Source organism: Helianthus annuus, chromosome 16 (genome assembly GCF_002127325.2).
Source record: "Helianthus annuus cultivar XRQ/B chromosome 16, HanXRQr2.0-SUNRISE, whole genome shotgun sequence".
Classification (NCBI taxonomy): Eukaryota; Viridiplantae; Streptophyta; class Magnoliopsida; order Asterales; family Asteraceae; genus Helianthus; species Helianthus annuus.
Window position 1 is genome coordinate 153,195,166 of NC_035448.2, and position 72,089 is coordinate 153,267,254.

A 72,089-nucleotide genomic window follows, 5' to 3' on the forward strand; every position below is an offset into this window, starting at 1 on the left:
AGGGGAGTGGCAAAGTGTTTTGCCGCGCGGCAACACCACCGCCGACACCCTTTGCTGTTCGGTTTCATTGTCAAATCGGTGTAGGCTTGCTGAAGGCTTGCCGAAGTGGTGAAGGGAGGGTATAAGAGAGAGAGGGTAGTGTGGGGTGGGGTCCATTCCAATCTCAACCAATCACATCTTTTTCCTTTTTTTTCAAATAGTTTACCACTTCACCAAGTGTCTAACCATTGCCAACACTTTTGAGCATAATTTACCACTTTGACATGACACACTCTCATTAGTTAATTTTTTAGTTTGTCACTCTCAAGTGTCTAACCACTCCTTATGCTCCAATACGTTTTACATATATTGCTTGATTTCCAAGGAAATAAAATAATATTTATAATATCGTACTTAATGGTTTAGAATATTATGATTAGCAGTAGGTATAGAATTTAATGAAAAATAATAAAAACCTTGCCATATACATTTTTCAAATTTCAAATCGGTGGATATTATGCACCATTTTCATTTTTTTTGAATGTGAGTGTGTTGTTGTAAAGTTATGTATTTAATAACTTAAATTAAATAATAATTATTTACAATTAAATAATAGTAGATGGTTTAGAATAATGACAAATGTCCTTTTATTGGTTTCTTTTATTAAATAGTACTAGCGGTAAAACACGTGTGCAAACACGGGACGTTTCTTAGAAAACCATGCATAATATATATTGACAGAACATATAGATATGTGTATAGATATTTTACCAAAACGTGTTATTTATTATAGCTAAAAGACAACTATATAAGTAAATATAAAAGATTTTAACAAACTTAATAAAAGATGTCTAGCAAACTTAAAGTTTAGATTATGCAAACACGAGTGGTTTTTTAGAAAACCATGCATAACAAATATACACTACAAGAAATCAGAGATTTAGTCGCCCCTATTGATATAGAAAATCGCCTCTAGAGGTATTAGGGGCGACATGTCGCTGCTAAAATGTCGACCCTAATGCCTCGTCTGACCTTTGGGGACGACATTGTTGTCGATAATGGTGTTGAATCTTTAGGGGCGACAATTGTCGACCCTAAAAGTTCATTGATGACATCAGCATATGACCTCACGCTTATACATTTAGGGACGACTTTTGTTGCCTCTAAAAGTCCATTCCTGGAAAAACTAGATTTTTTTTGTTTTCTATTTTTTTGCCGTTTTTTCAAATACCAAAACCTGCTGATCTTTTCGAGACATACCCAGCAACTCTAACCCAAACATAAAACCAATATCAAATAAAAAATAAGCCATAATAACATCACGTTTCACGTTTCTTTGTCTAGTTAAGTTATAAGTCTAAAATAAAACATAATAAACATCAAGTTTCTTTTTTTCATCAATCAATCTTGATCCTCATCCATGTTGTCTTCATTGCCATTCTTTGAAGCCTTCTTAGAGTTCATGAATTTTGAGAGGCGTTCTAAAAAACTTTCGTTTTCAAACAAACCATCAAGGAAATCCTACAAAATAAGATATAGATTATAAGTTCAAACAAACTACATATTTCCAAGCACAACATTAACCAAATGGGTCATTAAACCCGAGCCCACTATAACATACTTAAGACATCCAACTTTTAACCAAATCGGTACTAAATAGATGATATTAAACATTAAACTTGTGTTTGTATTTGCTGGATCTTTGTTAGATAACCTCAAATAGGTATCCACCTCTTTCGACTTCAAAAAACTTGTAAAAAATCTTTTCTTTGCAATGCATACAAAATTCCTAATAATATTAAAACCAAAGCAACAATTCATCCTACATCTAAATTAACCTGAAACATAATCAAACAAGAATTCAAACTAAGCAGATAAAACCCTAATTAACATTATCAAAAGCATGAAACAAAGATCCAGCAAATACAAACACAAAAACCCAAATTTTACCAAATCAGATCCACTAGTTAATCACTAGCAGTATAAACAACCAAATGTACAAAGAATAAAAGCATAAAACAGAGATCTAACAGGCATATTAAGAAGATATGACACCTAGGGTTATGAAAGGGACGACTGTAACACACTTAAGACATCCAACATTTAACATATTAAGGTTGATCCAACTTTACCTCTGTAAGTGCAGTGCTGGAGGTGTTTGCTCCTTCTCATGAGGACCAACGCAACTCGGTGGTGCGAATCTAGATAGTGAAGGTTTACGCCCCATACCTATATAATGCCCGCGCCGAGCACCAAACACCTTTTCAAATACTTGAACTTCATTCACTTGTGATGAACTACCTTCTCCAAATTCGTCTTCTATGTTGGGTTCACTTTGGGACTCAAACTCTGCTTGTAATTCTTCCTGTGTTTTACAACGGCGATAGATTAATATAAATATATATAAAAATTATATTTTAAATAAGATACTTACGTATTTTTGCTCCTCTAGCTCGCTAGCAAACCTTCCATCTTTAAGAGTATGACAATTTTTAAACGCTTCGAGTCTGGTCTTATCCTATTTAACATTAAAAATTAGACTACTTTAAACAAACACTTATACGTAAAAATAGTGAATATATATATATATACATATATATATATATATATATATATATATATATATATATATATATATATATATAAAGCATTACTTTTTTGAAACAAAAACTACTATATGTCGACGATCCCCCACGGTTTGTGTAAAGTTGCTTTTGACGATTTGATTTGTTGGCACATGACCGGTCCTTATGTTCTTTGGTCAAGAAATAGTCTACGGTTTTATTCCAATTCTCTTCACTCATACCCTTGGGGATGTTGGCCCTTGCTCTTGCTACATCAGTTTCCCCTCCGTTTGCTAAAAATTCTTCTTTTGCTTTGGCTTTTCGGCTTCTATAACGCTTCATGTATACCGCATTAAGGCCATCCATCAATTGTCTACATTTAGGATGCTTCTCAATTTCAGTAAAATTGAAACGCCGCTAGGAATTAAACAAAATAAGTTAGTTAAGTTGAAAACGAGTCATGAACAAAGAACATAGAAATATACTTAAATAATATATTTACCCTTAAATGCAGTCAGTAAATAAAATAAATAAATAAGTCAGTCAGTAAATACTTAAAGTTTAGAGTATAAAAACTTAAACTTTAGATTCTGCTGAGTCTTGTTTTTCTTCCGTAAATGTCTAAAAAACCATTTTGATGATGTAATCTTCTTGGGCCTTGTCTTCTTTTGTTAATTCATCCATCTGTTTTTCTTTACTTCTTTGATAAAGGATGCTAGTATGTGGAGCAGTGGGTCTCCTGATTGGCAATTTTTGTTGTTTGACTGGAACCACTGCTTCCGGATAATCAGGCTTTTTAGGAGCAGTGGGATCTCTCTTCCTTAACTCTTCCAACCTTTTGTAGATAGCAAACACCTTTTCTTCTCTCCACCTTGTAACCTAGTTTCTTGACCCATAATCAGCAGTTATCAGCTCTTCTTTCATTCTTTTCAGTTTCAAGGTCCTTTCTGGTACATTTTTCTTGTAATTGGCCCAAGCCGGAGGAGTTTGCTTTACGTTGTCTTGAATCATCTTTTGAATTCTCATTGTCTCCTCTTGCAGTTCACTGATGGTCCATTCTTTGTATTGATACTTTTCTGCCCTATACTTCTTGTATGCTATTATGTATTCAAGATAGTAATTTCTCATGCTTTCATCATATTTTTCTGATAATTTCTAACAAAAGACTTTTTAGAACTGCTCTAAGGTTCTAACTTTACTGAGCAGGTATTGATAATTTCTATGAATCTCTTTGTCAGACTTTCCCTCTGTATCTCTTTTAGATATATCCTCTGCATGTTGGGCCTTTATTTTGAGATATTCTTCTATATTTCTTGGCAAAGGATAACCTTGAACAGATGGGAGTTTCCTCTTTTCAGGATCATCTTCATAGTAGAAGGATTTAATTTCCTCCCTAACTGCTGGAAGATCTGGAGGATATTGTACTCCTGCAGAGTCAATGGTAGTGTTTTGATTGAAGAGTTGAACTGAAGATAATGGAACAAGGTTTCGAATGGTGACAAGGGAAGTGGTTGTGTAGATGTTAGAGTTGGGGAAGTGTCATCTTCCACTACATTGTTTGTTATCTTTCTCCTTTTGTGCTTTGGAGAAGTTGATGGTGTATTTATGAGTTCAGTGGCAGAGATTGAAGTAGTTGGTATCTAATTAACACCTGTTGAAACAACTGGTTTTCCAACCACTGTGGTCACTACAACAGTTGATGTTTCAATTGTTGTTTTCTGCTTTTTGGCAGCTGGATTTTGTGATGGTGATATTATTTTTGGTATGACAGTGGATTGACTGTGGGTTGATGTAGTAGTGATGGCATTTGTTGAGATTACATCTGTTGAAACAACTGAAGTACCAACAACTGTTGATACAACATGAGTTTTAACATCCGTTGGTTTGGAGGTTTGATGACAGGAACTTTGGGAATTTGAGGAGTTTGTTTGGTGGTTTTGGAAGGTGTGGTTTTGCGTTGACTTACTTTTCTGGTAGGCCGTCTTCTTTTAGGTTTAGAAGTAACCTGCTCTTCTTTTTCCATCAAAACTTTCTTCTCCTCCTCAAACCTTTTAGATCCTTTCATGTTTGCCTTTAATGCAGCAAATGCATTTTGAGTCTCATCAACCTTTTTGGAACCATCTGGTCTTGGGATTTCTACCACAAATTTGGACATTCGATCTAGTGGCATGTATAAACCATCTTCTTTTACCTTCTTCCCTTTAGTTTTCTCCCACTTTTTGACATCATCAGGATTTTCAACAAAGATGATTGAAGGAGGAGCAGTGCCAGCAGTTTGAAGCAGATGAGCTTTAATGGCTTTGATATCTATCTTTGTACCTAGCTTCCATGACATTTCTGACCATCTGAAGTTGAACTTCATGCTGTTGATCTGCATATTGTCTTTGTTTATGAAACAGAGGTTGAAACAGATGCCATAGCTCAGCAGCAGATGGATCAGATGTTGCGGATGGTGCAGCAGTGGGTGTAGCCTTTTGAGCTTGTAACAACTGTAGCAGCATAGTTTTGATTTCTCCAACAGATGTGTCAAGTTTATCAACCTTCTCCATCAATTCTTTGTACTTTAAACCATCACCCAAGTTAATGGAATCATCTGATTTCCCACCAGTGGTGGTTGTATCACTGGTTGACTTAGGAAAAGTTTCCCAAAAATCATCCACTGATGCCCCTTGTTCTCGGTACTGTGGACTTATTTCTTCAGCAGAGCTTACCATTTTAAGATAACCAGCGTATAATGGAAACACCAGTGGACACTACGGTTCCCAAAGAAGAAATTGCCTTCAAGGGAATCTCACTAATGAAACTACTGTCCAGGTGTAAACCAGTGGGTTCAACAACAGTAGTAGCTGCTCCACTTGAACTACTGACAGGAATTACTTGTAATTCCTTCAGTGTAGCTTTCTCAACTGTTGGTGGGTTAACAGAGATAGAGACACCAGACTCGGTCACTTGTTGTGGTATATTCTCATTGACAGGTGATTGAGAAGAACCGATTTTTATCTGAGCTATATTAAATGCATCCAACAGAGGTATCATTGATTGTGGTGTCCCTGTTGATAGAACCTGATCCTTTTGAGAGGATGCAGGAGGAGTTCTGGGCTCAGGTTGAGATCTTTCTTCAATCTGTTGTGAAGAAGTAGCAGCAGTGGTTTCAGGTGACTTTTGTGTTGTCACAGGTGTTACCTCTGGGATCTCGTCTTCCAGAGTCACCTTTTTGGTGGGTTTGGAGGGCTTTTGGATAGTTTTCTTTTTGGTCTTTTTGGTGATTTTTTGTGTGGGTTTCACAGATGTGGTTGTGCTTCTGTGATCACCAGAAGCAGTGGGCTCAACAACAGGGGCCTGAGGAGCAGTTGTTACTGCTAAATTCTACTCAGGTACCTCCGTTTGGGTTTTTAAAGGTTTTGACAGCCTTGTGAATGTTTCAGAAGTTAGACTGTTTATTTGAATAGGATTTCCTTGGATAAGCACATGTGCATTATCCTTTGAAAATTTCTTTTGAAGATAAAAACTTAAAAACCTTGGAAACAATAAAAATGATTTTTATTAACATTCTTAACCATATAATTGAAAATTCCTAAGAGTAGTTAAAATTTTGTTCAGCCATGATAGCATAGCCTTGGTATTGAATTTTCAATGGTATTTCATTAAAAGATGTTGTTTTATTTGACACACACATCAGGAGGGTATGGAATAAAAACCTCGAAGCAGGAGGAAAACTGCCCTTTTCTAAAGTATCCCTTTTCATTTCTTCTTCATACCCTCTCTCAGAGAAATCAGTTTGGTACTCTGTTTTTTGGGAAAGAGCTTTTACCTGTAAGATCATTTATTTCAAAAACCACTGAAATGGTTTGAGGTGTGATGACCACTGAAATTCCCCTTATTGATGAAGTAATAGCTAAGGTCTTTTTGTCCTTAGTTTCAAGCTTTGCATTTTTCCAGAACTCTCGTTGGGTATCCACGTAGATGGTTTCATTGCAAGTCAACAAAATTTTATACTCTGAAGATGAAAGTGCATCAATCACGTAATGAAACCTGTGTTTTTTCTTGTTTTTGCAAGTGTACTCACGTAGTTATGACGGATTTTGAATGGCAGATCCATGATAAATCAAAGGTAGTTAAGAACGAAGGAAGAAGATAAGTGATTTGAGAGAATTTCATGAAAACTTATTTTGAAAGGAATTTTGAATTCGACTCGACAGTCAAAACCCTGTTTGGGGTTTTGATCAGGGTTTTATAGGTGGAAAAACTGAATGCTGACGTGGCATCGGATACAAAAGATCTGACGGCTAAGTACTGCCCACGTGAGAACTTCTGATAAATAATGGATGACAGTTGTTAGGAAACCACTGATGAATCAATATCAGCAGTTTACAGTGCTGAAAATGAAAACAATAACTGATTATAACTATCAGTGGATAGACTATCAGTAAATTAAAACACTGACCTTTAACAACAGTCATTTTATAAACAGTGGTTAAGCATGTTCCTTCTCCCAAAAAACAATATTTTAACCCATCAGTCTTTTCAATCCCCTTCAACCTCCACAAAACACTATTTTAACCCAACACTGGTTTTAAACCACCATTTTAACCAAACAGCGGTTTCAACCACAGTTTTCTCAACAGTAGTTCCAAACATCTATTTCATCCATCTGTTGAACAAAGTTAACAGATGTACCAACCACTGGTTTATTTTCAAACATCTGTTCCCAACAACAGAGCTTTGATTATTTAAACATACCTTAGCCAATATTACAGTGCTGAAAATGAAAACAGTAGCTGACTATAACTATCAGTGGATAGTCTATCAGTGGATTAAAACACTGAGCTTTAACTACGGTCATTATATAAACAGTAATTCAAGAATCTTCCTTCTCCAAAAAAAAAAACAATATTTTAAACATCTGTTTTAACACAACAATGGTTTTAAACCACCATTTTAACAAAACAGAGGTTTCAACCGCAGTTTTCTCAACAGTAGTTAAAAACATCTGTTTTCATACATCTGTTGACCGAAGTCAACAGATGTATCAACCACTGTTTTATTTTCAAACATCTGTTCCCAATAACAAAGCTTTGATCATTTAAACATACCTTTGCCAATATTACAAGCTTTTACACTCTCAAACCTAAATATTTATTTACTTAATTTAAATAACAAACATGGTTAATAATTTTAACAGAACTAATTATATAAAAACTACAACTGTCAAACAACATACAAAGTTCATCCATCTGTTCACCCAAGTCAACAGATGTATCAACCACTATTTTATTTTGAAACATTTGTTTGCAATAAAAGAGATTTGATCATTTAACACAGCAAATAATAGACCTTTGATTAATAATTTTAACATAACTAATTATATATAAAATACATTTGTCAAAACAGCAAATAGAATTCAATAAATACAGGATCCTAATTCCTAATCGATTAGTGAAACAGTAGTCTCGATAAGTAAAGCTCCTTTCGGACCATTGAAGTTGTCGACATGTTGGAGGTATTTCAGAAGTTCGTTGCTGAGATCAACTTCAATCATATCCCCCCAGATGCTTGTTATTAGCCATTTGTTGTCTTCAATTATATTAGTCCTTCGGCGCCTATCTACGTAATCAACTACACGAGGATTATTGAAAACAAACACCTTCATCCAGCCTTCTTCTTCATATCTGAGCAAATCAGTCGTTAGCTCAGCAGACTTTCCAATAACAATCATATGCAGCCTCTTTGCGATGGTCAAAAAATGCCCTTGGCAAGGATTGACTACAATACTCTCGGGAAAATGAAGCATTCTGAAAGTCTCACTAAGAACATCAAAAGCAACGATGTTCCTCTCACCTAGTGGATACCAATAATTTGAAACCATAAAATATATGGTTTTATCAGCATAAACTCCTGTAGCCCATGAATAACCACTTGAAACATAATTGTTTATGCTACCGAAATTTATTGTTCTCCATGACTCATGACGTCGTGAGTAAACACGAGCAGCAGTTACTTTACGGTAACATCTGATGTTCAGCACTTTCAGATCATTGAACTGATCAAAATAAATTCCACCAGTATCAGAGTTTCGATGATGATTGTAATTGAAATAGTCATCACACAAAACCTTATAGCGCCTGGTAGTTGGATTCCAAAGACTGTCTTGATTGCAAACTAACAACAAACCATTAAAAGACGATAGAATCCGTAAGTTGCTAGGGTGGACATTGTTAGGAAAACTTAAGGTTTTGCTTCTAACAAAATCCAAAGTACCAGCAACTACGTCGTCAATGACAATTGACGTGTCTTTAAAGGATAGTAGTTTCTTTTGTACTGAATCTCCTCTTCGGAGAGCATGCATCATCTGAAATGCATGACTTGACAATTCGCTATAAAAATTCCTTGAAAGACATTTGAAACGGCCAATATCTTCTGCAGAGAGCCTTGTGAAAATCTCGTCAACAATCACTTGAAACCTAACTTTTTCCATTCTGAAGAGAGCCTTGTGAAAATCTCGTCAACAAACTTTTGAAGATGATTGAGTAGATAGATGAAAACGGTAATGATCAAAACCACTACCCAATGTATTTTATATACCCAATGAAGGCGGTTATGACTAAAGAATATGATGCGACAATCGTTAGGCTTTTAATTCATTTACATGGGAAAAATATAAATCTAAACACATTATTATAATTAAAAATAACCTATTCATTTACCTATAAGACGCCTTTAACATAAGAAAGAAGTGATTGAGTGACGTGCATTAATTGCAAAGTACATATCCCGAGGCATTTTGAATTTGAAAATACCGGCAATTTCAAAACCACTGCTATGGTATATGTTTACCAAAGGAAACATCTGCTAAGTTATACTTTCTTAGCTATGGGCAGTAGTTTACACTCTTGAATGTGGGCCAGACCTTTGACATTTAAATATAGAGCAGTAGTTTGAAATTAAATGTATTTTAACTCAGATAAAAAATCTCAGAAGCATAAAAATAGACACATCAGCAATCATCATTTAGTCATAACTCAGATAAAAAATCTATTCATTTGTTTAAGCCTCTCCTGTTTCCAACAGTAGAAAGTCAATCAGATGTTGGCAACAACAGATGATCGCAATTGACAACAGTAGCAAGTTAAACAGCCGTTAGATCAGCAGATGATGATTTAGAACAGATGTTCTCGATACACTAACAGAAATTGATACAATATCAACATAATCTAATTAAACTCAGAAACAATTTCACTAATACATCAAAAGTACCAATCTGCAATAATCAGATGATAATAAAAATTAGATAATAATACTAATTCATCTTAAAATTACAACCAAACTTTAAAATCTAACAACACCACCAAGAAATTTACGAACCTAATAGCAAAAATTTAGTGCTTTTAGCTACAAATTTAGTGCTTTTAGCTTTAAACTCCATCAATGTATATCTGCGACAATCGCCATGAACTCCACGGAAGTACTCAATGCATCAACATCAGGTTTCTAGAAACCTGATCTCTCGTTAACAGATCAAGATGCAGCAGTAGCAGATCCTTTCTTGCGTTTAGTAAGAACTACTACGGGTTCTACATCATCATCATCTGCCCAAAATCATATACATAATTATCATTTAAATGAACATTATTAATAATCTTTCTTTGTGTTTAATTTAACTTTACGCTTCTTTTAATACAAACCTATACTAACCCGCAACAGATTGTATGAGTTTAAAACAACTGGGATTAGACTGAAATATAAACCGAGAATTAGAGTATATCACTTGAAAATTAAGAATTCAAAATTTTAAAACCGGAGTAGCAAAAAACACATACTTTACACGAAGTTGAAACAATGACACTACAAACAACTGTAGAACAATCATCGCCATCATCATCTACAGGAAAGACCATTACTCTAGTAAGACAAAATGTTATCTTACAGCAGTAGCAGATCCTTTCTTGCGTTTAGTAGGAACTACTGCGGGTTCTACATCATCATCATCTGCCCAAAATCATATACATAATCATCATTTAAACGAACATTATTAATAATCTTTCTTTGTGTTTAATTTAACTTTATGCTTCTTTTAATACAAACCTATAATAACCCGCAGCCGATTATATGAATTTCAAACAACTGAGATTAGACTGAAACATAAACCGAGAATTAGAGTATATCACTTGAAAATTAAGAAATCAAAATTTTAAAACTGGAGTAGCAAAAAACACATACTTTACACGATGTTGAAACAATGACACTGGAAACAACTGTAGAACAATCATCATCATCATCAACTACAGCAGATCATTCACAATCATCATTTAGTTATAATTCAGATAACAAAACTTTAGTAAAAATCAAAAAGAAAAACAAACCTAATCATATATATCACATTACCATGATCAAGGAAAACCACATATCCCCAAAAATTTTTCTGAAAGTGGGACGTCAAGAGCTTCAGTTTTCTGTTATCCTTTATGAACAAATGCCGAGTATTGAGAAGAAGGGGTTTGAGGGAGAGATACATTAGAAATGTGGTTTGAAAATACAAAAGCAGAGAAGACGTTTATATAAGAAGATAATTGACAGAAGTGAGTGAGTGACATGTAATAATTGAAAATTACATATCCCCATGCATTTTGAATTTCAAATTACCCGCATTTTCAAAACAGCTGCTGCTAGGTATACATTTACTAAAGGAAGCATCTGCTACCTTCTTATAGAAGAGCAGTGGTTTACCCTTTGGAATGTGGGCCAGGCCATTTGAATACACAAGTATTAGAATTTATAATGTAATAATGAGATAAGAAAAGTATTGTTGGACACTCTCTCCTGCTGATACATCAGCTTTTCTTATGTCACTTGAATTTCTCCTTTTATATAGAAAGTATAGATAGATAGATGTACGTATGTAAAAATCCCTCAAAGTTCTCCTACCAAAAAAAATTCGCTCCAGCCCTTGATATCAAACTTTGTGGGCCATCATTCCTCATAATTCTTTCCCCAAACAAATCTGTGCCTTTGTTAACTCGTAAGTTGCTTACAATCTTGGGCTTAACGTAAATTAATATCTAGCTCAAATAATATTTACACTCAATCCACTAGATTTAATTTGAAGTACCCACTCAAATTAATCCATGTAGTTTTAATAGTTGGCCATGGTACGTCACCAACATGCATCACCAAATCAATTTATCTAATAAAATTAAACTTCATGCACTATAATTTTTTTTTCATGTATCATCATCACAAAATCTTTTGACGTAAATTAACTTTGCCTTTGATCACAGATCAATGGCATACAGATTTTCTTCCATTATAATTTCAAAGTTTTAACTCGTTCTCTTATTCGACGTACAAAATATAAAAATGGGATTAAATTAATATATTTCGTACCAAGATCAATGCATTTAGATTGTAATTAATCGAGAATAATGTGTACCAAAAATACACCAATCAACCATCCTAATTATGGTTTTCACACTTCTCTCTCATATTGAATTATAGGTTCTTATTCTTTAATTATAATAGTTGATGTATATCATTAACAAAATAAATCTAATTTTAAATTATCTATGAATTTCCAAATAAACTTGTTTTTTTATACTTAAAACTTCTTTTTAAATCTCAAAATATCACTAAGTTCAAAATTATATACGTTCGTATTTTAACAGAATATAGAACTATCACATCAATGCAATTTACGTTAATCATGTTACATCAATGCAATTTACGTCAATCATAAAATGTTCCAAAATAACATATATCGTTAATCGTTTGGTTTAGTTCAATTGTTGTGCTTTTTGTTAGTTAACACGTCGTGGGTGGGCTCGATTCTAGTACTTAAACAATACGTTTATTTTGATGATATTTTCTAGCTAAACAATAACATGTTTAGTTCAATGCCATATGGCATGACTAATCGAAAAATGCAAAAGCATGGTCTCAGTGAAACATATATGAATCTAATTATCTTCACTTGTCCATCTCCGTTGAAAAATGAATCCCCACCTCCCCATCTCCGTTGAAAAGTGAATTCCACTAGCCCCCTAGCCTTTTATCTTTCTATAAATAGTATATATGCATTCTGCATTCCAAATCAGTCGTTTCAGACCAACAAACATGACTTGTGAACTTAACCTATTGTTTCGTATCCTTAGAATTGTAGGGCTCATACAGGTTACAACATTTGTAGTATGTGGTGAACCACAAGTTCCATGTTACTTCATATTTGGAGACTCATTGGTTGATAGCGGCAATAACAACGCACTCCCAACGATAGCTAAAGCCAATTATCAGCCTTATGGGATTGATTTTCCACAAGGTGTCAACGGTAGATTCACCAACGGCCGAACCATGGCAGACATCATCGGTATGTGAATGTGAACTATACAACGCATTTAAACGTTTTTAAGAGAAAAAAGGACTTTAATATATACAGTTTTCTTGATTTCAGGTCAACTTCTAGGTTTTCCTAAGTTCATTCCACCTTATGCTACCGCAACTGATCAAGAGATCAGCATTGGAGTAAACTATGGTAGTGGTAGTGCTGGTATCAGAGAGGAAACTGGAAGTCACCTGGTAATCACAATTTTTCAGTAGTTGCTGATTTTATTTTTTTGGTTCCCATGATAATCATGGAAAGTCGACTTTCTTTTATCTTATGTTAAGAACATGAGTAGTGGGGTTTTTTTGGGCGTTTTCCCCTTCAAAAACGCCCCAAAACGCCCTTTTTCCACCCGGGGGCGTTTTTTTTCAAATAATTTGCTTTTTGCGTGCTTTATTCCACGCCTTGCTTCCTTTTGTTTGTCCAATCATCCTTCATCTTCCTTTTGTTTGTTCAATAAGATTTTTTGTTGTTTTTTTTTAAATTTAATTTACTACACCTCTTTTAACATAATGCCCCACATCTACACCCATTTTAGAAAACGCACCATAATGCCCCATTGCTGACTGAGCTGCCACATAACGCAAAACGCCCAACGGTAAGGGCATTACCACTACACATGGTCTAAGACTATGGGGTGTAGAGGGGTTTAAGTTGGGGGCATTGCTCGACACGTGACAGGCGTGGGCTCCACCAGTCAACACACAAAAAAGTGGGTTGTGGAAGAGGTGTGGCCAGGCCGGCGTTGTGGAATGGGCTAGTTAAACGGTCATCAACAGTCAACCAACCATTTCCAGACACGTCACCCTAGGCTAACGCCCCACACCAAGCACTATTTCCACTCCAAGCGGGCAACTTCCACCAAAAGCCAACCCGGGGTAGAGCACCCGACGTTAATGGGCCAAAACACCAAGCGGGCAACGCACACACCCACCAGGGCTAATGGTTGTGTGTTTGACAATCTAAACCATTTTAAACCACATGCACAACTACAAGTAAAACATATATTTGATCGTATCATTTTCTTTTAAATTCATAACATTAAACGCAATTGTTATTTGATTGTAGGGTGATCGGATTAGCTTGGATAGACAACTAGTTAACCATGAAAAAACAATTTCGCGCCTATCAGCCTTGCAGAGTAACAAGACATTTACGGATGAATACCTGAAGAAATGCATTTACTTGTCAAATATAGGAAGCAACGACTACATTAATAACTACCTGTTACCGAGCATTTATCCTACGAACAAAACATATACTCTTGATCAATATGCAGTGGTTCTTGAACAACAGTATTCTCAACAACTAAAGGTACACAATCTTTCACATTTGGTCTGTTTTTTTCTTAGCATGACCTTTCTTCATCGTGAATCTTATCTTCTTATGGTCGAGTATGTCACTCTAAAAGTTTTTTTTTTTTAATTTTATTATTATTATTATTATTATTATTATTATTATTATTATTATTATTATTATTATTATTATTATTATTATTATTATTATTATTATTATTATTATTATTATTATTATTATTATTATTATTATTATTATTATTATTATTATTATTATTATTATTATTATTATTATTATTAGAGTAAGTTACTGTTTTGGCCCCAATGGTTTAGTTAGTTTAGCCCTTTTAATCCAAAAAAGAATCTTTTAACATATCAGAGACCCGGATGTTGCATTTTATAATAGTTTTTGCCCCTAATACTAACTTTGTTACTTTTTCAGTTAAGGGTAAGGTTAATTAGGTAATTATATACCTTAGAGGCTATTTTTTATAATTACAAAGTTCTTTTAATTTTTAAGAGATTATTAATGCAATTACTCAAGTTTTTTTATTATTTCGTTATTTTCACGATTATTATTTAATAAAATATGTTTTATATATGCAAATAAATATGTATTTTCATTAACCATTTGTTTTTTTTTATAAACATCGTTTTTAAAATCATTTGTTTTTTAACCTTTTTTTTAAGCCGTCTATCGTTTTTAAAATTATACATTTTTAAACTGGTTGTTTATTAAAATCGTTCTTTTTAAAGTTGTTTGTCTTTTAAAGTTTTTTGTTAAACGATTTATTTTACACCTTTCTTTTTTAAATCATTTTCTTTAACTTTTTTAAACAATCCGTTTTTTTAAGTCGTTAATTTTTAAAAGTATTTCTTTTTAAACCGCTCATTTTAGAACCGTTTTTGAAATCATTGATTTTTGAAACTTTGTATTCAGTTTACTTATAGTCGTTAGGGAAAAAGAACATCAAAAAATGAACGATTTCAAAAATCGAAGAATTTTTAAATGATCGATTTTAAATGAACTAGTCGTTTAAAAAAATAAAGATTAAAAAAAGGACGTTTATAAAAAACAAAACCTTAAAAAAATAAGAGTAAATTTCCAAAATCGTCATTGAGGTTCAGGCCTATTTGCCAGTTTCATTCAAAATGAATTTTTGTGCTATATTCTCCTTCATGTTTGGCAATTTTTGCCATTTTCATCCAACTCGCTAACTGGGTTTATTTGGTCTGTTAAAACAATATTTTTTATTTTCTTTTTATTTTATATTAAGACAAGAACTGTATCACTTTCAACATCATCTGCAACTAATCAAATTCAAATCAAAATCCGAAAATAAAAAATCAACAAACCCAAATCCCTTTACAATCTTTTATCAGATACCCACTAATCAAATACCTATTTGTAACCCAAATCAATTGAACAACAACATCTCCACCAACCGCCAGCCACCAGCTCCGCCATCACCCTAAGAACCAGCGTCTCCACCATCACCCCAACAACCACCGTCGCCTTACAACAACCATCACCCCAACAACCACCGCCTCTACCATCACCTGAACAGCCTTTGTTGATGCACTTTGTGGATGTAGCTCGGTTCGTTTCGACTCGGTTAGGTTCGGCACAAGACCGATGTCACGACATTCCTCCGCCGTGCGCCCCATAGTTTGACACGCGAAGCACGAAGAGCCACGAGCTGACATCACCATGACTTCACCATGATGTCATGATGATGTCATCTTTTATATAATGAGAATATGAAGTGACTTTAACTTTGCTTGCCTACGAAGTTTAGTCAATGTTCATGCATGATACCCTCACAAAGAACCATGTTGGACGAAGACTCTATGTTGGACAAAGACTCCATGTTGGACGAAGACTGAAGGTTGGACGAACTCTCCTTTGTGACGAACATTAAATGCCACAAAGACTCCTAGTCTTCGTGGTCCAGCTAAGTGTTCGTGGCCCAGTAACACTCTTCGTAGTGTTACTGGGTATTGGGGCCTATATAAACAGAGGCTTGTTCCATAGTTCAGTAAAGAGAGTCTCTGTGAAAGTTTGTAAACACTGTGTGTATGTGTGTACTGATTCTCTTCACTTAATCAAAGTTTGTGAATCTTTGGTTACTTTGTGTTTGTTCCTTTTTGCTTTGGTTTGCATACTTACGTGGATTCCGCACTCGTTAGTGTGTTGTAAAACAAGGAAGTAGGTTTAATCTTGATCCTCCAAGTGGACCTACAAGTGGTATCAGAGCCATGGTGCCCGATTTAGTGAATCTAGCAGTTTGCTAAGTCACATGTGCTCTAGATTTGTGATTTTTGTGATTTGTTGTTCGAGATGAAAAAGTGGGTAACATGAAGAAAACCCAGATTTGAACCGAGATATACAGATCTAAGATGAATCGGACTGTACAAAAGGGTTCGGTTTTCTGTTTTACACCAAGAAAGTCAAGTTTTCATCCTTTTTTTTTTGAACGGCAAATTTGGATCACTGACGGACCACTAGAGTATCATCGTGCCACCAGCAGAACCACCCGATCATATCCATCTCCACTAGGCAATAATGCCTATACACCAATTCAGGAGGAAACCTAATAAATCTGGGAAAAACCCTTTGTGGGAATCGAACCCATGACCTAATGGTCATAAGCCTTATCCCACAACCAAGATACCACTAGGTTTCATTAGATCTGCAAGTAAACAGTTCGTGGTTGTCACACCCCAACCGATGGCGAAATCATCGGGGCGCGGCACTGAGCGAAACAGATTTTCCAGAAGTTTCCATAACAATTATCATTACTATTTAATTTAAATAACACGACCCATACGGTATCTCAAACTGTAAACAAATTATTACAGATAAAATCCAGGCAAATATTCTGTTCCGACAACTCATATTTAAATAAACAACAATTATTTATCTGCTTCTAGAGACCCTTAATTGGACTACTACAGACAACTATTTGTTGGGCTCTAGAGCTTTATTCTAGCCTCGCTTTCCTAGCAGTTAAGCATCTTAAGCACCTGTCACATACGTTAAAATAAAGTCAATACATAAAATGTAAAGGTGAGCATACAAGTTTGATAATAACATAATAGAGTTCGAAATAGTTTACGCATAACCAACACGTACACAGAGGAAAACGAAGCATGTTAATTATCGACATGGATCTATCGATACCAATGACTGCGGGTTAACTGCCCGAGGCAGTTCGCAATACATGATTACCACCGTAATCCATGCAAGTAATTGTCCTTAACAACCCCCGTGTGAACAGGTGCTGAGTCCAAACTATAGTACTATCGTCGTTAAGGCAGGTAGACAGCATTCCACATGTAAACATAACAACAAGCATTCATTTAGTCACGTAATACATGCAGTAACAGTTAGCGTTTAAAATGTTGCGTAGTGTGTGTTCGATGTGATTTCGTATAAGTAACGTATGTAACACCCAAAAGTGCTGAAAGCAAAAAAGGGATCGAGTATACTCACAGCGGTTGATGGATTGAAGGGAGCGCTTGAGAGTAGGGTTAGCCTGAATAGTTCGATAGCGTAACGATAAGAAATGTGGAAAACGGAAACAAGTGTTGGAGGGTCGCACAGCTGGTCGATCGGACGGTAGTCCGATCGGACGGCTGACCGTTCGGTTGACAGTCCGTTCAGACAGCTGTCCGGTCGGTCGGTAGGCCGATCGGGTGGCTGTTCGAGTGGATTGTTTCTTCCTTTGAGAAGGATGTGTTTGTGTATGATGGTTTGACCTTTTGAAGTTTTTGTTGTAGCATTTGAAAACATTGAAGTATCTTTACCTTTCAGGTCGGTCGATCGGACGGTCGTTCGATCGGCTGGCAACCCGATCGGCTAGGTACCGCAGCAAAACAAGTTCTCAGCAGGGTTTCACCTGATCGGACGGTTGTTCGATCGGGTGGTACTCCTAGTGCGTCGAACATGATGAAAAATCGATTAAGTGTTGAAGTATAGTATCTCATGATTCGAATAGTAATCCAATCGGACGGTAGTCCGATCGATCAGCAGTTCGTTCAATACTCAACTTCAAAAGAATAAATTGATTAAGTGTGGGAACATGTGCTAGCCGATCGGCTGGCCAGTCGATCGACTGACTGTCCGATCGGCTGGCTGTTTGTTCGGACAGCAGTTCGATCGGTCAGCACCCTGACCTGGTCAGCCTGTTCGTTTAGCACTTGGTTATTCTGATTATTTGTCGTTTTATCGAGGTATTTTGAGAACGAGTCAAACCACAGAAAACTCGTCTCTACTTGGTTCTCCTGATCGGACAGGAATCACCCAAACCCGGTCAGTGACTGTTTGGGGCGGTTGTTTAATGTTTAACCCGAAATCGGTGAACCTCGTGGAAAGAATCCGGTTCTTGAACCGCACAACCACTAGAATGATTAGTAAGTCGGTACAAGCTCCGTCTCTATCGGTTTGAAGGCATTGAGTGTAAAAGAGTTGAAAGAAGGTTGGAAAACCATCCTTCAATCCTTTTCACCGTGTATATGTTTAGATCTAAGAAAGATCTTTGTTTGTTTATGTGGAAATCGGCTAGATCCAAGTTATTCTTGGTGAATTGAGGTCAAAATATGAAGTTCTTCAAGAACACCATGATGACATCACCCTAGAACACTTGAATCTTGATGATTTCACGGTTAGAAATCAAGATTTGAAAGATAGAAAGGTGTAGGAGTGTGTGTAGATCAAGAAAGTACAAGATTTAGGACGAAATCTTACCGGAATTGAGAGAAATCTGAGAAAAAGCGAGCTGAGCGTGCTGGTTGGTCAAAAGAGGGGGTATTTATAGGATGCCAAAAGAGGTAAAGGCTGACCGATCGGTCGGGCACCATGATCGGACAGCCTGTCCGATCGGACAACAGTCCGATCGGCTGGCTGTTCGATCGGCTGGTAGCCTGATCGATCAGTCGCCTGATTCGAGTGTTAGGTGCGACGATTTTTGACATTTCGATTTCGATTGCGAGTGATGCGAATGCGATAGAGTTTTCTTTTCAAATTACTTTTAATCCCAACTACTATATCTAACATACAAACATCTATATCTTGCACTATCTCTTCTCCACCAATTGTCATAATTCGGTTTCGATTGAGTTCGATTGAGTTTTGATTTCGATTCGATTGATTACTACACATAACATAAAGTAAAAATGCACAAGTAAAACATAAGGCACACACACACACACGTATAGTAACAACCAAAATTGCGTAATTTGAGTTTTCGAGTTCGATGATGATTAGATTAGTTCGATTACTGATTAATTGACTTTATCACATTGTTACTTCCTACTATTCACAGTCGTAAAGTGATTCGTATCGAGAAATATGCTTCGATTACTTTGATTGTAATTAATTACTCCACATAATACAACTAACGTAAACATAAAATGGACTAATTACAGTCAAAGAAATCAAAATAGGGATTAAGCAAGGGTGATAGATCGCAATTAGCGATCTTTTCCTCCTTTGACTTCAATCTTGACTTTGACTTTCGAAACACTGGGGTGTTACAGCCTCCCCTTGTTTAGGGAATTTCGTCCCGAAATTAGGCCAAAGCCGTAACAAACAACTGTGGGTACTTTGTCTTCATGTCGCTTTCGAGTTCCCAAGTGAACTCCGCGCCTCGTTTGCCTTCCCATCGGACTTTCACAATAGGAATGTGCGAGCGTCTGAGTTGCTTGGTTTGGCGGTCCATGAGGCTTCTCCACGAAGTGTAGTGTTTCGTTTATTTGAAGGTCATCGAGAGGTACAATTAAATCATGCTCAGCCAGGCACTTTCGGAGGTTTGACACATGGAAAGTCGGGTGGACGTTGCTAAGTTCCTCCGGTAGTTCGAGTCTGTCAGCGACTTTTCCGGTCCTTTCCAGAATCATAAAAGATCCAACATATCGAGGCGCTAGTTTCCCTTTCTTGCCGAATCTGACCACACCCTTCCAAGGTGATACCTTTAGGAGTACGTAGTCGCCAACGTCAAATTCCAGGGGCTTGCATCTTCTATCGGCGTAACTTTTCTGGCTACTTCGAGATTTCAACAAGTTGTCTCGGATCTGGAGAACTTTGTCAGTCGTTTCTTGTAGTAGCTCAGGACTGGTTAATCGCGAGTGACCGATCTCGTGCCACACAATAGGCGATCGACATCTTCTTCCGTATAGAGCCTCGAATGGTGCCATTTGGATGCTGGTATGATAACTGTTGTTGTACAAGAATTTGACTAACGGCAGGTATTTATTCCAATTACTACCGAAGTCTATGACACACGCACGGAGCATGTCTTGAAGAGTACGGATCGTTCTTTTAATCTGTCCGTCGGTTTGAGGATGGAATGTAGTACTTAAGTTAAGTGTCGTACCAAGAGCTGCTTGAAACGTTTCCCACAATCGCGAAGTAAACCGGGCATCACGGTCAGAGATGATGTAACGAGGCGTACCATGATTACAAATGATCTCATCGGTGTAGATTAGGGCTAATCGTTCTACCTTGTAGTCTTCCCATATTGGCAAAAAGTGGGCTAATTTGGTTAAACGATAAACGACAACCCAAATGCTGTTGTGACCTGATGACGTGTGCGAAAGTTTGGTTATGAAGTCCATGGCTATACTCTCCCACTTCCACATAGGGATTGGGGGTTGCTCGAGTAAGCCAGAGGGCCTTTGATGTTCAGCCTTGACCCTTGCACAAGTCAGGCACTTCCCAACGTAGAGAGCGATATCCCTTTTCATGCCCGGCCACCAGTACTTGTAGCGAAGGTCCTGGTACATTTTATCGGCACCGGGATGAATAGAATACCGGGATTTGTGGGCTTCGTCCATCAAAATCTTTCGCAATTCATTCCGCTTAGGGATCCAAATTCGGTCCAGAAAATAGAAGATCCCATTCGATTTGCTTAAAAGTTGAGCTCCATCGTGATAGATTCTCTCCCTCTTCAAGGTGTGTTCATTAAAACAGGCGTGTTGGGCTTCGCGGATGAGAGTTTCGAGATCGTATCGGGCTTGGGTATCACGGATGCTGAGCAAATAACTCCGTCTGCTGAGTGCGTCAGCAACGACGTTTGCTTTTCCTGGGTGATAACGAATCTCATAGTCGTAATCGTTGAGAAGTTCTACCCATCTGCGTTGACACATATTGAGTTCCTTCTAATCAAAGATATGTTGCAGGCTCCTATGATCGGTGAAGATTGTACACTTGGTACCATATAGGTAGTGTCGCGAAATCTTTAATGCAAAAACAACCGCGCCTAGCTCGAGATCATGGGTTGTATAGTTCTTCTCATGGATTTTGAGCTGTCGAGAAGCGTAAGCTATAACCTTGTCTCGTTGCATGAGGACACAGCCAAGACTAAGGTTGGAAGCATCACAGTAGACAATAAAACCGTCGTTTCCATCGGGCAATGTGAGAACGGGAGCATTGCAAAGCTTATGCTTGAGGGTTTGGAAAGCAGACTCTTGTTCAGTTCCCCAAACAAAAGACCTGTCTTTATGCGTAAGAGCGGTAAGCGGCACAGCGATCTGGAGAATCCTTCGATAAACCGTCGATAATAGCCCGCTAGTTCGAGAAAAGAATGGACTTCAGACGGGTTCTTTGGCGTAATCCAACTCTTAACTGCTTCAATCTTCGCGGGATCGACATGAATACCTTGACTATTAACAATGTGACCCAGAAACTGAACCTCCTCCAATCAGAATTCACACTTGGAGAACTTGGCATAGAGTTGATTCCCCTGGAGTAGTTCGAGAACCAAACGTAGATGTTGCGCATGTTCGGCTTTCGACTTGGAATAGATCAAGGCATCGTCGATAAACATGATGACGAAATGGTCGAGATATGGCCTACACACGCGATTCATCAGATCCATGAAAACCGCGGGTGCGTTGGTTAAACCAAAAGGCATAACAACAAACTCATAATGGCCGTAGCGAGTGCGAAAGGCGGTTTTGGGTACAACTTCTTCCTGAATGCGTAGCTGATGATAGCCTGAGCATAGATCGATCTTCGAGAAACACGTAGCACCTTGCAGTTGATCAAACAAATCGTCGATGCGAGGTAGGGGATAGCGGTTCTTGATGGTTAACTTATTCAACTCCCGATAATCGATACACATCCTGAATGACCCATCCTTCTTTTTAACGAAGAGGACTGGCGCGCCCCTAGGAGAGGTGCTCCGGCGAATAAAACGTTTTTCAAGTAATCCCTGGAGTTGGTTCGAGAGTTCCCGCATTTCGAATGGCGCGAGTCGATAAGGGGCTTTGGCAACGAGGTTAGCTCTAGGAATGAGGTCGATACGGAAGTCGATATCACAACTTGGCGGTAGTCCAGGAAGATCGTCAGGGAATACCTGAGGAAATTCACAGACCACAGGAACGTCTTTGACTTCTGTCTTCCTTTTCTTTTCCTTCTCCGCTACTACAATGTTGGCCAAGAAAGCTCTGTATTCCTTGCGGAGATACTTGCTAGCCTGGACGCAGGACATAAGTTTGAGACCTTTCGAAGCAGTTTCACCGTATACACATAATAAATCACCATTTGCGAGCGAGAATCGAATCATTTTATCGAAGCACACAACTTCAGCATGGTTTTCATGAAGAAAGTCCATGTCTACTATGACGTCAAAACTTCCGAGTTACATCGGAATAAGGTCGATTGGGAAGATGTGATTGTTGAGCTTGAGGGTACAATCACGAAGAACAGAATTAACGGCGACAGTTCTGCCAGTAGCGACTTCAACTTCGTATGACGAGGGCAGGTAAGAACGCTTACGACTAAGAAGCTTCTCGAGTTCAAACGACACAAAGCAGTTATTGGCTCCAGTATCAAACAAACACGATGCATAAATACCATTCACAAGGAACGTACCATTAACCACGTTGTTGTCATCTTGGGCTTGACGAGCATTGATGTTGAAGGTTCTGGCGTGTGCTGCTTGTTGCTGCTGCTGCTGCTGCTGGGGCTCTTGGTTCACAACCCTGTTCGGGCACATGTTTGCAAAGTGGTTTGGATCACCATATGCAAAGCAGACTCGAGCATTGATCGCGGGTGCCTGAGTTGCTTGTTGGCCTTGCGGGGCTGGGAGTAGAGCTTGGTGAGTAGTGGCAGGAGCGCGGTGTTCCGGAGACCATAGCGATAGTTGGCAGTGAAATGACCATACAAATTGCAATGAGCACAGAAACGACAGGCAAGACCCACCGGATGATGATATGAGCATGTCGGGCAGAGCGGGTGGGGACCTGTGTATGCACGCTTTGCTGGCGGTGCATGAGTAACTGGTGCTGGTCGATGATGAGACTGCTGCTGAGCCGGTACGGCTTGCAGAGGAGCAGCAGTGGTAGTGACAGCACAGTTCTTGTTGCTGGAGCTGCTGTTGTTGTGCTTCTTCTTGCGGCGTGATGACTTAGACGGTTGAGCAGTGGCGGTTTCGGCGGTCGGTGCAGTGGTGGCTTGATGCAGAGACTTGGAGGGCTTATCCCAGAAACCAGCTTTCACTCGCTTGTCGTTGATCTCGGCGGCAAGCAAGTAAGTCTCTTCAATTGATGATGTCTTCGCGGCGTGAACAAAATCGGCAACACAGTCGGGTAGAGCTCGAATGTACTTCTTGATTGCTATCTCTAGCGTCTTGACTTGGTCGGGACAGATAATGCTAAGCTGCTTAATGCGAGCAGTCAGGGCAGCGTTGTCTCCATCCTTCTGCTTAATGTTCCCAAACTCATCCTCCAGCTTTTGGCGTTCATGGGGAGGGCAGAATTCGTCCATTATAATGGCTTTCAGGTCTTCCCAAGTCAGCTCATAAGCTGCATCATTCCCGCGTTTGTTTCGTTCGGCCGTCCACCAGTCTAGATCTCGGGACTGGAAGATGCCAGTTGCGTTTAGGGTACAGAGATTTCCTGGACAACCGCTTTGGCGTAGAGTGACTTCGACGGAACCAAACCATTGAAACATAGTTGTTGGGCCATCTTCTCCGGTGTATTCCTTTGGTCCGCATGCCTTGAACTGTTTGAAGCTGAAAACAGTCTTGGCAGCATCTTTGGGAGCTTCGGTTCTCGACTCCTCAGATGATTTGTTGACGTTCTCGTAAACCTCACTCACAGCTTTTGCTACTTGTTTGGCGATGATAGCAGCAAGACGTTTGTCCCTCTTTTCTTAGCGAGTAAGTGGGGTTCGGTGTCTAGATGACGACATTGTCTGCAACGGATATCGTCGTAGGTCTCAGACACATCATAATTGAATCTCACCTCACACGTCTACTACTTACTAAAGCTTAGGAACACGTTTGAAGCATGTATCACATAAACACATAAGCACATAACCACCGATTCACATAATCACAGAAGCATGTAAGCACGTAGAGTACAGAAGCACATAGTATCACGTAATCACAAAATCACCGAAAGCAGTCAGAATACAAAAACCTATCATTTAAAGCTCGCGAGTCGTTTTAATATAGCAATTGCGTATAATATATCGGATAGTATAGTAATAACGTGTAGCATAATATTGTCCCGATTGTAGTGACTTGTTAGAGTATTAAGGTAGAAGAGCAATGCGGGTTGTGTGTGTCGATCGAAGTGGGTGCAAAAATTGAACAAGTATCAAAATTAAACAGTTAAACATATATAATCTCATAAAATCAGCGAGTCATCAGAGTCAGCAGTTGTGGGCTGAGAATCGAAATATGTAAAAATCGGGAAATAGATTGTCTGCGGTTATTAGACATTGACTACCCAAAGCGATTCGACTATTCTCAAAGACTTGTCATCACATTCCGACTTCGGGATCGGCCCCTGCCTCGATTCTTGGGCATTCGACGCGCATCCCTTGAGCCGTATTATGAGTTCAGGTCGTTGGAGTCCGTCGAGGCTTTGGTGAGAGTTTTGGTAAAAATCCATGGACAAGCCATCAAGGTTAGGGTTTCACCCCTGGCTTGACAACTTCCCCTTGATTTTAGTAAAATAGAGGAGATTATTCATCAAAATATGGATTTCACTCCTGGTTTGGTATAATTCTCCCGTTAAACAAGCGTTCGTTATTGAAAAAGTATAATGAAGAGATCATTGATAAGTTGATAAAATAGCATTGATCAAGCAATTTAGTCGAGAGTTTGCGGTTTCACACCTAATCTTGGCTAAATTGCTTTCTCATTATTGAAAATTCGAGTGCGGTGATAGTGTAGTGTAAGCGAGAATAACGAGATATAGCATGTATGCTCGGTCTGCTGGTTCCTAACTATAGTCTAGGTCTCTAAGACATCGACCCGGACTAGGTCGAGTCTTGCCTAATTCCCTATAGTTATGGCTCTGATAACAATCTGTCACACCCCAACCGATGGCGGAATCATCGGGGCGCGGCACTGAGCGAAAAGATTCTCCAGAAGTTCCATAACAATTATCATTACTATTTAATTTAAATAAGATGTCCCATACCGTATCTCAAATAGTAAACAAATTATTACAAATAAAATCCAGGCAAATATTCTATTCCGACAACTCAAATTTAAATAAACAGCAATTGTTTATCTGCTTCTAGAGACCCTTAATTGGACTAATACAGACAACTATTTGTTGGGCTCTAGAGCTTTATTCTAGCCTCGCTTTCCTAGCAGTTAAGCATCTTAAGCACCTGTTAGATACGTTAAAATAAAGTCAATACATAAAATGTAAAGGTGAGCATACAAGTTTGATAATAGCATAATAGAGTTCGAAATAGTTTACGCATAACCAGCACGTACACAGAGGAAAACGAAGCATGTTAATTATCGACATGGATCTATCGATACCAATGACTGCGGGTTGACTGCCCGAGGCAGTTCGCAATACATGATTACCACCGTAATCCATGCAAGTAATTGTCCTTAACAACCCGCGTGTGAACGGGTGCTGAGTCCAAACTATAGTACTATCGTCGTTAAGGCAGGTAGACAACATTCCACGTGTAAACATAACAACAAGCATTCATTTAGTCACGTAATACATGCGGTAACGGTTAGCGTTTAAAATGTTGCGTAGTGTGTTCGATGTGATTTTGTATAAGTAATGTATGTAACACCCAAAAGTGCTGAAAGCAAAAAGGGATCGAGTATACTCACAGCGGTTGATGGATTGAAGGGAGCGCTTGAGAGTAGGGTTAGCCTGAATAGTTCGATAGTGTAACGATAAGCAACGTGTAAAACGAAAACAAGTGTTGGAGGGTCGGACAGCTGGTCGATCGGACGATAGTCCGATCGGTCGGCTGACCGTTCGGTTGACAGTCCATTCGGACAGCTGTCCGGTCGGTGGGTAGGTCGATCGGGTGGCTGTTCGAGTGGATTGTTTCTTCCTTTGAGAAGGATGTGTTTGTGTATGATGGTTTGACCTTTTAAAGTTTTTGTTGTAGCATTTGAAAATATTGAAGTGTCTTTACCTTTCAGGTCGGTCGATCAGACGGTCGTTCGATCGGCTGGCAACCCGATCGGCTAGGTACCTCAGCAAAACAAGTTCTCAGCAGGGTGTCACCTGATTGGATGGCTGTTCGATTGGGTGGCACTCCTAGTGCGTCGAACATGATGAAAAATCGATTAAGTGTTGAAGTATAGTATCTCATGATCCGAAGAGTAATCCAATCGGACGGTACTCTGATCGATCAGTAGTTCGTTCAATACTCAACTTCAAAAGAATAAATTGATGAAGTGTGGGGACATGTGCTAGCCGATCGGCTGGCTGTCCGTTCGGACAACACTCCGATCGGTCAGCACCCTGACCTGGTCGGCCTGTTCGTTTAGCACTTGGTTATTCTGAATATTTGTCGTTTTATCGAGGTATTTGGAGAACGAGTCAAACCACAGAAACTCGTCTCTACTTGGTTCTCCTGATCGGACAGGAATCACCCAAACCCGGTCAGTGACTGTTCGGGGCGGTTGTTTAATGTTTAATCCGAAATCGGTGAACCTCGTGGAAAGAATCCGGTTCTTGAACCGCACAACCACTAGAATGATTAGTAAGTCGGTACAAGCTCCGTCTCTATCGGTTTGAAGGCATTGAATGTAGAACAGTTGAAAGAAGGTTGGAAAACCATCCTTCAATCCTTTTCACCGTGTATATGTTTAGATCTCTGAAAGATCTTTGTTTGTTTATGTGGAAATCGGCTAGATCCAAGTTATTCTTGGTGGATTAAGGTCAAAACATGAAGTTCTTCAAGAACACCATGATGACATCACCCTAGAACACTTGAATCTTGATGATTTCACGGTTAGAAATCAAGATTTGAAAGATAGAAAGGTGTAGGAGTGTGTGTAGATCAAGAAAGTACAAGATTTAGGACGAAATCTTACCGGAATTGAGAGAAATCTGAGAAAAAGCGAGCTGAGCGTGCTGGTCGATCAGAGCTTTCCAAAAGTAGAAAGTTTGACAATGACAGGGGTATTTATAGGATGCCAAAAGAGGTAAAGGCTGACCGATCGGTCGGGCAGCATGATCGGACAGCCTGTCCGATCGGCTGGCTGTTCGATCAGCTGGTAGCCTGATCGATCAGTCGCCTGATTCGAGTGTTCAGTGCGATGATTTTTGGACATTTCGATTTCGATTGCGAGTGATGCGAATGTGATAGAGTTTTCTTTTCAAATTACTTTTAATCCCAACTACTATATCTAACATACAAACATCTATATCTTGCACTATCTCTTCTCCACCAATTGTCATAATTCGGTTTCGATTGAGTTCGATTGAGTTTTGATTTCGATTCGATTGATTACCACACATAACATAAAGTAAACATGCACAAGTAACACATACGGCACACACACGTATTGTAACAACCAAAATAGCGTAATTCGAGTTTTCGAGTTCGATGATGATTAGATTAGTTCGATTACTGATTAATTGACTTTATCGCATTGTTACTTCCTACTATTCACAGTCGTAAAGTGATTCGTATCGAGAAATATGCTTCGATTACTTCGATTGTAATTAATTATTCCACATAATACAACTAACGTAAACATAAAATGGACTAATTACAGTCAAAGAAGTCAAAACAGGGATTGAGCAAGGGTGATAGATCGCAATTAGCGATCTTTTCCTCCTTTGACTTCAATCTTGACTTTGACTTTCGAAACACTGGGGTGTTACAGCTGTGTTCTTGATGTCCGGTGGCGGTTGTTGAGAGAAAATAGGGTTTCTTAAGATCTGAAACCAAAAGTGACTAGAGAAGAACCCCTCCTTGGCGAAGACTCCCCAATGAACACTCCCTGTGGACGAAGACCACTCAGGTGCAAGTTTAAGACAATGCTGAAGGGAATGCATCCACATCTAATGCGTCTCCAGGCATCGATTTAGCTGTTGATTTGAATATCAATAATTTGGGTTTTAATGCTCGAATTCCCGATGTTCCAAAAACTCGAATTCATGATACTCATCCTTGGCAGAATATTATAGGAGATGTCCAAAGTGGTGTGCAGACACGTAATCAGCTTCGAAGCAACCAGAATGCTTTGTTGTATTCGGAAATTAGAGAATCCGGGGAGCAGAATGATTGGTCTTTCGCCTGCTATGTTTGTCAAGTTGAGCCGAAGTCATGGAAAGAGGCGATGAAAGACGATTCATGGGTTGAAGCAATGCAGGAAGAACTTCAGCAGTTTCAGAAATTGGGCGTGTGGAAATTGGTTGGCAGGCCCCCGAACTATAAGAAGATTGGTACTCGATGGGTTTACAAGTGCAAAAAGGATGACCAAGGTGTCGTTGTGAGAAATAAAGCGAGATTGGTCGTCCAGGGCTTTAATCAGGTAGAAGGCATTGATTATAATGAAGTTTATGCACCGGTGGCACGTCTTGAGGCGATAAGGATTTTCTTGGCTTATGCGTCCTACAAGAAGTTCATTGTTTATCAGATGGATGTGAAAAGTGCATTTCTTCATGGTGTGGTCGAGGAAGAAGTATATGTTGAGCAATCACCTGGTTTTGAAGATCCGATTCATCCTGACAGAGTTTGGCTTCTAAACAAGGCACTTTATGGTCTTCATCAAGCTCCGAGGGCTTGGTATGAAACGTTGTCTACCTATCTGTTGCAGAATGGTTTTCAGCGTGGGTTGATCGACCGTACTCTCTTCATCAAGGAAAGAAACGAGGATTTGTTGCTGGTTCAAGTGTATGTGGATGACATCATTTTCGAGTCTACAAACAATGAAATGTGCAAAGAATTCGAGCGGGTGATGCAAGAAAAGTTCGAGATGAGTGCTTTGGGAGAAATGAATTTCTTTTTGGGTTTGCAGGTTCATCAGTCTGAAAAAGGGATCTTCATTCATCAGACAAAGTACGTTGGGGATATCTTAAAGTGATTTTAGATGGAAGACTCGAAGCCTGCGGGAACTGCTCTGGCTCAGAATCATAGAATTACTCCTAATGGAACCGGTGAACATGTGGAACCCTCTCTCTATCGTGCTATGATCAGATCTCTCATGTATCTTACCGCTTCAAGGCCCGATATTATGTATCCAACATGTCTTCTTGCTCGTTACTAGTCTAATCCAAAAGTTTCTCATATGATGGCTGTTAAGAGGATTTTTTGTTATCTGAAGGGTTGTCCAGACATAGGTCTGTGGTATCCTAAGGATGATAACTTCGATTTGATTGCATTCAGTGATTCTGATCATGGCGGGTACAAGATTGATGCAAAGTCAACATCAGCGGGATGTCAGTTTTTGGGGAATCGTCTAGTCACGTGGCAATGTAAAAAGAAGACCTGTGTAGCTACTTCAACCTGTGAAGCTGAGTACATTGCTGCCTCAAGTTGTTGCTCCCAAGTCCTGTGGATCCAACAGCAAATGCACGACTACGGTTTTGAATTCCTAACTACTCCTATTGATGTTGATAATTTAGCTGCTTTACAGATCACTCGTAATCCTGTACAGCACTCAAAGACAAAACACATCGAGATAAAGTATCATTTCATACGAGACTGTTATGAAAAGAAACTTATCGATGTTGTGAAAATCCACACCGATGACCAACCTACCGACCTATTTACCAAAGCTTTTGACAAATCACGATTTGACTTTTTAGTAATGGTAAACGGCATTAAGGTCAAGCCAGAGTAAAACCAACATCGGAAAATCATTTTTGTAAATATTTATTTGTGTTTTCTTAATTTCTCGTACTTTTTGCAATTTTAGGGGGAGTAAAAATGAAAAAAACAAAAACATTGAAAAATTTAAAAAATACAAAAACATCGAAAAAATTCAAAAACACAAAAACAATAGAAAAACAAAAATGAGTTTCATGGCGAGAAAAAGAGAAAATGATAGTACATCAGTGGTCTATCGAAACCTCTTTAAAACCTAAAATGAAAAACGATAAGCAGCTCTATATAAGATATATTGGTAGGCTCATAATCATTTTAAAGTGTGCAGGGTGATATAAACCTAAATCGACTGAAGACTGTGTGGGAACCGCTCATTGGCATATGGTCTTGGTACCGAAATTTCATTTGATAGATTGCCGAGGTTCTGAGATACGTGGTCTTTATGTTGTTTATCATCTGGGTATCATAGTTGTTTCTTTTACCGGAAAACAACGGGGACGCAAGTCTAGATATTCCATGATACCATACATACGTGTAAATATCATACAACATACATGATGCATTCGACCTCAATAAGTGATAAACAATCACATCTCCCAATCAATAAGTGATAAAATATCACAGTTATCCGTGAGTCAAGTTCGTCTCTTTGTCTGTACGATGGTACTAACCTGTTCACAGACTCGCTCTTGTGCACTGCATGCATCAAATATCAAGTTCCTCATCAATAAGTGATTTTATCACATAGGGCTTGTATTCACCAAAAAATAAGTGAGTATCTCACATCATATACGTTGAAAACAGATGATAAATGGTATACTCACAAGTAAGATGAACTCTCGTGCATACCTTGATACGGGAATGTGTCATGCGTGGATGAACACCGGTCGGTAAGTATAAATCATACCTTAACGTATCCCATAACCGCAAGTACATCTGATAAGTTGAGCTTAAGTGGACAAAAATACCAATAACCGTTATAGGATGCTTATCTTAATACCCTCGAAACTCGCAAAAGAATGTCTACAATTATTTATTTACCGCTTTCAGTTTCTACATCTCTGTATATATTTATTTACTTGTTTCCGTCTTTATTTTTAAAATTTTCAAAAATGCCAAAAAGATTTTAGGCGTGTTTTAATATAAGCTTTATAAAAACCAAAAAGATTTTATTTCTATTTATTTTTTATTGTACGATGTTGGATCTCGAGTCCTTACCTCCTGAAAACTGATTGTAAGCCGAAAAACAATTGCACCTTCATAAACGGTCAAAATTTAGCAAGTTTTGAAAGTTAAAATCTAAATTGATCAAATTTTTCAGCTTTCAGATTGTCGTCGGTCGGTGTTTGATTGAGAGCTGGTCTCATGTGTTTCATGCGTTGTTTGACTATATTCCAAGCGGTTGTTCTCATTTCGCGTTTAGCTCCGTTGTATGTGCAGATGTGGCACTCAAACAAGCTAAAGGTAAAGATAACGTGTTAGAAGACAAGCTTTGGAATGAAGACATGACATGGATGCAATCAAAGGATCAAGATGATCGAGTTGCAGCTGGCCACTCACCAACACCGAAAGGATCTGAAGTATTGAAGATCGAACCATCACGAGTAGCATCCAAGGGGGAGTTTGTTGATGCACTTTGTGGATGCGGCTCGGTTTGGTTCGACTCGGTTAGGTTCGGCTCAAGACCGATGTCATGACATTCCTCCCTCATGCGCCCCAGAGTTCGACACGCGAAGCACGAAGAGCCGTGAGCTGACATCACCATGATGTCATCTTTTATATAATGAGAATATGAAGTGACTTTAACTCCGCTTGCATGAAGTCTACGAAGTTTAGTCAATATTCATGCATGATACCCTCACAAAGAACCATGTTGGACGAAGACTCTATGTTGGACGAAGACTCCATGTTGGACGAAGACCGAAGGTTGGACGAACTCTCCTTTGTGACGAACATTACATGCCACGAACACTAGGAGTCTTCGTGGTCCAGCTAAGTGTTCATGGCCTAGTAAACACTCTTCGTAGTGTTACTGGGTGTTGGGGCCTATATAAACAAGGACTTTTTCCATAGTTCAATTAAGAGAGTCTTTGTGAAAGTTTGTAAACACTGTGTGTATGTGTGTACTGATTCTCTTCACTTAATCAAAGTTTGTGAATCTTTGGTTACTTTGTGTTTGTTCCTTTTTGCTTTGGTTTGCATACTTATGTGGATTCCGCACTCGTTAGTGTGTTGTAAAGCAAGGAAGCAGGTTTAATCTTGATCCTCAAAGTGAACCTACAGCTATCACCGCTGCCACAACAACTATCGGCACCACCATTACCCTATCTCCACCATCGCCTCCACCACCCAAATAATCACTGCTGGTGCCACAACTATTAGCACCACCATCACCCTAACCACCACCGCTGCTCAATTTGAAAGAGAGAGAGAGATACAGATTTAGAGACCATTGCTGACGTTTGGTTGTTTTTTTTTTCAAAATTTGTTGTTTGTTGAACGGTGACGTTACCTGAGATTCAGATCTGTTGCAAATTATTAAGTGCGCAACTACTATTGTTTGACCAACGATTTGAAGATTATTAAAGAAGATGGTGGCGTGAGTGTCACACCCCCAAAATCCCACACGCGGAGTACCACTGCTTGGGAGCGTGACATGACCAGGATCAAGCCATCAATCATATCAAACATAGCATTTAATAATAATAAAAGTTATTAAGGTAGTTCATCATGACATGATCGATGTTTCAAAACCAAGCATTGTTTAAGTAGCGGAAGCATTGTTGTAAACCCAAGTTAAAAATACTGAAATGTCATAAGTGTCTAACAAAGTAATACGATCCTTGTCCACAACGACCGGCTCCTCTTTGTGCAAGCTCCATGTACCTAACGATCTGCAAGGCATGTAACAGAATGATCAACAAACTAGTTGAGCAAGTTCACAGTAAGTAAGTGCGTAATAGTAAGTAACGGGTGGCTCTACTGGGCCGATAGTAAGTTGTATAGGTGGGGGCCTCCCATGTTATGTGACCACTAGACTATTCGTATCAACTACTCGTATCATCCCTGTTCTTCTTCCGAGAACAGTAGCGCGTATGGGGTGTACGTAGGTTTTACGTACGTATCCTTCACAACCGAGGATAGGAGACGCGGGGGTGTACATGGGTTTCACGTACGTATCCTTTGTACTGAGGATAGAAGTAAGTAATGCGTACACGTAGGTTTTACGTGCGTGCCTGACATCCGAGGCAGTAATTGGCATATGACCACGTAGGTGTTAACCTAACCTACGGAACCGTCCTGACATCCGAGGATCATGGTAGGTGATAGTCTAGGAAAGCATATGTACGTTCTTAGTCAATTGTAACCTTTATCCCATTCCCACGACCCGGGAATCCCATGCCTTAGTAGAAGTGTGAACTCACCTGGGTTTGCTCGGCAGACAGTAAAATGCTCAAGTATACAAGTAAGGGATCAACCACGTCCTATCATGGTTACTTATGCAAGTTAGGTTCGTATAAAGCACGTGGGTTTCTAGCATGTATTGATCATGGCAATTCACACATATTTCATAGCAGTCCAATAACAATCAGTTAAACAGAATCCAAGTGTTCGGCCCAAACAGATAAGTAGTCCAATAACATAACAGTCATAAGATTGGGCCCGTGACAGTGTAGGCCCAATACAATGTACGTGCAGCTAGTCTCGAGTCGCAACGAGGAGGTCTCGAGTCGCAACCGGGATTACGAGTCACAGTAGGAGATTACGAGTCGCAACAGGAGATTGCGAGTCGCAGCAGCTGGTTACGAGTCGCAACAGGTGGTCTCGGTTCGTCATGGTCCGGTTACGAGTCGCAACTGGACTCGCAACCATGGTCTCGGCTTGTGCTGTTGTGGTCTCGAGTGGGGTTCCGACTCGCAATGAGTGATACCGAGTCGCAACCGTGTGTAACTGATTTCCATAATCATAAGCAACAATCATTCCGTAATTTATGCAAACAACTAAGCAGTTTCACAATTCAGATCAAACTTAATAATTTGCAGATTTTTATATCATATTCAACGTGTTCATCTTTAAACAAATGCATAACAGTATCAAGAATAAACAATCGGATCATAATCAAAACATATAGCAATCGGTTGGTTTTAAACCCTATCATGCATCCTAACCGATTAACACAACATGGATCGATTAGAATCAGAATTAACATCAGCCTACAATCCGATTATAATTCAGCACATCAACACACATCATCGAAAGCAATACATAGATCCAGTTTTGATTACTAGCATGAACCTTAATAGGTTGTGTAATAACATTCCTAGTAAACATACACAACATCAAACGATATACTAACCGAGATGAAAACAAGAATCGGGCCGAGAGCTTTAAGGATGGAGATGTGGTCGCCGGTTCCGAGAGAGAGAGAGAGCTTGTGTGTGTTGCTTTGTGGTTGCAAAGGTTGTAAAACTAAAACCCTAAGATGTGTATGTGTACATATACGTAGAGTAGAGTGGGCCGAAGCCCCTCACTTGGGCCATGGTCTCGAGTCAAAGGGTGTGGGCCGCAAAAGTTGTGAGCTTCAATCTAATGTTCGGTTCACAAAACATAACATCTTAGACACGTAACACGTAACATTCATATAAATTAAATCTCGTAAAGCATAACATATTCACATACGGTTCACAAAGTAGGTCTAGAATTCGAGTTGTCACATTATCCCCAACTAATTGGAAATTTCGTCCCGAAATTTGGTATGCACTCACTGAGGAAGCTAGGTAAGTTATAGCGTTCACTGATTTTCCTGGGGTGTCACATCCTCCCCCCGTTGATCTGGAATTTCGTCCCGAAATTCCGAAGTAGTAGCTTCAGCCTCAGTAGTGGTTGCACTGGTTTCGAATAACTGGGGGTACTTTTCTGTCATCCTGTCTTCGCGTTCCCAGGTGTACTCTGGGCCACGTTTGGAGTTCCAACGAACTCGAACAAGAGGGATTCTCTTGTTTTTGAGGACCTTCACATCCCGGTCCGTGATTTCTACTGGTTCCTCAACGAACTGCAGCCGCTCGTCGATAGTGAGTTCCTTAAAAGGAATGATGAGGGTTTCATCTGATAAGCACTTCTTTAGGTTCGATACATGGAAGACATTGTGAACTGCTCCGAGTTCAGCTGGTAGGTTCAACTTGTAGGCTACTTTGCCAATCTTTTCTAAGATTTCGAACGGTCCGACGTACCGCGGATTCAGTTTGCCCCGTTTACCAAAACGTACCACACCCTTCCAGGGTGAAACTTTTAGTAAAACCCGGTCTCCGACCTGAAATTCCAAAGGCTTTCTACGCTTGTCCGCGTAGGCTTTCTGACGGTCGCGTGCTGCCGCCATGCGTTGTCGTATCTGTGCTATCTTTTCTGTGGCGTCCACTACAATCTCTGGACCCGTAATTTGACTATCCCCCACCTCTGCCCAACAGAGAGGTGACCGGCATTTACGCCCGTACAATGCCTCGAATGGAGCGGCTTGAATGCTGGTATGGTAACTATTATTATACGAGAACTCCACCAAAAAGGGAGGTGCTTTTCCCAGCCGTTGCCGAAATCGATAACGCATGCCCTAAGCATGTCTTCAAGTGTTTGAATCGTTCGCTCAGACTGCCCATCCGTCTGAGGATGATATGCTGTGCTCATGTCTAATCGTGAGCCGAAAGATTTATGCATTGCTTGCCATAGCTCTGACGTGAATCGTGCATCGCGATCCGAAATAATAGAGGTGGGCACTCCGTGCCTCGAAACAACTTCTTTAGATAGACGTCTGCGAGAGTGGAGAACTTGTCCGCTTCCTTAATCGGCAGGAAGTGTGCAGACTTGGTGAGTCGATCAACTATGACCCATATTGTATCGTTCCCACGCTGAGATCTAGGTAAGCCTGTAACGAAATCCATGGAAATTTCTTCCCATTTCCATTGCGGTATCTTAGGGTGCTGAAGTAGACCAGCTGGCTTCTGATATTCAACCTTGACTCTCGCACAGGTCAAACATTTTCCAACGTACGTAGCGATGTGGGCCTTCATGCTAGGCCACCAATAAGTAGTGCTGATGTCGTGGTACATTTTATCTGACCCTGGATGTACCGAGTAGCGGGACTTGTGAGCTTCATCCATTACAAGTTCGCGTAAACCGCCATAGAGAGGGACCCAAATCCGGCCCGTTACATAGTAGGCGCCGTCTTCCTTTTGTTCCATTTGTTGTCGTGAGCCGCGTAAGGCTTCAGCCTTGACGTTTTCGGGCTTCAATGCTTCTACCTGAGCATTTCGTATCTGTGCTGGAAGACTAGACTGAATCGTAAGCTGTAGCGCTCGCACGCGCCGAGGTAAAGTGTCTTTTCGACTAAGGGCATCGGCCACAACATTGGCTTTGCCTGGATGGTACTTGATGGCGCATTCGTAGTCGTTAAGTAATTCGACCCATCGTCGTTGACGCATGTTCAAATCCTTCTGCTTAAGGATATGCTCGAGACTCCTGTGATCGGTGTAAATCGTGCACCTGGTACCGTACAGGTAGTGTCGCCATATCTTAAGCGCGAAAACAACAGCTCCCAGTTCTAAGTCGTGCGTCGTGTAGTTCCGTTCATGAACCTTTAGTTGACGAGAAGCGTAGGCTATCACTTTATCACGTTGCATCAACACACATCCAAGACCCTGGATGGATGCATCACAATATACTACGAAGTCTTCTGTGCCTTCTGGCAATGAGAGAATAGGTGCGCTGCAAAGCCTATCCTTTAGATACTGAAAAGCAGTTTCCTGCGTGTTGCCCCAACGGTAGGTGACACCCTTCTGTGTCAGTAGTGTAAGTGGTTGCGCGATCTTTGAAAAGTCTTTAATAAACCGTCTGTAGTAACCCGCCAAACCCAAGAATTGGCGTATTTCCGTTGGCGTACGTGGTGCAGGCCAGTTCCTGATCGAGTCTACCTTGGATGGATCGACGTGAATCCCATCCTTGTTTACCACGTGGCCTAAGAAGTGGACTTCACGAAGCCAGAAGTCGCATTTTGAAAGCTTAGCGTACAACTGTTCCTTTCGAAGGAGTTCCAAAATAAGGCGGAGATGCTGCTCGTGCTCCTCCTGACTCTTGGAGTAAATCAGGATGTCGTCGATGAAAACAATGACGAACTTGTCGAGATAGGGTTTGCACACCCTGTTCATAAGATCCATGAATACTGCAGGTGCGTTCGTAAGTCCGAACGGCATAACCAAGAACTCGTAGTGACCATAACGAGTTCTGAATGCTGTCTTAGAGACGTCCTCCTCGCGGACTCTCAGTTGATGATATCCTGACCGTAGGTCGATCTTGGAATAGTAGCACGACCCTTGCAACTGGTCGAATAAGTCGTCTATGCGTGGAAGAGGATAACGGTTCTTCACCGTCACCTTGTTCAGTTCCCTGTAGTCTATACACATCCTGAACGTACCGTCTTTCTTTTTCACGAAAAGCACTGGAGCTCCCCAAGGCGAAGAGCTTGGACGAATGAAGCCCTTTTCCAAGAGCTCTTGTAGCTGTTTTGACAATTCTTCCAATTCTGATGGAGCTAGACGATATGGTGCGCGAGCTATGGGTGCTGCTCCTGGAGCGAGCTCGATCTGAAATTCAACCTGACGATGAGGCGGTAAGCCAGGTAAATCTTCAGGAAACACCTGAGGGTAATCACGTACAATTGGAATATCCTCCAATTTCTTTTCCTTTGCTGATGCGTCTGAAACAAGAGCCAAAATGGCTGTGTGACCTTTACGTAAGCACTTCTGAGCTTTCAAGAATGAGATGATGCCAACCACAGCACCACTCTTGTCGCCTTGGACTTCGAGAGGTTCCTTACTAGAGCGAGGAATACGAATGATCTTCTCACTGCATAAGATTTCTGCCTGGTGTTGGGATAGCCAATCCATTCCAACCACAACGTCGAAACTACCCAAAACTATGGGAATGAGATCAATAGAGAAGGCTTGACCAGCTAGGATAAGATTACAACCCTGAACTACGTGCGTGGCTTCTAAACTTTTACCGTTAGCTAACTCTACTACATGTTTGGTGGGTAAAAGTGTTGGTGCACGTTTTAGCAGTTGACACATTTTCACAGACATATAGCTTGTATCCGCACCCGAATCAAACAAAACAGTAACGTAAATATTGTCGAGGAGAAACTTACCCATAACAACGTTGGGATCGTTCACTGCGTCGCCTCGACCTAGCACAAAAGCACGACCCCGAGCTTCGTTGCCGTTGTTATTTCCTCCGTTGTTGTTGTTGCCGTTGCCCTGGTTGTTGTTGTTGTTGTTCTGGTTCCTGTTGAGCTGTGGGCAGTGTCTCTTGATGTGGCCTTCAGCACCACAATTGTAGCATCCCTTGTTGCCCTGTTGTTGGTTAGGCTGAGCGTGAGGCTGCTGCTGATTTTGGTTCGCAGGTCGAAGGCTTCTACAGTCTTTGGCCTCGTGACCCATCTTGAGGCATCTTTGACAACGACCCTTGGTACACTGGCCGTTGTGGTGCCTGTTGCAGTTGTTGCACTTTGGAAGATTTCCGCGATATCCACCCTGCCTGTGGCTACCTGACGACTGCTGGTTAGGGCTTTGATAGTTGTCAGTCTTTCGCTGCTGATTCTGGGACTGAACTGAAACTGATGCTTTGCTTGAATCCCCCTCCCATTTCCTCTTATTGTCACTGAGGGTAACGGGAGTAGGTGAAGGAGTGACTGTAGCAGTAGCGCTGACACGCTTAGGCAGTTTATTCTGATCCACTGCCTGATCGGTGATGCGATGAGCGAGACGCTGGATTTCCTGGATGTTGTCGAGGTTAGCCGAGGTAACGTGGCTCTGGATTTCTGGTGCCAGCCCCTTGAGATACATCTCAATGCGCTTGTATGGAGGGTCTACCATAGTTGGACACAGCACGGCCAGCTCGTTTGACCGCTTAGTATACGCTTCAATCTCTGACCCAACCATTTTCAGATTGTACAGCTCGTCTTCTAGCTTGTGAATATCTTCACGCGTGCAATACTCACGCTTGATGAGTTCCTTAAAATCGTTCCAGGGTGTGGCGTTAGCAGCTGCCAACCCCAGAATTTGCACCTGCGCGTTCCACCAGGTTAGCGCGATTCCTTCCAAGGTGCCGGTGGCAAACTTGACCTTGCGAGCCTCAGGGCACTCGCACATCTTGAATACTGATTCTAGCTTCTCGAACCAGTGGAGGAGTCCAACCGCTCCTTCTGTGCCGCTGAAAGAGTTTGGACGACAGTCCATGAAGTTCTTGAAAGTGCAGACAGGTTGCTGCGCGTGTTGACCTATTGTTTACGAATAGGACGAAGTTAAATACGAGAGTGAATGTAGGATCTAGGGATCCTAGTGTGTGCCTATACTGCAGGATATACTACCTGCTTGAGCTGCTGCAACTGCCGCAGCAACTTGGGCTTGAACAAGAGCCTCTAACTGGGCTTGTGTCATGTTGATTCTTCCAGCCATTGATCTTCATGTCAAAAGCGAAATAGGTGAGAAAAGTTCGCGAATAGTGCGATGACAGAAAAGTGTAAGCACGTAAGGGTTCTTAAGCAATAGCAAATAGTGAGCATTGTAGTCTAAGCATATCGCGAGCAAAGTTCTAAGTAATTCTAGCAAGCAGGCAATAAACATAAACCTTATTACCTAGGATGTCGAGTCTTGCACGTGGAGCGAAGCGTCGTTGTGGATCGTTGAGAGCACTTTTCTGGTTATAGTCTGGTTTTAATAAAAACGTTTTCCCGTATTAAAACCAAGTTCTCTATAACCAATGGCTCTGATACCAATCTGTCACACCCCCAAAATCCCACACGCGGAGTACCACCGCTTGGGAGCATGACATGACCAGGATCAAGCCATCAATCATATCAAACATAGCATTTAATAATAATAAAAGTTATTAAGGTAGTTCATCATGACATGATCGATATTTCAAAACCAAGCATTGTTTAAGTAGCGGAAGCATTGTTGTAAACCCAAGTTAAAAATACTGAAATGTCATAAGTGTCTAACAAAGTAATACGATCCTTGTCCACAACGACCGGCTCCTCTTTGTGCAAGCTCCATGTACCTAACGATCTGCAAGGCATGTAACAGAATGATCAACAAACTAGTTGAGCGAGTTCACAGTAAGTAAGTGCGTAACAGTAAGTAACGGGTGGCTCTACTGGGCCGATAGTAAGTTGTATAGGTGGGGGCCTCCCATGTTATGTGACCACTAGACTATTCGTATCAACTACTCGTATCATCCCTGTTCTTCTTCCGAGAACAGTAGCGCGTATGGGGTGTACGTAGGTTTTACGTACGTATCCTTCACAACCGAGGATAGGAGACGCGGGGGTGTACATGGGTTTCACGTACGTATCCTTTGTACTGAGGATAGAAGTAAGTAATGCGTACACGTAGGTTTTACGTGCGTGCCTGACATCCGAGGCAGTAATTGGCATATGACCACGTAGGTGTTAACCTAACCTACGGAACCGTCCTGACATCCGAGGATCATGGTAGGTGATAGTCTAGGAAAGCATATGTACGTTCTTAGTCAATTGTAACCTTTATCCCATTCCCACGACCCGGGAATCCCATGCCTTAGTAGAAGTGTGAACTCACCTGGGTTTGCTCGGCAGACAGTAAAATGCTCAAGTATACAAGTAAGGGATCAACCACGTCCTATCATGGTTACTTATGCAAGTTAGGTTCGTATAAAGCACGTGGGTTTCTAGCATGTATTGATCATGGCAATTCACACATATTTCATAGCAGTCCAATAACAATCAGTTAAACAGAATCCAAGTGTTCGGCCCAAACAGATAAGTAGTCCAATAACATAACAGTCATAAGATTGGGCCCGTGACAGTGTAGGCCCAATACAATGTACGTGCAGCTAGTCTCGAGTCGCAACGAGGAGGTCTCGAGTCGCAACCGGGATTACGAGTCACAGTAGGAGATTACGAGTCGCAACAGGAGATTGCGAGTCGCAGCAGCTGGTTACGAGTCGCAACAGGTGGTCTCGGTTCGTCATGGTCCGGTTACGAGTCGCAACTGGACTCGCAACCATGGTCTCGGCTTGTGCTGTTGTGGTCTCGAGTGGGGTTCCGACTCGCAATGAGTGATACCGAGTCGCAACCGTGTGTAACTGATTTCCATAATCATAAGCAACAATCATTCCGTAATTTATGCAAACAACTAAGCAGTTTCACAATTCAGATCAAACTTAATAATTTGCAGATTTTTATATCATATTCAACGTGTTCATCTTTAAACAAATGCATAACAGTATCAAGAATAAACAATCGGATCATAATCAAAACATATAGCAATCGGTTGGTTTTAAACCCTATCATGCATCCTAACCGATTAACACAACATGGATCGATTAGACTCAGAATTAACATCAGCCTACAATCCGATTATAATTCAGCACATCAACACACATCATCGAAAGCAATACATAGATCCAGTTTTGATTACTAGCATGAACCTTAATAGGTTGTGTAATAACATTCCTAGTAAACATACACAACATCAAACGATATACTAACCGAGATGAAAACAAGAATCGGGACGAGAGCTTTAAGGATGGAGATGTGGTCGCCGGTTCCGAGAGAGAGAGAGAGAGAGCTTGTGTGTGTTGCTTTGTGGTTGCAAAGGTTGTAAAACTAAAACCCTAAGATGTGTATGTGTACATATACGTAGAGTAGAGTGGGCCGAAGCCCCTCACTTGGGCCATGGTCTCGAGTCAAAGGGTGTGGGCTGCAAAAGTTGTGAGCTTCAATCTAATGTTCGGTTCACAAAACATAACATCTTAGACACGTAACACGTAACATTCATATAAATTAAATCTCGTAAAGCATAACATATTCACATACGGTTCACAAAGTAGGTCTAGAATTCGAGTTGTCACAGTGAGAATTGTATGCGGCTGAAAAGATAAGGATTTAGGGTTTGGTTGTGTTTGTTTTAAAGATAAAGAAGAAGAATGGCATCTGAGATTGAAAAGAGGAATCAGAGTTTTGTTTTTGTGTGGCTGATATAGTGAATTGTTTTTTTATTAAAGGTTAGAAAGAAAATAAAAAACATAAAAAGGGTAAATGTCTAAATTAGCCCTTAGTTAACAGAAAAAATAAACCCAGTTAGTGAATTAGATGAAATGGCAAAAACTAACAAACGTGAAGGACAATTTGGCGCAAAAAAAAAAAACTCATTTTGGATGAAACTGGCAAACATGCCCAAACCTCAGGAACGATTTTGGAAATTTACTTAAAAAAATAAGTTAACAAGTGTAAGGTACTAAAAACGCATGAATTTAATAAATGAAAAGTTAAAAAAATAACCAACTTTGAATAAACAAACGGTTCAATGAAATGGAAGATCTGAAAAAGAAATAAACTATTAAAAAAAACGTTTAAAAAATAAACGATCTTTTGTAAACTTTTACTTTAATGTTTCTTTTTTTTAAATCTTACATTTCTTTTGTTTTTTATACACATTGTTTTGTAAAATTAAAAAAAGAACGACTTAAAATGTATGCTGTTTAAAATTATTTATAAAATAAATGATTTTAAAAAAATGGTATAAAATGAAGTGTTTATAAAAACTATAAAACACAGACGACTTTAAAATAGCACTTTTAAAAAACAACTGGTTTAAAAGGAACAATTTTAATAACGATAGATGGTTTAAATAAAATGTAAAAACAATTATCTTTTAAAACGACTTTTATAAAAACAAACGGTTAATGAAAATACATATTTATTTGTATATTTAAAACGTATTTTGTTAAATAATAATCGTGAAAATAACAAAATAATAAAAAAAACTTGAGTAATTGCATTAATATTTCTTTAAAATATTAAAAGAATTTTGTAATTATCAAAAAGAGCCCCTAAGATATATAATGACGTAATTGCCCTTACACTTAATTGCAAAAAAGTAACAAAGTTAGTGTTAAGGGCCAAAACTATTATGAAATACAACATCGGGTTTGATATGTTAACATACTCTTTTTGAGGCTAAAATGGTTAAAATGGATAGACCAAATGGGCCATAACAATAATTTACTATTATTATTATTATTATTATTATTATTATTATTATTATTATTATTATTATTATTATTATTATTATTATTATTATTATTATTATTATTTATAGGTTGTTTGGAGAGTTGCTAACCAGTTCTTTAACATAAAATTTGATTTTTCTATAATAATTAGATGGAACCCCCGCCGCGTTGCGGCCGGTGCTTACTATTCAAGGCGCAATGTATACAAACGTCATACGGAAGACCCACGCGTTACGGCGGTGAAGGTTAAATAACATCAAACACTAAGCATGTAAAACCTATGACAACAAAGAACTTAAGAAACATCGTAAGCTTGAATTATACAAACATGTTTTCGTAAGGAAAACAACATTATAGTGTAAACATGTTACTAACTTGAGAATACACACATCTTGTCATGAGCTCTGAATGGAAAACAATCAATCCATCTGAATAGAAAACAATCAATCCACACATAAACACACTCACATCCTCACATGGTTTAACCAAAACAAAAAGATTTCGAATAAGTTTCTGTCATCTTCATCATCATCCCTTATTCAATGAATTTGAACATATATCAAATGATATCTATATTAACTAATGTATATCAAAATAGTTAATTTACTTGACTTCTCGAGTTTATCTCTCGAGCTTCGAATTCTGCTATCGACTATCGCTGACCTGTTGACCCGATGCCTAATCTCAAGCTTCCAATTTTGCTATTAATATACTATAGGCACAAAGTAATGTTGCCTTGAGATAATCCCATGGAAAATCATGAATGATTTTCATTCAAACTATAAAAACAAAAAAGTTTCATGTTAGTTATCACACCCCAAACAATAATTCAAAGTAAAATCTGATTCTTAGAAAATGAAGCTTAGATCTGCCATACAAATTTTGAAAAAGCTAAATTATATTCATTTCAGACGACAAAAATGGAATTATAACCAGTTTATAAACAGGAAATGATCAGCCCAGTTTGAAACCGGTTCGTGTCGGTTTTAACGGGTTCTAACTGAGGAATCCTCAAACCAATTACAATGGGAGGTTCAGTTAGGTTTGGTTTCAAACTTTTTTAGGACCGATTTCACTCTTTTTTTGCCCAACTCTAATCCCCGGCTCCAACAACCTTTTCTTAAGATAAAAAACATCAATGATGAACCTTTTCTAATTTCTCAAACCATTTTGCTGTGTTCCGGCAAAAAAGAATCTTCAACACGTCTAAAGTCAACCTGAAAATTTCTTTCAATATTCTACAAATTAATATTGATCAACACAAATATAGAAATTTGGATAAATACAGAATCATGTAATTGAAAAAGAAAGAGTTTTTGATGTATATACCTTCAACTAAATTCGTAGGTAATTCAAATAGCAGATGCCTTCACTTCAGATCCCCAATTTGAGGCACTTAAGAAAATCAATTTTTTAGAACAAACCCTAACGCACTAAGCCAAGCCGGTCATCCTACCACCACCTGCTCCGTGTCACATTCTTTGAGATTTGTTGACATGCAGAACCAGATTGGTCACCGGAGAGCTCGCCGGTGGTTCACCATATTTCTGTAACAACGAAAATAGAATAAATGGAAACAACTTAAACCGATCTAACTGAAAAAGAAACTTGCAACTGAATTGAGACTTACCGTAATTCATGAGTGAGTTAAACTGAGTCCCGCCACAACCCTAGATCTCGCCGCCTTAATTTTTTAACTGTACGCATATTTACCGGCATCAACATCATGACACCTTTGTCGGGGGGGGGGGGGTTGTTGAACCGTCTAAAAACACACCACCATCCCTCTCTTGGCCCCAACCGATATCATCGCCGGATTCACCGTCTTCCGTTCTACACGTAGGGGTTGAGCACGCGTCGGATAACCATCGCATATGGTGGCTGGCAGCTCTGCATCTCCGTTCTCTCTCTAGAACTCTCTATTTACACGTATGTGTGTTTGTTTTGTTGGGATAAAGTGAGTGTTTAAATGGTTCAGAAGTTACAAGCAGTTTAAGCATAATAAATCACACAACTGCACAAAACACAGTTTAAGCATAAAGTATAACTACACATAACCTATACATGTTGCAAAATAATAGTATATAATTTATGTTCGCGTTAATTTTGTATATACATCACAGCTTTGTATGATTTTTTGCCTCTCATATAAATATCAAGGTCTCATAAGTTTTAAAACTTTCTTTATTTTGAATTCAACTGGGTTTTCAATATAAAAGTTATTGCAACATCCGAAAGAAAAAAAACGTGTCTTTGAAGTAATGTTGAAAAATATTAAAAAAAAAAGAATTCAATATTGGAGTCGGCATACCATATAAGCAAACTTGAACTTTTTGCATGAGTTGCTCCCATGGGTTCTTAGTGAAATACCTATGATTGGTATAAGATTTTTCAAGAACACCCCAGAAACAGTTAGCAACTCTCCAAGGCACCTATAAATCAAAAACTTGGTTCCTCTTATTTGAGTTTTGTTTTTATGATCAGTAATCTTTTAATTCGGAGTTATCATCGATTATATAACAAAAGATATTATCTATTTGGTTCATATGATAGACGATATACAATTTGGGAGCTAGGAAGATTGCTGTGTTTGGTCTTGCTGAAATAGGGTGCACCCCAATTGAGATAACAAGGTTTGGCACCAGCGGGAAACTTTGCGTAGAGTGGATTAATAACGGGATTAAGCTATTTAATGACAATCTTACAAGACTTGTTGATGATCTCAACTCTAATTATTCAGATGCAAGATTCACTTTCCTCAACGTTACTAGTCTAGCTGCACCATTGGGAGGTAAGGCATGAGCCAGCTGAAGCACGTCGAATTTGATGTGTTTGATCCAAGTTGATTGCAAAATCATATATTTCTTTTTCATCATAGATTATATATATTTACTTGATAGAATGTTTGGATTTTGCAGATCTACCATTACCAACTACTCCTTGTTGTACTCAACTAAGGGATGATGGACAATGTGTTCCTAATTCAAGTCATTGTCTTGTTAGGGATTCGACTCTTTTCTTTGATGGTTTACATCCCACCGAAATCGCGCATCAGGTGATTGCAACAAGGTCATATAAATCATTGCTTCCCACGGATACATATCCATATGATATTAGTCATTTGGCTCGACTTTAACAATTAACATTGAATAAGAATAATGAATAAATGATACATAATCTCTATGTGTTAATTACAAATAAGCAGTTGAAATGATGATAATGACATTTAATAAGGTGAAAAAATAATTTTACGCCTTTCCGCCTTGCAAAGCAATAAGACATTTACGGATGAATACCTGAAGAAATGCGTTTACTTGTCAAATATAGGAAGCAACGACTACATTTATAACTATTTTATGCCTAGTATTTACCCAACGAACAACACATATACTATCGATCAATATGCAACCGCCCTTGTGCAACAGTACTCTCAACAACTAAAGGTATACAGAAACTCTTTTGAGTATGGTATTTGTCACTCTTAAATACTTCTAGTATAAATACTTCTTTTCTCCTCCTCTTTCTTTTTCCAAGCCACTATTAGATGCACTTTAACGTTATTTGTATTCTTATACTGACAAAATAAAGAGTAAATTAATTTTTGAACTCCTGTATTTTAATTGTTTTAACCACTTGAATCTAAAATCAAAAAAGTTTAACGCTCTAAGTCCCTAACCGCTTATTTTATAACGTTTTGAGTCCAATTTTTTAACACTTGTACTTTTGATTTTAGACTTAAGTGTTTAAAACCACTAAAACACATGGACTCAAAACGTTAGACTCGAAGTGTGACAACCCGCAACTTCAGGTTATTTTAACCTAACCACAGTTAATTTAATCATACATTCATCACACTGCATTTAACTAGGGTTAGTTAAATAAGTCTACGTTGGTAATTCGGGGAATTATCGGAACACGCACATGATGACCCTCGAATGTTGGTGACCAACGCGAATAATATTTATAAACGGACGGTTTATATGAAACTTCTGTGTTGCATGACAAATACATGAAATGCATGCTTTAATTGTAAATTACAAGTTGTTGTGTACTTTGTGTAATAATGTGATAGTTAGGGGGTGCTTAGGGTTAATAGTGAAACTCTAATAAAAACTCCTGCCTAAACCTAAGCTCATCGTAATTCACTGTACGACAGTTTCTATCATTCTCTAATCATCTCTAATCATTCTTCAACCATTCATGGCTACATAAGTTCACACACATCAGTCTTTGATCTTCAATCCATCTAGATTTAATCAAAGGTAAGTGTTCATGCCTTATGTTGTGAATCTTGTTCTTTTGATTTCAATGCGAAACCCTAGACATCCAAACAATCTGTGTTTTGTATCATGATTGATGACTGCGTGATAATTGCTATAGACTGAATGAATGTGTAGTTAGTGTTTGATGTTAGTGATATTATAGTCATGATAGAACTGTTAGATTGATTGATTTGATTCCTGAAATTGTTGATTTTTGTGCGTCTGTGGGTTTTTGTTCGTGGAAACATTGAAGAATGAAATTTCTGATTGTCAGACTTTGTGAAGTCACAAAGTGTCCGCATTTGTTTTTGTTCAAGTGTCCGCATTTATTGAATTGTTAAATGTCCACAGTTACATAACTGGTCCGCATTTGTGACTTAACAATGATTCACACTTGTGTTATTATCAAATTGTCCGCACTTGTTTGAATAGAAAGGGATCCGTACTTGTGATTCTTTAAGGGTTCACACTTATGAGCCTTTGGTGGTCCGCATATATATATTCTTGTACATGTCCGCACTTGTGGGATTTAAAAGTGTCCGCACTTGAGACGCGCATATAGTCCGAACCTACAGGTTTTTAAAAGAGTCCGCACTTAGTTTGATTTGAACGATCCGCACTTAATATAACCTAAATGATCCGCACTTAAGTTGATTTGAATGTCCACACATATGGTTTTCAAAGAGTGTCCGCAATTATAACTACTTGTGAGGTCCGCACATGTTGAGTTCTAAGTGTCCGAACTTATGATAATTAAACATGGTCCGAACTTATGTGAGTTAAACATATTCGTTAGTTGAATTAAGCAGGTCCGCACTTAATGAGACTATGAGGTCCGCACTTGTTGATCCGCATTACATATATGATGTGTATTGTTGTCCGATTTTATGTATATATGCAATACAAGTGGGTTCTGTATTTGTTTAAGGGTTAAAGGGGGTGATCCGAACTTACCTTGTGACTACGATATTCAGGGTTTGTTGTTTATGTGTTTTGATATTTAATAGATGATCAGGAATCCAAACTTAGCAGTTGTTATTGAATCTGAACTATTGCCATTAACTAGAGAAACCATTGTGTGTTAAACATGATCAACCTAATCACTTAAACAATGAGATGTTTAGATACTTAGGGTATTGCAAGCACTTTACTTGTATACATGCTTACTTACGTTTAACGAACATTAGGTCGCGTGTAACGGACCTAACACTTATTTAATGCGTAAAGACACATTAACATTACCGAGCAAACTAAGGTGAGTTCACTACTTTTTCACAAGCATGCGTCCTGGGGGGACAAACAAATTATATTCCTGGGAGGAATACTTTTAAATACTTTGGTTTAATTTCGATGTTAGTTAATAAACTTAACTCTATCACGAAAGTCCCTACTTACATACCGAGCTAGTTGCCTGGGAGGCAACGGGCGTGAACTAATGACCTTAAACACTTGATCGATGATGATAAACATTGATGAGGGAACCAAAAACAAACCATCAATCGGTACAAAATTTATTATTCGTAACGCGTACTTAAACTAAACACTTACTTGATTTACGCAAACAAAACTGGGAACTCGCCAACTTTATGTTGACACACTTTTCTGCATGCTTGCAAGTCGTTAGATGCATCACGGAATGGAACTTGCAGTCTGAGGAGTCGGCGTTGTCATGGGTCGTGTCACTTGAGAAGACATTCAATGTTTGCTTATAGTGAACTAGGTTTTAAACGTTTTCATAAAACCAGACTATAACTGAATCAGTTCCGAAAGCGACCATGACACTACGCTTCAGATTGCAAGGTTCATCTTTTATTATTGAATACATTGCACATCTAGCATACGCATACGCATTGCATTGCATATAGTTGCATACACATTATTATAGCATCTCTAGACCTTCGTGATCCTTATCGCTTTGATAACACCTTAACTTTTAACACTCGAATCTGAGAATCTTTTGACGCAAGTTAGGAGGAACTGAGATGAACATGCAAATCACATTATCATTATGGGTGCACTTGTAATAATAATTTGGGGTGCATGTGAGTCCTAGTGAGGCTTAGCAAGTGTATATGGATTCTGACCCATTATCCGACATAATTGGGGATTCAACAATTGATAGGAGCCACAACGATGATTGACTTCTACTCAATTGCAATCCTTCCTCTTTCCACTTTTCTTATGGATGCAGACTCATTAGTGGGAGTGGTGGATGTGGTGGTGGCCGTGGCGGTGGACGTGGCAGTATCGTCATGACTTAGGCGGAATTGACGGAACTCATCAACACAAGTGTGGCTGAGGCCTTAGTAGCTTAGCAAGCTGGTACAACATTCACAACAAGATGATTCTTGTTCTTTATTCGTATATTCAAACTCACATTCGTGCGTTGTACATTCTTTCACATCCAGATCAACACGCGAATCATAATCAGAACAATCCGTTCGTCTGCACTTTCAAGACGTTCATGGATTACAAACCGCAAACTTTCAATGGAAGTGAAGGAGCAGTGGGACTTCTTTGTTGGTTTGAGAAGGCCGAATCGGCATTTGCTATGTGTAACTGTCTCGGCTGGGGACAGGGTGAAGCTTGCTTCAGGCACACTGGAAGATGATGCCTTAACCTGGTGGAACGCCCAACTTCAAATGCTGGGAATCGACATGGCGAATGCTACTACTTGGGATGATTTCAAGGAGTTGATGCGAGAGTAGTATTGTCCAAACGACTTATATTTAGGCGAATATTATGTCCATGCATTCGTATCGATGAACCTTCACCAGTTGCCATTGCCAGAAACTGTTCCCTCCGTTTCCTAAAAGTGAAATAGTGGTTTGAATTGTAGTTTTTGCGCTTTTGACTTCTCGCATGTCGAAACCATATAATACGAACTCCGTTTTGGGTAAATTATATATCAAAACTACTGCGTCGCCGAGCTCTTCCCATTCGTACCAGTTGCTACTGGACACTATTGGTGCCATCGCCAGATAGCGAAAACAATTTCTAGAATTTCCTGTTTCTTCATGAGAGTTCTTTTTTGTTGTTAAATTTTATCATCACCAAGATCGGACCTTTAATTTATAGCTACCAAACCGAAAATCTAGAAAACCTTTTTTAAAAACAACCCTCATCAATTACCCAAACCCCTAGACTAAGGAAACCATTATAAACAGATAGGAGGATTACCTTGTTTCGTGAGGATTTAGCTTTGTCTCCTCCCCGTGCTCACCCGGTCGCGGTCTTCCTTGTGCCTGGGCTCTTTTGTGGCTGCTTGCACTCTCCTGGATTATAACCCTTGTGCAAAATTTCGGGCTTTCAAATTTTTTTTCTTTGAAAACAATTTGATAACCGATGCTTAAACATAATTCATTTAACGCGACGTACACACCAGGACAAGGACACAAGCTACACATACCCTAAATACCCCTTACATAACTTAGAAATAGGTTTTGAAAGGTTAGGGATGACGAAAACATGTTTATACAAGTATAAGGACTATTTCTGACAAACTACAAAAGTCTGCCAATTCTCATAGCAATGTACACTCTGGAACATTAACATAAGCTAAACATACCTTAAATACCCTTTACATAACTTAGAAATAAGTTTTGACGGGTTCGGTTTGTGAAAAATAAGCTTATTTGATCACAGGGACAAAAAGTGTCAAAACTTCGAAAGTATGCAAAGTCGCGCAGAATCTGCATTCAGACCATATACGCACAACCAAAAATTTATGTAATCATTAAAATATTATATTTTAGCGATGGGAATGCAAAAATACCATTCGTTGCGTAATTTGGATCGTTTTCGCATCTGTTTGAACATTCGTCGTTATTAACCAAAAAACGCGACCGTACGACCGAACGAACCGACATCTACAATATTTCTAAGCATATTTTAAGTCCCCTATGCTTTAACATCCTTGTAAAGCCTTGAAATTGGGTTAACGGGGGTTAAATACATCGAAAAACAAGTTTAGAGGCTGCAGGGACTAAAACTGCCAAAATAGGAAAATCTGTCTGAACTGGCTCGCCTGGGGCGACCCATTTGGCCATAAACTTCTAAACAGCTTCCCAGCTATTTGTAACCTATTTCTAACCTGGTTTTTGGATCTTGTGGGCTATTTTAAGTGTTTCCCAAGGTTCTCATTCATGTCCACACACTTGTAGGGCCATGATTCTTCCTTGGTGACCACACAAACACATGGCATGATCCTAATGATCCAAGAACACTATGAATACATGGCCTCACTTCACTTCCAACTTGCTCATTCCTTCTTTCTTTTTCTCATCTGCTCTAATAGGAGGCTACCACACTGTTGGAGGCTTCCTAGTTGAGTTTTCTTCGTCCTAGAACACAAGTGAGTGTTCTAACTAATGTTGTTTAGTTATTTTTGCTATTTCAAGCTAAAAGTCAAACAGTTTTTGACTTTTGGCTTTGACCATTAATTGGTCAAGACAAAGTTTGATTGAACTTTGCAACGTGATCGTAATCACGATGGTTATAATCCCTAGCGATTATACCTACTTATTACCATGTTTACTAGTCGTAGTGACGAGTCAAAGTTTCGGTCAAAATGCATGTTTATGTGCATTTTACGACAAAACTATTTTCGGGTATCAAAACACTTTGTTTTGATACCAAATCAGTTTTCTAACTTAGTTAAAAATGTTTTAACATGTTTAACTCGTCACTTCTAGTTTAGTGCTTAATTAGGGTCATAAGTCAAGCTGTCTTGACAACCGCTTAGACTTTCGAACCCGACACGTTTGGTCGATCATTCAGATCTGACCAAACACATTTTGTGACCATAGTTGTATAGGGAATAACCTCTAGAGGTTATACATTATGGTCACTTCGTTTGGTTGGTTGTATGATAGGTAGTTTTTATGCCTTAGGAAAATGACCAAAATGCCCTTTTCGCGCATAAATTCAATTTAAGCATATGTAACCTAAATTATGACACTTAAACTGATATTGCAACATTATTAAACATATTTAGGCATATAAGATTTATCATAGCACTAGTTTGACCATCCGAACGTGTTTTTGCGCAAACGACACGTTAAAGTAGCGTAAACAACCTTAACGAGTCGTAACGGGTCACAAGCACTTAGGATTCTTTTCAAATCAGAATGTAGAGTTTGTTAAACCATTTCATGTGAGTTCCAACACTCATTTGGTTAAAAAGACCACATTTTATCCGATTCCCCCGATTTAGGTCCCGACTTGTTAACATAATTATTCGATACTAGGTGCCATTTGAACTCTTGATCCTTTGAGCTTTGTCATTTGAAAAAGACATATACGCAATCCCAAGTAAGTACATAGTTCCCCTTTTTTACACTTTTCAAATGTTTTGGGGTGATTAATATGTCACTACAAAAAAAAAGTCCATTTAGTGGCACACACTTCTAGTGGCATTTAGCTTTTGTGCCACTTATTTAGGTTTTAGTGGCACTTTACGTGTGCTACATTTGCTTAGCACACGTTTTTAGTGGCATTTAGTTCTTATGCCACTAATTTAGATCTTTAATGACGCTTTCCATATGCCACTAAATTGTTTGATAACTTTTAATGGTACTTTACGTATGCCACTATTTCCTAAGTGCTTCTAAATTTTAAAATCTTTTTTTAACCCTTCTTAAAACACTTTAATAAAATGTGTCTTGAAATATATACCCGACCCGATTACCCGAAACCACACTCGTTTACCCGAACTATATATCCGATCACATACCCGGATTTTTTAATTTATATTTTTATTTTCCATTAACCGTTGTCTATTAGTATTTTTATTTTTGTATGTTCATAATGTGAAAAAATAAATTTTCGTTTAGTATATGTATTTGATAATATTATTTATATTTTGTATGTTGTAAAGTATATATATTTAAGTGTATAAGTACTATAAAGTGACTATTAATTTATGATAAAACTTATATTATGTAATGTACTTTTTTAATTTATAATTGTTGTTGTATAAATAAAATACATAATAATTGCAATAGTAAAATAAATGTATTTGGAAGCCTCAACATATATCTTTTACACATGTGTAACCGATTTATTTTCAAATGTATGGCATATATGTGTTTACTAAGTGCTTTTATGTGTAATATTCCGATTATGCAAACACGACGATTATCCAAATCCTTATAGGATCTATCTATCTTCATAGTTAGATTCTTATAGGATATTTGAACTACAGTCTTAGATCTTTTGATCTTTATAGTAAAATTTTAAGAAGTACTTTACAAGACGATGGTTATGGTTTATGTGTAGAGATTGTTGGTGATTTAGATAATGAAACTAGAGTAATACAATAAGAACATGGTGGATACGCCACTGGTACTTTCTATATTTAAGTGTGCTTATTGTATTACCCTTCGTAGCGTTATCCTGAATCACCATTAGGATTTAGGATGTTATGATTCAACGATTCAATGTGACGAAACCAAATCCTTTTAGCGTCTATCTATCTTCATATACTGATTCTTCTAGGAGGTTTAAAGTGCTAATAGTGAAGTCCTTGATTGGATTTAATTGTGTACTTTAATGCGTATTTGACAAGACAATGTGACAAAACCAAATCCTTATGGCATCTACCTATCTTCATAGATTGATTCTTGTAGGATGTTTAAAGTGCTAATATGGAAGTCCTTGATTGGATTTAATTGTGTACTTTAATGCGTATGTGACAAGACGATGTGACGAAAACCAGATCCTTGTAGTATCTATCTATCTTCATGGTTAGACACTCGTGGGATGTTTAAAGTATAATTGAAGTCCTTGTTTGGATTTATTGTGTACTTTAATGCGTGTTTACAATTTAATTGACAAGTTAACGATTTATGTGTTTATGTGGTTAGTTGTGATTTAGATAACGAAACGAGTATAATACAACAAGAACATGGTGGATACGTTGCTGGTACTTCCTATATATAAGTGTTCTTATTGTATTATTCGTGTAGCGTTATCCAAATTACTTTAGGATTTATGTGTTCAATTGATTCAATGTTCAAGTATCCAAATCCTTGTAGAATCTTCCATATCTTCATATGTTAGACTTTTAGAAGGATATCCAAAGTATTATTATAAATCATTGACTTGATTTTTATAATACTCACACAAGTTTTGACAGATTTCAATAGTGTTATTATTAATTCTCGATTGGATTTCTAATAACACACTTACAAATTTTACAACGATTTCAATGAGATTACAAAGTACAATTTTTTAGTGGTATAAAAATTACCTAGTAATAATCATATTGCCATATACAAAACTCTTTGTCACAAGTTTTCACAATCAAGATAATGTATTGCAATACTAATCCTTTTGCCATTCTTTGGCTTCGAGATTTCATTTTCAATTGACAACTCTCGTAGTTGTCAAAGTATTGCAATACAAAGCTTTTGCCATTTATTTGGCTAACAAAACCTATATACTCGCCACCTTTATTGCTGACTCTCATTTTCACATGTGGTTTAGGTTTTGATTATTCAAGTGTGATATACAAAGGAAGTCATCCGGGCTTTAGACTTCTTTAATCAAAAGACAATTACGTGTATTATATGTTTTGTAAACAATGTTAACAACAAAGAAACAATTTAGTAGCAGTTGTTGTGAGCAATTTGTAACGTGACTCCCCGATATTTCCGTCGCGTGTTACGCGATTGGGGTGTTACATGGATCGCAAATGATCAATCTAGGGTTATCTTGGTGTTTTAATTCACCAAATTTCCATTATGTCCCTCCTAGTTCATAATCGACTCCTTGACCCAAAGTTACACCATACAACTTCTAAATAATAACCACTGGCCCCTCCAAGTCCATTAACCCAAGATTAACGAGTTATAATCTCTTTTTGTGTCTTTAATTAAATCCTACGTCCACTCGCATATAAAACCCCGCTAATTAATTCTGTCCAATATAATTTAACGTTGAAATCCAGGATGTTACACACAACAACCTAAAAATTGGGCAACTAGAACACCAAAAGGTTTAACTTTAACACCTTTAACCTAAAAATCTAATTTTGAAATTCGAAGTAATTACACAAACCAAACTACATATATATCCTTGTCTGAACTTGTGACCTTTCCTTTAAGAGACATATATGCCTTTACAAAGTGGAGTAGCCCCACATTGACACAAATTAATGACATAATTATACCAATCAAACCACAAAACCATACACATCCATAAAAAAAATAAATTACTCAAGTATGATACAATACACATCCAATTATCGTTTCATAACAAGTTATATTATAAAAAAACGGCAAGTTATCTCGATGGGTTGTTCGATCAATCTTGGTGGACTAATCTTGATTGTTTAAGGGTTACTGAGTTTATATAATTAGTGTTTGAGTCATAATAGGTTTAGGATTGGGTTATAAATGTAATGGGTTTAAGTGTGTGCGTGGTTTTGTTTCCCATTGATAAAGGAATTGTGGAGGGTTTCCACAAAACTAGGTGTACATCTTTACCATTGTTTGGCGTGTTTGTTTATCTGATCGAAAGACATGCTATTCCAGCAAATGATATTAGAGCTTAGAAACTGAGAGGGAAGGTGAGATGAAGGAACAAAAATAGAAAAAGAAAGGAAAATAAAAAAAGGGTTAGCAGGAACTACGAAGGTGTTAATCCTAAAACGCAAAGACGAATCGCCCAAATGAAAGTTTTTCTAGCGTGTTTTTAAATTAATTGTTTGAAGGTTTTGGTTTTTCTATTACTGTTTGGATTGTTTCGAAAGTTTGTTTAATTCTAGAAAGTATCATTTGAGTCCAAGTAGGTTTCATATATGTCTAGGTTAAATAAGAGCGGTCTACACACTTAATTTGAGTGTTTGTATTTTCTGGTTTGAAGTTTAAACAAAGTGTCGATATGTTTGATCAAATACCTCTTGGTCATCTAATTTTCTTATGTTCGCCGGTTGTTTGAAGGACTTGGGACCAACAATTGGTAACAGAGCCGAAAGGTTCATGCCGTGGATTTGAAAACAAAGATCTACAAGTGTTTCCTATAACAAGAAGTAGGAGCAAGTTCAGTAGTTTAAAACAGGTTAGATCGAGAACGAGATGAGGGCGACAAGTAGGGGTGGCAACAAATTACCAGCTGTGAAGATTTTATCATGGAAAGAAATGAGGCGCATAACAATCACATGAATTCTTACAAGTGGAATTTATGAAAAAAAAAGTTAGGTCGACAAAGGTGTTAAGGGCATAGATTGTGGGGCCTAGTGTGAAATCAAAGCAGACAAAAGAAGCAACCATTCACACAAGAGAATTAATTCTTAGCAACACCATTGAAGATATAAATAAAACATACAAGCAACCATCACAATTATAAGCAAGCAAGCACGCACGACAAAAAGTCCACGGTCAGGAATTAGTCGAGATAAGAAAAACAAGCAAGTAAGAAGGTTAGAGAATAAAAACCAAGCATGTAGATACCTCAATTCTCTCACCAAGATTGTAACACCCCGTGTTTCGAAAGTCAAAGTCAAAGTCAAAGTCAAGATTGAAGTCAAAGGAGGAAAAGATCGCTAATTGCAATTTGCCTCTCCTTGCTCCATTCTGTTTGACTTCTTTGACTTGTAGTTAGTCTATTTTATGTTTTACATTAGTTGTATTATGTGGAGTAATTGTTATTAATCGCAGTAATCAAGATATATACTTATCGCTACGAATCGCTCTACGATTGTGAATAATAGAAAGTAACAATGCGATAAAGTCAAATAATCAATAATCGAACTAATCTAATCATCATCGCGCTCGCAACTCGAATATCGCATCTTTGGTAATTGTTAAACGTGTGTGTGTGCCTTATGTGTTACTTGTGCATGTTTATATATGTTATGTATGGTAATCAATCAAATCGCAATCGAATCGCAATCGCAATACAAATACGAAATAAGGATGATTGTATGTTGATATAGTGTGATAATTAGTGGTTGAGATTAAAAAGTAATTTGAATAGGAAACTCTATCGCATTCGCATCGTTCGCAATCGAAATCGAAATATCAAAAGTCGTCGCACCAAACACTCGAATCAGGCAACTGATCGATCAGGCTACCAGCCGATCGACCAGCCAACCGATCGAGCTGCCTGACCGACCAGCCAGCCATTTCCTCTTTTGGCAACCTATAAATACCCCTTGTCACTCTCTAACTTACTACTTTTTGCAAGTGACGTCCGACCAGCTCGTGTTCCTCACCTTTTCTCAGATTTCTCTTGATTCCGGTAAGATCTCGTCCTAAATCTTGTACTTTCTTAATCTACACGCACTCCTACACCTTTCTACCTTTTAAATCTTAACTTTTGACCGTGAAATCATCAAGATTCAAGGTATTCTAGGATGACGTCATCATGTGTTCTTGAAGAACTTCATGTTTTGGGCTCAATCCACCAAGAATAACTTGGATCTATCCGATTTCCACATAAACAAACAAAGGTTTTTCAAGATCTAAACATATTCACGGTGAAAGGGATTGAAAGATGGTTTTCCAACTTTCTTTCAACTCTTTTACACTCAATGCCTTCAAAACCAATAGAAACGGAGCTTGTGCCGGGTCACTAACCATTCTGGTGGTTGCGTGGCCAAGATCCGAATTCTATCCACGAGGTTCACCAATTTTAAACACCGTCCCAAACCGTTCACCAGCCGGATTTGGGTGATTTCTGTCCGATCAGGAGAACCAAGTAATGACGAGGTTTCCGTAGTTTGACTCGTTATCAAAATACTTTGATAAAACGACAAACAACCAGAACTACCAAGTGCGAGACGAACAGGCCGACCAGGACAAGGTACTATCCGATCGGGCTGCTGTCCGAACGAACAGCCAGCCGAACGGACAGACAGCCGAATGACTGGTCAGCCGAACGGCTAGCACATGGTTCCCACACTTAACCAACTTATTTGAAGTTTGAGTATTGCACGAACTGCTATCTGATCGGGCTACCATCCAGTTGGATTACTCTTCGGATCATGAGATACTTGACTTTAACATTTAATCGACTTTTCAACATGTTCAATGCACTGGGAATGCCACCCGATCGAACTACTGTCCGATCGAGTGACATTTTGCTGAGAACTTGTTCTTCGCTGAAGTACCTAGCCGATCGGGTTGCCGGCCGATCGAACGACCGTCCGATCGACCGACCTGAAAAGTAAAGATACTTCAATGTTTTCAAATGCTGCAACAAAAACTTCAAAAGTCAAACCATCATACACAAACACACCTTACTTAGAGGAAGAAACAATCCACTTGAACAGCCATCCGATCGGACTACCGTCCGATCGACAAGCTGTCCGATCCAACAACACTTGTTTCCGTTTTACGCGTACTTATCGTTATACTATCGAACCATTCAGGCTAACCCTACTCTCAAGCGCTCCCTTCAATCCATCAACCGCTGTGAGTATACTTGAACCCTTTTTGCTTTCGCACTTTTGGGTGTTACATATGTTACTTATTCTAAATCACAATCGAACACACTACACAACACTTTTAAACGCTAACCGTTACCGCATGTTATACGTGACTTAATGAATGCTTGTTTGTTATGTTTACACATGGAATGCTGTCTACCTTCCTTAACGATGATAGTACTATAGTTTGGACTCAGCACCCGCTCACGCGGGGGTTGTTAAGGACAATTATTTGCATGGATTACAGTGGTGATCATGTATTACGAACTGCCTCGGGCAGTCAACCCGCAGTCATTGGTATCGATAGGTTCATGTCGATAACTAACATGCTTCGTTTTCCGCTGTGTACGTGCTGGTTATGTGTAAACTATTTCGAACTCTATATGCTAATATCAAACTTGTATGCTCACCTTTACACTATGTGTATTGACTTTATTTTAACGTATGTGACAGGTGTTTAAGATGCTTAACTGCTAGGAAAGCGAGGTGATGTGCGTGTAGTGTAATATAATTTAGATGTATATTTAAGCCCTTTTTACACTTTTAGCCAAGTTTTAAATTTATAAAACATGATATTTACTAACACTAAACGCACATATGGGCAAGTGAACCCATCGTGCACGTAGTATAGTGTTGGTAAGATACCGAGGTCGTCCAAGGACACAAGAGCTTTTAGTACCGGTTTATCCTCAACGTCTAACCAAATCAAAATGTTAGAAAAGATTTTTAAACTAAGAAAATAAAAACTAACTAAATGCTGAAAATAAAATAAAAATAAAAACAGATAGACAAGATGAATCACTTGGATCCGGCTCGTGTATTAATATAACCTTTGATTATTTTCGCACTTTTGCACTTGTTTAAGAGATTATCTTAGTTATTGTAGTAGGCCCCTCTTTTGAAGGCGACGTTACCCTCAACCCAGTAGTTTGAGTCAGCAAGGATACTGATGTGCGTGAAGTGTGTTATATTTTAGATGTATATTTAAGCCCTTTTTTACACTTTTAGCCAAGTTTTAAATTTATAAAACACGATATTTACTAACACTAAACACACATATGGGCAAGTGCACCCATCGTGGATGTAGTATAGTGTTGGTAAGATACCGAGGTCGTCCAAGGACACAAGAGCTTTTAGTACCGGTTTATCCTCAACGTCTAATCAAATCAAAAATGTTAGAAAAGATTTTTATACTAAGAAAATAAAAACTAACTAAATGCTGAAAAATAAAATAAAAACAGATAGACAAGATGAATCACTTGGATCCGACTCGTGTATTAGTATAACCTTTGATTATTTTCGCACTTTTGCACTTGTTTAAGAGATTATCTTAGTTATTGTAGTAGGCCCCTCTTTTGACGGCGACGTTACCCTCAACCCAGTAGTTTGAGTCAGCAAGGATACAATCCTAAAGGGTCGGATTATTGAAAGATAATGAATTAAGTTATTAATGCAAATTATGGTAGGCCCCTCTTTTGGAGGTGACGTTACCCTCGACTAAGTAGTCTGAGTCAGCAAGGATACAGTCCTAAATAGCCGGGTTATAGTATTAATAGTAGTTAACTTATGAGGGGATCAAAGAGTTTGGATCCCCGCCATCCAATACCAATGGGTATTGAAGGAGATCCTACTAAATTTGACCCAGGTCCCTTGCAGGACCTCTAAACGCTGAACAAGGGCAAGACCCTTACCAAACCGTTCCCTTAACCCCCGACCAGGTAGCCAACATACCTCCATATAGACCGTGGAGATATGAATGGTGAAAATCTTTTATTTTATATAGACAGTAAAATAATGCCAAGACACCACGGACAAACGATAAGGAAAGATCACCTTCAACATAAGCAACTAGTTATTAAAGTCATTAATACAAAACCAAATAAAAAGTGCAAAAGATTAAAAATAAAAAGTATTATACTAAACACTTGTCTTCACCAAGTGATGTAAGAGACTTAGGCAAACATGTCCTTGATTGTCAAGAACTCTTACGATCAATCTTGGATCCCGAGACGACTCACACACTCTATGATGGACAATGGATGATGGTGGTGGGTGGTGGATGAAGTGTGAGAGAGGTGGTGTGCCAAAGGATGAGTTGCAATGAAACCAAGCACTCCTATTTATAGGCTGAACAGAAGGCTGGGCACGGCCCCGTGTTCGCTGGACACGGCCCCGTGCCTGTCTGACACTCTCTCTCTCTTCATTAATTGTAATTCGCAATTACAATTAATGCGCCTGCTGTACTTTCGCCAAGGCCCCGTGTTCACTGGGCACGGCCCCGTGGTGGGCAATAGAAGCTTCTATAGGTTTGTCTTTTCTGCTGCTTCTTGGGCACGGCCCCGTGCTGGCTGAGCACGGGGCGTGTTCAGTCTTCTGTCTTCTCTATTTTGCTTGGGAGGATGTTGTTGAGGGGTCGGGCAATCCACTTATGTTCCTTTTCTTGTATTTATGTTAGATTTAGCTGTCTTTTTGCTTCTTTTGTGAATTTGAGCTCATTCAATCCTGAAAATACAAAAGGAAGACAAAAACACTCTTTTTCCAACATTAGTACTTAAAAAGGATTAGTTTTATGCCGCATTTGATGTAATTTATATGTTGCATTTTACACACATCAAATACCCCCACACTTGAATTTTTACTTGTCCTCAAGCAAAACTCTTTAATATGTGGCTTACACTCCCAAATGGAATGGGTAGAAGAGAAGGTTTTGGCTTGTCATAGAGTGTCGGGAATCCAAGATCTTTTTGGTTTTATTTTTATTTATTTACAATCCTATTCGTTATGATTTATTTAGAACATTTCATAGGATAAATTACTTATTTGGGCATAGCATGCCTTTTTAAAATTCCATTTATATACAAGTTCACATACCTCCCGGGAGAAATCACTCACACTCGGCCGAAGGTGTATATTTAGTGAATCACTCGAGAGCGGCGTGGAACTTATCCCTACCATAGGCTTGCCAAACAATCAATCCTCCTCCTTTTTAACTTGTTACCTTTGTAAATATCAAGAGGACTTTTTGGGTAAAGGCTTGGGCTAAAGGTGGGTAGTTGGGTTATTGGTTAGTAGAAAAGGGCGAGAAGCATAAAAAGCGTCGGTTTTCGTAAAAGATTTTGTTTTAGTGACTTTTTTATTTTTAATGAAGTATTTCTTCAAACAAGCTTTTGTTTTAAGAACTTTGTTTGTTTATTTCTAACTACATTATTTTTTTTAGTCACACGAAAACCGAGCTTGTTACTAAAATAAAGGGTAAAAATAAAAACGGTTTTGGTGGGTAAAAGGGTTTTAAGGTAAAGAAGTGAAAGGTTTAGGCTCAAAGGGATTAACTAGGGGGAGTTTTTGGGTAGGTGAAAAGAAAAATGAAAATAATGGTTTTGAAAGAAAAAAGGGTTAGTCCTAATGCCTCCATCATTTACTTACTTGGGTTTAAGTTGGTAAGGCCCGGGAATGAATCGTCGTGGCAAGTTCTAGAGTCGTAAGAACCAAGCGGCTATTCACACAAGAAACGAAAAATGAGCATTTAGTCTAAAGATGTGTATTTGTATGCTCAATAAAGGCTCAAAACTCACTTTTTGTGGGAATGGGTTTTTCTATGTGATCAAGTATATATAATCGAATTTTAACTAAGCTTGTCATGCCGTTTCATAATTTTCTTATGTTAGTTGTTTTTATCACGACGCTATCGGTTGTAAACTTGTAAAAATATAACCTTTTTAGAACTTGTTATTCCCAAATTAAACCAAGACAAGTAAAAAAAATGAAAAGTTTTTGAAAAAATTTGGGGTGATTAGCGGTTCCAATAGAGTTTTGTGTAAGGCTTGTTATTAGGACTTACAAAATTTCAAGGTTTAAGCATCCCCCCCCACTTAAATTACACATTGTCCTCAATGTGTCCCAAAAATAAATTTTTAGGTTGATTGAATGTGTAACATGGTGTTTAAAAGCAAAAATTAATGTTACTGGCAGTATGGACACGACCCCGTGTCCATTGGACACAACCCCGTGGTGAACTGCCAGTAATGAAAACTTACAGAAGGTGGCCACGGGGGCGTGTTGGCTAGACACGGCCCCGTGTCTGGAAAAAATCTACAGGAAAGTAACCAAAAAGCAGGTCTGTGAGGTGAGCACGGGGGCGTGTCGGCTGAACACGTCCCCGTGTGGACAGTCTGTAAGCCTGAAAAATAGGTTCCAGCCTCCGGTTTTTCCATCCTGGCTTTATGAGTGCTAAGGCTTAGCACTCTAAGCCTCGGTTTGTACCTGTTTCATCACTAAATACCACACCAAGCAACACAAACATCCTACATTACCATAGTTAATTGTTCCAAGCATAAAGTAAAAGAAAAATAAAGCGAAAAATAAAAGTAGTCAAGGGAAATAAATTGTTCAACACTTGGCACGCAGGCCACAAACTGTTCGATAGATAAAGGGACTTTAACCTGTGGGCTCGCCATCAACCCGCTCCTGCTCTGTCAACCCCCTAGTCCATGTCCTCATCGCTGTCATCACCTCCATCCCCATGACCCGGCATATACTCCCGGATGCTGCCGATATCGTCTTGTATATCGTTGATGTTTCGTTCGATAGCTCCGACCCGGTGGTATGTATTGTTGGCAAGGTTGTAGGCATTCCTGGTACACATGAGGTTTTCCTGCAAAAGATCATGTAAGCTTTGAAAATTAGGAAAACCGCCTCCTTGTGAGGAGGATTGACCCGGATCACCATGGGGTTGGTACTGGTAGTGAGGAGGTGGTGCGTGAAGAACTAGGGCCTCCTGCGGGTTCCATGCATAGCCTTGCGTCCTTTGGAAGCTCACTGACCTGTCTTCCGCCTCATAAAGTAAGTTCATGGCTCGGCAAATGTGATAGTCAACTCGTCCCGACCATGGGCTTCTCTCGAAGGATCTAGGGATTCGCGTGAAGTGCTTGAAGAGGCGGTACACCCATCCTCCAAAGAAGATAGGCGTTGGAGCACGAGTAAGGCGGTTGAGATACATGTTTCGTAACAGGAGATATGGAACATCGAGAGGCTTCCGGTTGTGGATACAGTGAAGGACAACCAAATCTTTCAACCCTACAACGCCACTACTGTCGTGACGTTGGTTAAGAGAGTAGGCGAGGAGCCTGTGAATGTAGCGATACAGTGGGTCTCTCAGCTTGGTACTCTTGGTGCAGCTAGGGTTGTAGATTCCTTCTCCGATTTGGGCCCATGCGGCTTGACGTTCATTTTCATCCAAATCTCTTAATCCCCCGGTATTTTCCTCATTTCCCGATTCCTCTTCCCCGTACAGTCCCACTATAGCTCCAAACTGTGCCATAGAGATCGAGTACCTCGTCCCGCCACACCGAAATGCAACCCCTTCATTGTCGAACGGGTCACACCTTGAAGTGAAGGTAAAAGTACTATAGAACTCCATGGTGCATTGATGCACCGACCGAAGCCGAGTGTTCAATGCAACTGCTAGTGGTCCCGTAACGATGTTGTTGAATCGGTCCAGCTGGTTTACCAAGGTTAACAGGTCCATGCATGCTCATCTGGGGTACTCTTCGGGCCTTGTTTGAAGTAACTCGTATCTTGCCCTAGCATCGAGCTCACTTGCATTGAACCTTGTGAACTTTGCCATCTGAAAGAATACACCAAAAGTTAGCACGAAACAGTGAAATTCTGAAAGAAACTGCAAACAGTGGGCTGGACACGGCCCCGTGTTCAGCGGGCACGACCCCGTGTCCAGACGTCTGTAACCCAAAAACTTCATTTTTCGTCCCGGTCCCGGAAATCTGAAAATTTTTGGCCAAGTAAGTGCGGTTTCCCCCGAAAATGAAACCCCAAGTGCCGTTTTTCCCAAAACAACCCGTTTACCCTTTCAATTTCGTCTTTTTCGGTTCAAAAACAAGGGTTTGAGGTTTTAGTGAGAAATCGGGCAAATCTATCAACAATTCAAGTGCACTTACTTCCCACTATACTAATCTAAACTAATACTAACAGAATACATCAAAAATTTTGAGTTTGATCCGGATGAACTTGAAGAACCCTAGATTTTTCCCCAAATTTTTGATGTTTTAACTACATGCAAGTAACTAATCTAACTACTAATGATGATAGAATCATACCTTGATGTTGTTAAACGTGGAGGTAACGTCGGAAATCTGCGGAAAATCGCCTTGAACCAGAGCGTTTTCGGCAAAACGGGGCGTGTGGAATGAGGTAACTGTTATGAAATGAGTGTTTTATCCCGACAGTTGCGTCGACACGGCCCCGTGTCCAGCGGACACGGCCTAGTGCCGAGCAAAAGTTTTGAATTTTTTTTTATGTGCTCGTGTGAGTGCCCCTTTTTCCGAAAACATGGTTAGAAGACTTACTGGTTTCGATGTATACTCTCTTGCTTGTAACATATCATGTGGTTGCTTTTCATTCGTTAACCGTTTGAAGCGAGATCTCCTCCTCTTCGTCCTCAATGGATCCTCGGTAGAGTCTTAGCCGTTGGCCATTGACTTTAAATGGAATACCATTTCGAGCTTTAATTTCTACTGCACCATGAGGAAAAACATGGGTGACGGAAAAAGGTCCTGACCACCTAGATTTTAGTTTACCAGGAAATAATCGAAGTCGTGAATTAAACAACAGAACTTGGTCTCCTACTCGAAATTCATTAGGCTTAATATATTTATCGTGTAAATTTTTCATTCTCTCCATATAAATTTCAGAGTTAGAGTATGCATAATTCCTTAATTCGTCTAATTCATTCATTTGACAGAATCGATTTTTACCTGTAGTTTCTAAGTCTAAGTTTACGCTCTTTATTGCCCAGTAGGCCCTGTGAGCTATTTCTACTGGCAAATGACAACTTTTTCCATAGACAAGCTTATATGGGGTTGTGCCTATATTGGTTTTATAAGCAGTTCGAAAAGCCCATAAAGCATCATCTAATTTATCAGCCCATTCCTTTTTGTTTAACCCTACGGTTTTTTCAAGTATTCGTTTTAAACCTCGGTTAGTCACTTTGGCTTGTCCATTTGTTTGAGGGTGATATGTTGTTGAGACCCGGTGATAGACCCCATACCTTGTTAAGATTTTTTCGAGTTGATGATTGCAAAAATGGGTACCCCTATCACTTATCAAAGCTTTTTGTGTTCCAAAACGAGAGAATAATTTTTTCAGAAATTTTACCACTACTCTTCCATCGTTCGTTGGAAGAGCTTCGGCCTCTGCCCATTTAGACAAATAATCGACTGCCACAAGTGTATATTTGTTTCCTTTTGACGGTGGGAAGGGTCCCATGAAATCGAGTCCCCACACATCAAAAATTTCACAAACGAGAATGCCATTTTGAGGCATTTCGTTTTTGGAAGAAATATTACCTGATCTTTGGCAAGCATCACATGCCTTTACAAGATCTTGTGCATCTTTGTAAATGGTTGGCCAATAAAATCCTGAATCAAATACCTTTCGTGCGGTACTAGCGGCGCCATGATGGCCTCCGTATGGACCTTTCGTGCTTCATTACCATGGACACACCTTCGGATGAGTTGGTCGGCACACATTTTGAAAAGATAAGGGTCTTCCCAAAAGTAATGCTTTATATCAGCAAAGAATTTCTTTCTTTGATGATGTGGACATCCTTTAGTGACTATACCGCTAGCTAAATAATTAGCATAGTCGGCATACCATGGTTCTTGATGTGTGTAAAATGCAACATATAAATTACATCAAATGAGGCATAAAACTAACCCTTTTTAAGTACTAATGTTGGAAAAAGAGTGTTTTTGTCTTCCTTTTGTATTTTCAGGATTAAATGAGCTCAAATTCACAAAAGAAGCAAAAAGACAGCTAAATCTAACATAAATACAAGAAAAGGAACATAAGTGGATTTCCCGACCCCTCAACAGCATCTTCCCAAGCAAAATAGAGAAGGCAGAAGACTGAACACGCCCCGTGCTCAGCCAGCACAGGGTCGTGCACAAGAAGCAGCAGAAAAGACAAACCTATAGAAGCTTCTATTGCCCACCACGGGGCCGTGTCCAGCGGACACGGGGGCGTGGCGAAAGTACAGCAGGCGCATTAATTGTAATTGCGAATTACAATTTATGAAGAGAGAGAGTGTCAGACAGGCACGGGGGCGTGTCCAGCGGACACGGGGCCGTGCCCAGCCTTCTGTTCAGCCTATAAATAGGAGTGCTTGGTTTCATTGCAACTCATCCCTTGGCACACCACCTCTCTCACACTTCATCCACCACCCACCACCACCATAACACCATCATCCACCACCATCATCCATTGTCCATCATAGAGTGTGTGAGTCGTCTCGGGATCCAAGATTGATCGTAAGAGTTCTTGACAATCAAGGCCATGTTTGCCTAAGTCTCTTACATCACTTGGTGAAGACAAGTGTTTAGTATAATACTTTTTATTTTTAATCTTTTGCACTTTTTATTTGGTTTTGTATTAATGACTTTAATAACTAGTTGCTTATGTTGAAGGTGATCTTTCCTTATCGTTTGTCAGTGGTGTCTTGGCATTATTTTACTGTCTATATAAAATAAAAGATTTTCACCATTCATATCTACACGGTCTATATGGAGGTATGTTGGCTACCTGGTCGGGGGTTAAGGGAACGGTTTGGTAAGGGTCTTGCCCTTGTTCAGTGTTTAGAGGTCCTGCAAGGGACCTGGGTCAATTTATGTAGGATCTCCTTCAATGCCCATAGGTATTGGATGGCGGGGATCCAAACTCTTTGACCCCCTCATAAGTTAACTACTATTAATACTATAACCCGGCTATTTAGGACTGTATCCCTGCTGACTCAGACTACTTAGTCGAGGGTAACGTCACCGCCAAAAGCGGGGCCTACCATAATTTGCATTAATAACTCAATTCATTATCTTTCAATAATCCGACTCTTTAGGATTGTATCCTTGCTGACTCAAACTACTAGGTTGAGGGTAACGTCGCCTTCAAAAGAGGGACCTACTACAATAACTAAGATAATCTCTTAAACAAGTGCAAAAGTGCGAAAATAATCAAGGGTTATACTAATACACGAGTCGGATCCAAGTGATTCATCTTGTCTATCTGTTTTTATTTTTATTTTATTTTTCAGCATTTAGTTAGTTTTTATTTTCTTAGTTTAAAAATCTTTTCTAACATTTTTGATTTGATTAGACGTTGAGGATAAACCGGTACTAAAAGCTCTTGTGTCCTTGGACGACCTCGGTATCTTACCAACACCATACTACGTCCACGATGGGTGCACTTGCCCATATGTGTGTTTAGTGTTAGTGAATATCGTGTTTTATAAATTTAAAACTTGGCTAAAAGTGTAAAAAGGGCTTAAATATACATCTAAAATATATCACACTACACACGCATCAAGTTTTTGGCACCGTTGCCGGGGACACAAAAGGATTTTAAGAAAGTTAGGAATCAACGGCCTAATCATCTTTTTATTTTTTTTTAATTTTTAGGATTTTCTTAGTTTTTCAGCTTCTGCAGAGCTCAGCACGGGCCGCGCCCGCTGAACACGCCCCTGTGCTCAATAATTGGAACTGGCAATGCTGTTTTAAGTCAGACGGTAAGCTGAACACGGGGCCGTGCTCACTCACCACGCCCCCGTGCCCAAGATTCACTTACTGAAAAGCAGAACCGTTAGATCCCGGCGTTTGGTAATTTCTGACATAAACATGAGTGATAGTAATTCTTTTTACTTTCGGCACACTTATGGTACGTGGTGTCAATTATGTGGAGGCGAACATGAAGAAGTAAAATGTTACTTCCTAAATTATAGGCCCCACTACATAGACCCACCGATTCCTTATAACCTTAAGAGGGGCGAAAGTAAAAACAATCACTATCTCTCCCTTGAATGCGCGCAGCCAGATATTCTAGGAGAAATGCTCTTTGACGAGTTATTTCAACTAGAAGAGCTAATTCTAAATTGGTCAAAAGAGCTTAGGAAGGATTTTATTGATCCACCCCAAGACGATGACCATGAAGAAATGTTGGTATCGCATTCCGACAACCTCGTTGCTCCCAAAAATACCTTCATACCTAGCGATGACTTGGACGTTAGTCGTCCCTGTGCCGATTGTGCCGTGAAGGACTCTCCATCGACTTCGTTCGGTGCATACATAGACCTGAGCGATTCGGCATACACCTTCTTTAACGAGAGCCCGGGAAAGGGTTGGACTTGTCCACCTAGAATGAAAATAGGAATTACCCTAACCGACAACCTCTTGCGTTCTCGCCTTAGTCTAGGACAATTAAGGTATCTTAGGCACTTTGGGGTTGTTCCAACCAGTCAAGAGCCACCCGATACTATTAGGTTCCTTAAAATTTTTTTTTTTAGACAAACTTCATAAAACAGCCTCTCGACACGGGGCCGTGTCCATCCAACACGCCCCCGTGCCCACCAAAAGATTCCCTTCTGATCCTTACGTCAGAATACAGACAAACTGTGTCAGAATTCCATCTGCACACGGGGCCGTGCCCACTGAACACGGGGCTGTGTCCAGGATGCTGTCGTTTTCTATAAATGCAGCCAAGAATTTTGCACATTTAGACCAACTTGGGACAGAGATTTGAAGGAATCTTCTCTCAACTATCCTGGGTAAGTTCTAAAAGAAGGTTCCAACAACCCATCTTGTCCTTACCTCTTTTAATCATTTCCTTCTTCTTCATCTTTCTCCAAGAACCTCCATTTAAGTTTGAATTTTTCAAGCTTTGTGGTAGGGATTGATGAGTTTTGATCAAGGGAATCTTAGTAAAAATATGTTGTAAAACATTGTTTTAAGTTACTAATATTTAAAAAGACCCCACAAGTTCAGAAAATAACTTAAAACTTCAAGTTTCCCTGCTCCAAAACTCTGCAGAAAGATGAACACGGGGCCGTGCTCATTGGGCACGGGTCCGTGTCCGGTCTACTGTTTCAGCAAATAAACTATCTTTAGTTTGTTTTTCGTAGAATGTCGAATGAAAACAGCGAAACATCTTCCGTGCATTCATCAGACAACCGAAGAGGAAGGAGGCCCTCCATTGAAGCTACACTTGTGCATTATGTAATAGCATTAAGGGAGGCCCTCGACGAAATGACGTCAGTAGAGGAGGTCTTAATCGACCGTATTAACGATCTTACGGTGGGACTCGAGAGTAGCTTCCAAGAGATTAACCTCTTGCACCAGAGGTTAAATATTCTTGTAGCACCTCCGATGGAACCGGTCCTCCCTCAACAGGATTGGAACCTGGCGCTCGGAGTTAACAACCCTACCGGGTGGGAGGACTTTCCGGCGGAACCTCCTATCGAACACCAACAAGAGATCCCAGTGGAAATCGATACCCCTCAAACTAATGCCAATGAGCCTTCTTTTCTCCTTCCAAGGGAGGTGGAGGAGTGGCTCGCCGACATATGAGGAAAGCCACACCCGGAAGAAGGAGTTCTAAAAGGCAATGTCTAACCAAGACTATTAGCTTCTTGGAAATTTTGCTAATTAAAATAAAGTACAGGCTAGAACTCCATGGTTCAATGCTTCTTTGTTTTCTTATTAAGTTTAATATAAGTTTAGGACTATGTAAGAATCTCTCTATGATTTCAATGAAATGATGGTTTGAATGGTCCATAATGAATAAAACACACTCGTGGTGGTAAAGGATGAAAAGGGAAACGAGAAACATGGCCCCATGCACAAGAACAAGGCAACCCGACATCAATTTCTCCGATACAGAAGGTTCAACACGGGCCGTGTCCAACCAACACGGCCCCGTGCTGCACTCCCTGCAGAAAAATGCCCAGTTCAGGTAACTGGACACGGGCCGTGTTCACCAGACACGCCCCCGTGTCCAGGCTTCTGTTTCTTTTCTTTAATATTCGTTACTCGCATCTGAACACGGGGCCGTGTCCGGTCCACACGGGGCCGTGTCCAGACTGCCAGTAACATAAAATCTTTGCTTTTAACACCATATTACACATCTAATCAACCTAAAAATTTATTTTTGGGAAACATTGAGGACAATGTGTAATTTATGTGGGGGGGGGGGGGGATGCTAAAACCTTGAAATTTTGCAAGTCCTAAAAAACAAGCCTTACACAAAAATCTATTGGAACCGCTAATCACCCCAATTTTTTTTAAAATTTTCAATTTTTTCTTTACTTGTCTAAAGTTTAAGTTGGGAATTCTAAGATTAATAAGGTTATATTTTTACAAGTTTACAACCAATAGCGTGGTGATTAAAAGAACCAACATAAGAAAATTATGAAACGGGCATGACAAGCTTAGTTAAAATTTGATTATATATACTTGATCACATATAAAAACCCATTCCCACAAAAAGTGAGTTTTGAGCCTTTATTGAGCATACAATTACACATCTTTAGACTAAATGCTCATTTTTCGTTTCTTGTGTGAATAGCCGCTTGGTTCTTACGACTCTAGAACTTGCCACGACGATTCATTCCCGGTCCTTACCAACTTAAACCCAAGTAAGTAAATGATGGAGGCATTAGGACTAACCCTTTTTCTTTCTACACCATTATTTTTCAATTTTTTTTACCACCTACCCAAAATCCCCCTAGTTAACCCCTTTGAGCCTAAACCTTTCATTTCTTTACTCTAAAACCCTTTTACCCACCAAAACCCTTTTTATTTTTTACCCTTTATTTTAGTAACAAGCTCGGTTTTCGTGAGACTGAAAAAAAAATGATGATGATGAAGTAGAAATAAACAAACAAAGCTCTTTTAACAAAAGCTTGTTTGAAGAAATACTTCAAAAATAAAGTCACTAAAACAAAATGTTTTACGAAAACCGACGCTTTTTACGCTTTTCGCCCTTTTCTATTAACCACTAACCCACTCACCCACCTTTAGCCCAAGCCTTTACCCAAAAAAAGTTCTCGTGATATTTACAAAGGTAACAAGTTAAAAAGGAGGAGGATTGATTGCTTGGCAAGCTTATGGTAGGACTAAGTTCCATGCCGCTATCGAGTGATTCACTAAAAATACACATTCGGCCGAGTGTGAGTGATTTCT

At 39.1% G+C, this 72,089-nt stretch overlaps 2 protein-coding genes across 2 annotated transcripts; one reads left to right on the forward strand and one right to left on the reverse strand.

The window, feature by feature from the left end:
- Positions 1-2,389: 2,389 nt before the first annotated feature.
- On the reverse strand, positions 2,390-3,053 carry LOC110916742. The gene is made up of 3 exons (XM_022161424.2): positions 3,046-3,053; positions 2,634-2,960; positions 2,390-2,497 (listed from the first exon to the last, which is right to left on the reverse strand). The coding sequence occupies exons 2-3, from the start codon at positions 2,907-2,909 to the stop codon at positions 2,390-2,392; spliced, it is 384 nt and encodes a 127-aa protein (XP_022017116.2). The 5' UTR covers positions 2,910-2,960; positions 3,046-3,053.
- A 9,592-nt stretch (positions 3,054-12,645) lies between these two features.
- Positions 12,646-46,513, forward strand: LOC110919815 (GDSL esterase/lipase At1g29660). The gene is made up of 5 exons (XM_022164067.2): positions 12,646-12,900; positions 12,985-13,109; positions 13,984-14,229; positions 45,931-46,168; positions 46,296-46,513. The coding sequence occupies exons 1-5, from the start codon at positions 12,651-12,653 to the stop codon at positions 46,511-46,513; spliced, it is 1,077 nt and encodes a 358-aa protein (XP_022019759.1). The 5' UTR covers positions 12,646-12,650.
- Positions 46,514-72,089: the final 25,576 nt, after the last annotated feature.

Bases quoted from the DNA above. Each gene is read 5' to 3' on its own strand.
- LOC110916742 (XM_022161424.2), bottom strand. From the start codon at position 2,909: ATGGATGGCCTTAATGCGGTATACATGAAGCGTTATAGAAGCCGAAAA. The intron at 2,498-2,633 runs GTAATGCTTTAT...AATGTTAAATAG, and splicing joins GTAGTTTTTGTTTCAAAAAA to GATAAGACCAGACTCGAAGC.
- LOC110919815 (XM_022164067.2), top strand. From the start codon at position 12,651: ATGACTTGTGAACTTAACCTATTGTTTCGTATCCTTAGAATTGTAGGG. The intron at 12,901-12,984 runs GTATGTGAATGT...TCTTGATTTCAG, and splicing joins AACCATGGCAGACATCATCG to GTCAACTTCTAGGTTTTCCT. The intron at 14,230-45,930 runs GTACACAATCTT...TTCATATGATAG, and splicing joins AGTATTCTCAACAACTAAAG to ACGATATACAATTTGGGAGC.